Source organism: Ammospiza caudacuta, chromosome 7 (genome assembly GCF_027887145.1).
Source record: "Ammospiza caudacuta isolate bAmmCau1 chromosome 7, bAmmCau1.pri, whole genome shotgun sequence".
Taxonomy (NCBI): Eukaryota; Metazoa; Chordata; class Aves; order Passeriformes; family Passerellidae; genus Ammospiza; species Ammospiza caudacuta.
This window is the reverse complement of record NC_080599.1, coordinates 17799225-17871313: the sequence shown is the minus strand read 5'-3', so window position 1 is coordinate 17871313 and position 72089 is coordinate 17799225. Positions and strand designations below refer to the sequence as shown.

The following is a 72089-nucleotide window of genomic DNA, read 5'->3' as shown; positions in this document are numbered from 1 at the left end:
CATAAGGTTTCTTCAGACACTTCTAAATGCTGGAAACTTGCCACTATTACTCATAAATAAGTGTATTAATACAGATATGTACGTGCAAAAGGGAAAAACTTTCAAGTTCAAACATGAAGAATGCTCACTAAGAGTCAGAGTAGTGTTGTGTCTAAATGGCATATATTGGAATTTTCTATAAACACAGACTGAACTTCTGCTCCTCCATTGATACATTTCCTTGAGTCTCTGAAGAAACAGAGAAGTCATACAGAAAATGGCAGCATCAAAAAGAAATAACACTGCAAACTTATGAGCATATTAAGACAATTTAGGACCCATATTTGAAGGGAGGAGCTCAGAAGAAAATTTTTCAAAATTCCCATGCAAGTTCCCTAGATGTTTAGGGCCTTCTTTCCATGACCATTATCATTTCCATTTGGATCACTTGTCAGCTGAATATTCTGTGGATTTGTCTTCCAGTTATTTCTTGCATGGCAATTGTGCCCATTTCCGTCCCCATGAAGATCTACAGTGTTTCTGACCCAGTTATTCCTGCCCTTCTCACCTGGTCACTCACTGCTCCTGCAGACAGTGGCACCAGAGCTCCTCTGAGCACTCACACCACTGGCTGTCTGCTCTCCTAAATGCTCCAATTACCTGCTACAAAAACCAGCTCGCTCCATTGTCATATGGGAAAGTGTATTTTAGTGCCTGGAATAGAACCTGAATTCCTGGCCTCTCCCCAGTTCCATCCATTGCTGCCAGAATAAACAAGGAAGAAAAAAAAAATTCCACATTAAAATGACCTGAAAATGAGCCCTCAGACTTTGCTATTGCCTGATTATATACTGGGTACAGGAATTTTGCAATTATAAGTTTGTTTATTACTCAGAACTCCTCCACAAGTACACAATACCTAGGTATTTTGGAAAAATAACTTCCCACTTAGCCTTTTATTTATTATCAATAGATATTATAGCTTTTCAATTTGTAATTTGCTGCCTTGAGAAGATGAAGGTACAGTTTGAGCCTGCAGATATCTGCACTTACAGCTTAGGTTCAGTAGGAAACTAGCAAAATAGGAAGGAAAATGCAATTCATTACCCTTTGAAAGGTCACTTCTCTTACTTCAGTTAGAAGAGACAACACATACAAGAGCAGACCATCTCCCTAGCATAACTAAACGTACTCTAAAAGGACAGATGCAACCCCAGGGTTTGGCAAGGAGCCTGGAAGCATTTTTCTTTCCTGATAGCAGCCTTGGAGGTATTTTCAGATGTAATCCTTTCCTTCCCAGAGGTTACATGTCTTCCAAAAAGCACACAGGCTTAAAACTAGCTGATCCTAAAGTAACGCCTTTCACTGCCACAATATGCTAGTTATGGTTTAAAGAGAGGCATTTAAATACCCCTTCAGAGGGTATATAAAACTCAGGGGTCTAATTTGGCAAAAGTTGTTGCCACCGAACAATTTTCATCCAAGGAATTCCTACTCCATAGCTTTTCACATAGTCAATCACCCTCGCATTGCTCACAGGAAGTAGGGACAGGATAAAAAACCCAGCCAAAATATGCTTTGTAAAACTAAAAGCATTCCTTATTGGTGTCTCCACACATCGCTGGGAGCTCTGTCAGTAAATACAGTGGACTTTTCTATCTTTGAAATATTTCACTTTTCTTCTAATGCACCCACAGTCCCATAAATCTCATTTTTCATTCCTGCCTCTAGTGTGTGCCATTTTTGAGGTCAACCTTTGCTCCACTGTCATCAAAGATCCCTTTCCTCATGCAGCTCTCTGAACAGAGCAGGTTTTCCTTATGAAACTGTGCAGGGGTTCTTGACAGCACCTCCTGAGAGATGTGCTGGTATCATAGGTTGGAGAATTGACACATTTCACCAAAAACTTTCCAGGGGGAAAAAAAGAGCAAAAAGCATGTGGCCTCTGATGCCAGCTGGAATAATCTGTAATGAGTAAGAGAAGTAGGACTGCAGAGTTAGAATATGTCACTGTTAGTTTGTAACATCTCAGAATAAACTGTCTTCTACCATATTCCAGGAATATTACCAAATAGCTGCAGTGTATCAGCTAACACAGTGTGCCAGTGACATGGAATAACAGTTCAAAGGAACAAAACCAAGTAATTCAGAGTTTCATGTGCTAATGCTGCTGGAAAACTCAGTCACCTAACCCTTGGCAAGTTATCAAAGTACTAAATGGCAACATATCCTCAAATAAATTGAAATTGCATAGCGCTGACTCATCAATCCAAGAAAGATAAGTGTGACTATTACAAAGCAAATGTCTTGATTAATTTCTTGTGATACACTGGCTCCAAAGCTGTGGTCTATTAGGCACTAATCCAAGACAGATCCAGGATTATTAGCATCAGACAAAAAAGATAGCATTTACAAAGCAGATTTTTTCTGTAGTCCCCCAAAACGATCAGCTTTTTCAAAATCAGATAAAATGCGTGTTGCTCAGGATGCTGGCAGGGGCTGAGGCTGTGCTTAATTTCAGCTGCATGGTTTCCAGGGCTCACCTCTGGAAGGCTCTCAAAATCTCCCCAGCAGTTTCCTCCAGCCCCTTCCAACCCCCAGACTGATGGAAACACCCCCTCCCCTTTCATCCATGCTGGGCCCTGTAATCCCCTTGTCAATGGCAGAAAGATTTCTCCTGCAAGCACAAGCTCTCCAGGTGATCTCATGAGGTGCAATCACTAACAGCCAAATTTCATTAAGATAGAATTTTAAAATACTGAAATAGTGTTAATTGAGGTTGAGTACAGGCTGGGAATGACATCCATCAGTTTTGGATGCCCACTTGTGTTTCCAGGAGCAAATCACATTAAATAACAGGCTACCAGTCCATCCTGTGCTCATTCAAAGCCAGAGCCTGATGTCTTAAATCCCCACAATACCCAGCTTTGGGTTATGCCACAGGGAGCTTCCAGATCCCAATAAAACCTTGGTGAAATGATGGTTTCATCCTCAGCTGCTATGTGGAAGAAAAAGTCCCTGTTAAATTTGGTGACACACAGCTGAACAGAAGGGAGCTGAGACAGACAGGAATCTGTTATTTTAGACAGACCTCTGAAAAACAAATGGAGGACTTTGGGGGTTCAAGCCACCTCAGTGTCCAGGCAACAGGCTTTAAAAGTGTTTTCCTTTCAACTCTGGAAAACCATTTCACCACAAGAGCTAAGAAATCTTCACCAGCAGCAGCAGCTCAGATACCACTGATTTTTATCAAAACCAGTAAGACTACTGAAATTGCCATTTTCATCTTTCAAAAGAAAGCTACCAACAGCTTCTGATAAGGAGAAAGCATTAAGATACCAAGTGCCTGTAGCCACTGAAGGGCTCTGCTGAGCAAAGACACTAATTTCTGATAAGAATGCAAGCAAGTAATGAAGACATCCACAGGAATGTTGCCGTTGGTTTGTGGATATGTTTATGCCAGAATCAGAATAACACAGGAAACCAAACTTACTGATCTTGCTTATTAGCAAGATGAGAGACCAATGAGGGAAGGAAAGGCAAGAAAGCTGAGGTCCATCGGGTACATCTCTAACTGCCACATATGTCCAAGAGATATTTGCCCTTAGCAAGTTGTTCCATTACTTATCACACAGATCTGGTGAACACTCTGATGCTAAGCTTCAATTCCTTTATGTCAAGCTTCAAATCCTTATATCATTGAGTCCCCCCAAAGTGGGGGAAAAAAAGAGCACCATTACTACATGGACTCATCATGCTCCTTTAGAAGCACAGATCAGATTACAGGTGTAATTAAAATAAATCCATCCTCACAAGTTTAACATCTGTGATGCTGAACCACAGAAATCCTCACAGGCTTTAGATGAGATGTAAAGATTGCCCCAGTTATCTCCTCATCATGCACAGCACACCACAGGGCTGTTCTGTCCCTTCCATCAGATACAGGCCAAAGCCCTATCCAAAAGCAACTGAGGGCAAAGTTAGTTAAATCAAGAACAAACTTTGCATTTCCAGGCAATCCTACGTGAGTTACAATACTTAGAACAGAAAACCCAACAACAAAAGTGAAATGGGCAGCATGTACTTGCCACTGTAATTGGAATTAGAGAGATTAAAATGCCTACCCACTGTGCAAATAAAGGATCAAAGCAAACACCATTGCTTCCTAGTTCCCAGGAGGTGGGTTTTGCTTTTTTCTTGTTTTGTTTGTTTAAATAAAGTGTTGTTTATTCATTCTCCCATCTTTCAATAGAGCCATGGATGTCCCTAGTCAATGAGGCATGCTTCCTCCCAGGGTACTTGGAAAAGCACTGCACATTTAGAGAACTCTGTCACAAACATTCATTCAATGGTTTCTTCAGAACACTATTCGTGTGATCCCTCTAGGGTTTCCTGTTTGGCTTTTTTTTTGCCTCCCCTGAAGCCTGGACTGCAGGAGAAAGAGCACTAGCTACCTGGTGATACCCAACAGGCTTGGCCCTACAGAAAACAAGGGAAAGGAACAAGAGGCTGATATCTTCTGCAAAAAGATGTAAAATAACATCATTGCAGGAGCAATGATGTAAAAATTACACCCCACTCTGCACCAGCATTGCATCCTGAGGAAAAACTCTGCTGTGCAAATTTTTGCCTATCTTCCCCGGTGAAAAATCCCAGCAGCCCAGCTGCATCTCATGGCCCTAAGGCAGACAAAGCCTCCTGAATGACAGACCTCATCTTCTGCCCAGAAGTACACCAGGAGCAGCAGGAGCTGGGAAAGACAGGGCCTTGACTACTCTGCCCAGGCTACAATGTGTGTCAGACTGAGACACCAAAACCACAGAGAAATTGAAATAAGACAAGAGTTGGGGCTTTCCGCTGCAATCAATTGATTTTGGTTACATTTAAAACCATGTTTCCCTTATAGCTCCTGAAAAGAAAGACTTAAAAATGTATTTGAATATATTTTAGAAAAGGAAGATTTGTTTGAAAGGGTGAGTGATGCTGTTCAGAAAGACTTAATTAAGAGATAAATAGGTTTTAGTCACCTTGACCCAGGACATGATACTAATAGCCACTACTGATCTAAATCCTTCCAGACTCCTGGCAGATTAAGGATACTTTGGTTTTATATTGTAAACAAAGAAATTAAAGGCAGTTTATGAGAGAACTTTCACACAAATCCATACCTAGAGAATGGGATAGGAGTACCAAGCCTAGTCTCCAGAAGAAAAGTAAATGCAGCAATTGGCTTCTCAGTAACCTGGTCCTGACAAGCAAAGCTGTACCGACTGCAGGCCGCAGAAATCTTGCCAGACTTAACACACACAAAAAGAAATCTCACAAACACAAAACTTGCTCCAGCTTACCAACATTGCTTTTCTGCCAATGCCAGAAGTGCAAAACAGTTTAGAACAAATTAAAATTTGCTTGCAGATTTATGACCACAACATCAATCCTCTGCGGCACTTACTTTTTTGCCCTGTTTTTCTTTACAGATATTATTTTCTGCAACATGGTAGCAATATACCAAAAAACACAACTACGCACACCCTTAACTAATGAAACAAGTGCCAAATTCCCTCAAGCAAGGTTAATGAGAAGGGGTAATTGATTAAGCCAAGCTAGGTTTCTGTGACATAAAACAAAACCACAACCTCCTTCTGTATACATTTCCAGTATCAAAAACTATTTCATCTACATCCCCTTTCTATAATTCTTTTCAATATAATGTTTCAGATTAAAGTACTCCAACATTAATTTTCCAACTCCAATGTGCTCCAACATTAATTTTCCTCAAGAAAAATCTTAGTGACAAAAATTTTAGCATTTTAATTGGTGATTTTTCGCAACTAAAGACCCTCATACGTCTACATAGCACATCCCCATGGCTTCTTTTAAACCATGCAATCTGTAAAAGGATTTTTAAAGTCATTAAAACCCCAATTTTTATGCAAGAAAATATGTGGTGTAAACTGCTCTCTTTTTCTTCTCTCCTCTCCTTCTTTATGGCTACAAAATGCAAACACTAAACACAAAGGAAGACAGAAATTAAAAAACCCATAACATGGCTTGCTCACATTGGCAGGTAGTGCACTTTTTGGATAAATGTGACTTATTTCAGTGGAAAACTTGACTTATCTGTTGTGATGCACAAATTTGAAGATAATCAAGCCTGGAAGGCAGAGCTGAAAATATAGGAAACAAGAATATTAATGGCATTCTTCCCAAAGACAGATGCTCCTACTGTGCAAAATAGATGTAAAAATAACAGCTCACACAATGACATAAAATTCACACTGCCTTGTGATGAATTTAGTGGGATCTGTAGCAAACCCATCCTTAATTGAATCTAAAGCAGGTGCTGCATTTTATGCTAGACATCATTGCATGTAAACTGTGATGCAATCAAAATGCTGCAGCTCTTAAGTGAGACCCTTCCTGATTCTGGATTGGAATTTGAAAGCATATTAGATGATAAAAGTGAAGAACCAACATTTTCCCTGGTTTTGTTTCCTGTTATTTCTGGTTTTGACAGGGTCTAGGTAAACAGCTTCAGGAACATAAGGCCTTCCACGGGTAAGCAGCCATGCAGCTCACTAAGAGCCAAGGAGCACTTCTAGGAGCTTCCAGAGCAGGTATGGGCTCACATCTGGTGTCATTGTCTTCTGCTGAACATCCCTGGGTGCAGGGCATGCAGCAGAAGGCAGCACATGTAGAGTTGGCTAAAAGCTATTTCTGCAGAAACAGCACAAAGATTAATTTAAAACAGGTCTGTGTAGCACTGGAAAATGCTGCTAGTCAGACTCAAAGCATCAGCTTTGTAAACTCACCTGTGCTCAATTAGCTAATTAATTAACTTATTAACTATCATTAATAAGTTACTGAGCAGCAAGTACCTCCTGTCTCCCAGGTAGTAGCTCAATCCATACCCCTGCCCACCAAGTTAATTTCTCAGTGGTTAGGGGAACCATGACAATTAAAGTTTTATTAAAAGTGAATAGAGATGCAGAAAAGAAACAGAACTGATAAGAGATATATTTTGCATGCTCTGGCTGGACATACCTTAGCCTTCTATTGAGCCTACACATTGTACTGAGCCTTAGGTATTGAACCTTAGAGTATTTTGCCAGCGGAAATAAGCTTGACCGGCTCATTACCAAAGCAGACACAAGTTCTTGCCTGTGCTAGAAGATGTACAAGTTATAGAGCAACAGCTAAAGACAGACTCATGGCCCTGCAGCAGGCCCAGACCCACACCCACTGAGCCCAAGGGGGCTGTGTAAGGCCCTTTGCCAGCAGCTCAGCACATTGGCAGAGCCAGGTGATTTCTGCCAGCCACCAGTGCTAGTTTTCTAGGCACTGAAATACCCACACCAATGTCACCTCAGTGCTCCCTAGACTTTGCTGCTCGAAACCTCCAGTGGGCTGAACTAGGTTCACAAGCTTTGTTATAAGCACAGCTTCCCTCAGAGTTGAGGGACGTGACATCCACCCAGGATGTAGGAAACAAAAATCAGGTTCTGCTTTTTCTTCTCCCTGAAGCGGTTCAAGCCCACGCTGCAGGGAACTTCTGAAAGATCATTCAATTGATCACCTACTTTAACTATTTACTTAAATTGTATTTTACTACTCAACATATTTACTTAAAGCCATGGCACTAGAATTCAATGGAGCTCCCCTGCAGGTTTTATACCTAGCCTTCTACACTGGAGGAATGCTCTAGGCTCCGTTGCTCAGATGATTTGATGCAACTATCCTCTTAGCGAATTAGAAAAGTAATTCACTATAGCTTTCAAATTTTAAAACACTCTGATATGTACTTTTTTTATCAATGGCTTAAATAAACCCTTTACATCAAAACTTTAAAATTTTCTTCTTTCCCAAATACATCCACCACACAAAACCTCCTCCATCTTCAGCATCTTTATATTACAGCAGTTATTTGCTCAATTAGCAGTTATCAAATCACCTGTTTACCATTTAGGACAGCCCAAAACCAATGGGGAATGCAGACCGTGAGCAGCAGCTGCTAAATGAGCTGTTTAACCCCATCTGCTGTGGGGTAGGAACTGCTACTTGTTTCAAATAAGGCTACCCTTACTCAAACTACCTATACAGCTAATTTTGGATGTCCTCACAAAATTATGGCATATTTTTCCTGGTATTTCCTTTCTATGGTGTTCTCCAACATACATTTCTGTCTAGTTTGAAGAACTGCATTTCGTTTACAAGTACATATCCTTGGTGTGCCAAGAAAACATGGTGTTAGACTTGGGTTTGCAAGACTCCTTGACATAACAGCATACTTGAAATACTAGAGAAACTAGAACCAGCCCTTCCACTAGGGACCATTAACTAAAGGAGAACTTCCTGCTTGCATTCTCTCTCTCCAGGAAAACAGCTCTCTGCTCTTTTTGTAAAGCAGTTGAGCAATCTGTAGTAATCTGGAGGTTGCAATTGCAAAGATTTGTAGTGACTTCTCTGCTGATTTGTAATCACTATCAGCAAAAGTAGAAAAGCATTACAGAGCCAGCCAATAAATTCAGCACAAGTTTTCAGTAAAGATGAACTGGTGGAAAGCCCTGGCCAAATTCCTTCTCAGTTCAGAGACAATACAGATCAAGAGATTAAAATGTGATTATCTGAGCCTGTCCTTGTTTTCTTTATACAAGTTTCATCACAGGACAGCCATCACAGAATCCATCAAGTAGCAGTGGCTCATACACTTCAAGAAAACTGTGCCAAACTTCTCCAAAAACCGGCTGCCAAAAGTTGGATTCTTGTCTGTGTTTATAGTTGTACGACCCATATTTGATTAGCTCCAACGTGTTTTGGTTTAGGGGCAGGAATCACAACTGCACAAGGTTTTAATTAGATATTTGGTCACTCTGCTCTTTCCTGAATTCCAGCCATTTCCTTACATGCTCATACACAAAGCTGGAAGCTTTTAGGGAGGCAGAGTGAAACAGAAATCTCCCCAAGCTAACAACAGAGAACTAAATCCCTAAGGTAGCATAAGAAATTACAGAGGGAGCAGTCCTTTGCCAAAAAACTGGAGTTTAGCAGCTAACTGACAAGTGTGCACATGGTTGAGTCAATACTGGCTGGTAATAAAGCAATTTTGAGGAGCTGCTGTGATTTTCACATCACATGTGACTGCTACAGTATGTCCTGCCAAATAGTAATATAGTTTTGTCTAAAAATGGTGTATTAATTTCCAGTAGTAGTAGTACATCCTCAATATCAGTTTAAGAAACAAAAAGTGCATCTGTTGCCCATGAAAATATTTTCTTTCCAAATCCAATTAGTCTCTAAAATACGCCTTGTTGATTAAATTCTCGCATCAGGCTAAGAAACAGTCTGAACTTACAAGAGAACATGAGATAACACTAATTTTCATAAATTTTGTGGTTCAGTACATTCAGTTTGTACTGCAGCTTTTTCAGATTTATTGCAATTTCTGCTCAGCTCAGGAGTGTCCTACACAAAGGAACTGTCTTACCTACAGTCTGAGCTCCATGGAGGTGGACAAACAGAATTGGGTATACTTTCTCCTGCTTATATTTCACTTAGTTCAGTCTTCAGTATTTGTAGCATTTATAGTATTTTTGCAATCCAGAAATACTGCCCCTATTCCTTAAATTCCCTTTTAGCTCACAAAAGGAAGGGAAAATGTTTCTGTGGAGAAAAAAGAAATTCCTTTGCAAGAGCACACTAAGCCTGTGGGAAATCAGGACTCCTGTATGACTAACCAATATAATTAAGCAGAAGCTGTTTATTGTTTACATTATGCACTTATTTATAAATTCTAAGCCTAATGCATACAGTGATCACACATTTCTTATTGGAGCCTTTGCTTGCACACATGTTCTGTATGCACTTCTCAGAATATGGGATTGTTTACAGTCCAGGGGGCTCACAGCTTTCTGTTATCTCCTTCTTGTGATCTTGGAATTCAGTTTCTCAGCTTCTTTCTTACTTTAGCACAGTTTATGTCCTAAAAGCCTTGATGAATTCCAGAGAGCCCTGATAAAATTCTGATAAGGAAGAGTTACAAGTGAAATGGCTGGTGCACCCTGTAGTCTGAGTGGTTCAGATACATTGCTACATAAGACCTACAGCCCTCATTTTAGATGTACAGCTCAAAACTCTCCAGCAAACCTGGCTGTAAGCACGGGCATTATAAAACTAACCAATTCATCCTCAAAGGAACTGCTTGCCGAATTTACTAGTCCAAAACCAGCATCCCATTTCCTATTCCACTCTAAACATGCGCACACTTGAAAACAAGAAGTTATGGCACTCTTCCATAGCCCACATTTTAACCAGCATCTTTCCTGATGCCCTCAATGTCTCTTTTCCTTTCTCTACCTCTTACATTTTGGTGCTACAATTCTGCTGTCTTGCAGTTATGTTCTCAAATAAATTACCTCCAAATTTTATCTTTCCCCTATTAGAAGAAGGACCATTTTGTGTCCTGCAACCTAATTTATTTAGTGTTTCCTTTCCTATTGCAGAGATTGCTCAGCTGATAATGAAACAGCTGCTAAAACCTCACAGCCTAAGCCAGCAATTTTAGTTTATCCTGACCTGATATGCTGCACATCTTGATAGAGGCTTGGGTGCTGGCAGCTGAGCTCTCATCCCTGCAGACAGCTGAAGGCAGGAGCTGCTGTACTCATCCAGAAAATGAGGTCTCTGCTCTTCAGTCCTGCCTTTTAAGGACTTTTTTCACAGACTTTGACAGGACTGCAGCAGTTTCATGTTTTTGCTATGAGTTTGCTAGTAAAGCTAGTCACACATGCTAGAGGAAGTCACTCAGACCTTGAATGCATCCTTCTGTGTAAGATTCATAGTATCATCCCTATGAACTGAGGATTAAATAAACATTTTGGTTAATAATGAAAAATAATTTTATGCAATGTAACATTTATCAGAGAAGTTTACCTGGAAATAATGGTCAATGTTTACACCATGATTACCAAGATAAAGCTGGGAAATCACAAACAGGAAAAAGTTGTTATATTTTATGGGTTAAACAAGTCCTCTGACTCATTCTCTGAGAGTTAAAAGACCAAGCACAATGCTTTTCTGGCCACAGGGTAATGGGACTGCAATTAGACAACAAGCGGAGGGCTGTAACAATATGGTCTTCCTGGAATTAGTTCCTTATAGTCATCAACAATATTTGTGAACAGGTTGCATTTTGTGTCTCAGTATCTCTATGGCAATGATTATTCATGAGGGCTCTATATTCAATCCATAGGAAGTAAGGAAATGTTTACAAATATTGGCAGATAAGAGAACCTCCCTGAAGACACTCCAGCAGGGGAATTGCCCCTCCATCTTAGGAGCTGCTGCTCTGGACTGTAGAAGTTTTGAAATGGCTTTAAATCCTCAGCCAGTGCGGTGGGGTCATGTGGCTGTTCTTGGAAAACAACAAAGCCCACCTTGCTTACTATTATTATTATTATTATTATTGTTGTTGTTGTTGTTGTTGTTATTGTCATCATTGTTAAATATGCTTTTTATTTGTCACTAGGTGTACGAGCAGTTCTCCCCCTAGACAATGACAAATTGTGAAAGTTTGCTCTCATGAAGACAGAAGAATAATTTCTACCACACCCACCCTTTCCACCCTCCTCCAGAACAGAAGAGCAACTCCTGCCTGCAAACCATCCTGTCATTTTCTTGTTTTTTTGGGGGGGGCTGGGTTTAGTTTTATTTTTTTTATTTTATGTTTGTGTGGGGTTTTGGAATTCTTGTTAGGGCTTTTGGTTTGGTTTTTTAAAATTTCTTTCTTTGAGGGTCAGTTCTTCGAACCTGGCTTATTGCTGGCATGGGGGGTTCTTGTCTTTTTGGTTTTTTAATGCAGTCCAAGTGTGTCCTCTTCTCTTGCCTACCTGGCACTTCTAAATTTTCTGAGATTATAGGAAAGAATTTTCTTTTCTCCAAACAGCCACCATGATGCTCTTCATGTCCTTCCCTGGGTTTCAGAAAGGAAGATGTCTCTGAGACTGAGCCTAGAGCCACATGAAGAAAACAAGACAATGACTGCATAATTTTTCCTTTGCTTCCCCTGTTTACAGACAAACTATACAGATGTTAAGGGGGACCATCTTAAATCTGGTCAACACCGTGATTTTGCACAGAAGCGTATTATCTTCCCATCTTAAACAACTATGCAAAAATAAGCTAAACTAAACAATGCTTTTAGTTTTCAACTTTACTCCAGTATCAGAGGGTTGTTATTCAAAACACATCTCAGTGGAATAGGGTTTTATAAAGCCTCTTCTGTCTGGTTACGAGATGAGCTGATGTTCAGGACACAGAATGTCTCCTAGAAGTGTTCAGGAACACATAATCACAGAATGATTATATGCAGGTGCTTTTATTGAAGAGCTCTGGGTGTCAGGGGTACAGACCCAAAGCTGACTCCAACATGGGTTCAGGATGAACACGTTTTTATACCCTTATAGTTATATAACTACATATTAATTATTAAACTTATATTATTCTACTGCATACATAGATTCCATCCGAACATGGATTTTGCAATTTCCATCAAATCCCCCAAACATCATTTCTCATGATTCTTGTTACAATTAAACAATAATTATATCAAATTACCAAACAATCATCACATTTAACAATCATATAATTTATCATAGTAATTAAATTGTTATACAGATGCAGTCTCACATGATCCAGTAAAGCCTAACATTTTCTCAGGGCCTACCCTAACATTTTACCAGGGCCTATCAGGCCCTACCTTTTCCCAACTCCTCTGAATATCCCATGATTTTAGAAACATTTTATCCTTATTCTATCAGAAGTACCACACAATCATAGGTGAAATGGAAAACAAATGTTTTGGAAATAAGACAACAGTTATCTTTTCCTGAGAACTGGAAATCTGGTCCTTGATGTTGGCTCCTGTTAGGACAAGGCCATCTTGGATTCCTTAAGCAACTTTGCCACTAATATGTAATAACTCTAAGCAGCAAAGCTGTACAGCATAATAGGTTTGACTGTTAGTGATCCTACACAATGAGAAGAAAATTACACATGACAGAAACAGTACATTTTTGAATTTTCAGCATCCCCATGACATCCATTTACAGCAAACCAACCAAAACTCCCGAGTCTGAACCACCAAAGCCAAGCTAAAATACAGTCAGTAGAAACCAGATTATACAGTGCTGTTTACACTCTTGCAGGCACTGAAAATTTTCCTGCATGAATATTTGCAGGTAGTTGTTGATACCTTCTGAAGCACTTGCTGCCTTATTAAAATTAGGAAGCAATAATTCTAGAGGACAGATCATATTCTTACAACTTTTACACACATCCCACAAAGCTGGCACTTCCACAAAATATCGGGTTGCAAATTTGGTGTCAAGTTGTCCTTCTAATGAGGAATTTCTAGTTTAAAAAAAAACCCAGACAAGGAGTTCAAGGAGTTGATCTTATTCCAGTTGTAGCAATTCTCACATTGTTAGAGTGAGCTTGGAGATGCAAGAGCACCCTCACTGCCTGGTTAGAGAAGGAATATTTTTCAAGTAATTCTTAAAATATATTTGGAGAAAAGAAGTTAAGACAACACTCTTGCTATTATTTCTTGCTTCTTTCCCATCAAACTTGCAAGAAGAAACTTTTCTGGAAAAGGATCTCTGGCTGCCTTCCTTTTTTCTGCTATTTTAAATCTACCTGTCGTCAATCCTTTCAATACTGCAATGCAAAAGACAGGAACATTTAATTCAAGCAGCCCAAAGAGCCTTTAAATATCATACTGGAAAGTTTGTTTTCCACTTTTTAAATATGAGATTGGATTATTTTAGCATCTTCCTACAGTGAGGCTCCTTATCTCTTTCTGATTTTGGAATGCATGTGATCAAAATAATAGTAATGTTCTCCAAAGTATCTTCTAAAAATGTAAGATATATGTGCCTCTTGGAGCTTGTGCCTCTCCTGTTCCTTCCCAGGGACTGCAGGAATGTGAGAGCTTCAGAACTGAAATCTTCACTGCACGAGTAGATTGCTTTTATTTTTAACAAGCACTCCAAATACAACTTGCTGTGCCCTGTGTATAATAAACATTATAATAAACCAGCACTAAAACTAAGCCACTGCCCCTGAAGCCTGACCACAGCAGAACCCATGACAAGCTCAAACCCTGCACCAGAGATGGGATGTGCTGTTGAAGCCCCTGCTTTCTGAAATGTACCTGCAATCCTGTCTGTAGTGCTCAGCCCATATAGCATGCACACAAAAACATTCCTTTCATATTGGACCCTGTTAGCCAAGCCTTTGGGCCATGCCAAGTCCTCCAATAATATTTACAGCCCCTGTCCCCAGCTCCATCTCTTAATAAAATGCAGCTGAGGTCACCACCACCACCTGCTCTGGCAGCTTTGCTGGGCAGCCAGGATCCATCTAAGCAGCGCTGTCGCCTGCCTGTGCTGACCCCTCTGCTCAGCCCCAGCTGAAGCTGACAGCTGCTCTTGGAACATCTGTGCAGGCTGCACTGCACTGGGATTCCTGCCACAGCACTTCTGACCTGGTGCTATATTCCCAAGAGCTAGTTTGTTATCTTGGGGGAAAAAAAAGTTAATAAATAGGACAAATAAATCAGAAACACAGGCATATTTTTATTTGAAGGTTAAAACCTGGCCATCTCACAAGTACTCTGAAATGTGCCAAGTGTATTTTAATGGTGCACATAATGAAAAGAAAAAAGAGTATTTTATGTCATCTGGTGAAATTTGCTGATCAGAAATATGGAAAGACTGGTGTTTTCTGCTTGTAAAGGAAAGAAATAATAACCAGTTCAATGTCCGATGTCCATCAGTTCAGGGTTAAAAGGAAATGTTTCACAGGGCAGAGAAGTATTTTTTAAATGTTTTCCCTAATCCAGATGCAAACAAAACATTGTGCCATGGGACCACTTCAAATCTTTCAACCCAATTCTGTTTTTCATTGTTACAAAACACGCTTCTGAAAACTGGCTTCATTCTTATTGCATTGATTATCACCAAAAAGGAGAAGCCACTTGATCAACAAAATACCTATTTTTCCTTCTAAATGTCTGCCCCTCAGAATATCATTTGTAGGTGTCCCAAACTCCAGGCAATGAATTTGCACAGGAGTAATCTTTACATTTCTTAGGGTATAATGTCATCCAGCAAAGGCAGTGCAGGACATAAAGATGCACTGACAGGAGCTTTACCCTGAACCCTCCTCTCATTATTCCTCTCAGGTCAGATGCAGTGACTGGGAAAGGGACAAGAGCACCAGTTTGGCAGTGGAGTAGCCAGCTGGATCACATCCAGAGGCTACGTGAAGGACAGACCCAGAGAAGCAAGACCACCCCCTGCAGAAACAAATCTCCATTTGGTGTGTTTAGCTGTCAGGTGAAAGCCCAGCCCTCTACATCCCTTTTCCAGATGCACAGGGAGTAAGGCTGAGCTGGCCTCTTCCAGCAGGAACATCTGGGAGTTATAGAGGCTGAATGGCTCATGTTTGAATTCACAAATGGTTGTTCCATCCCATAATAGAAACATGGTTCTGTAAACATATTTTTTCTCTTTTGCAAGAAGTAATTGTGAAGCAATTGCCCCATTTTTCTTCTTCCTTCCTTATTAGGACAGTAGTTTTCATAGGGAAAAGACAAAGATGAATCCAAACTTTCCACCCTCTGAGTAAATTAGTCCTTACACTGTGATAAGCAAACATAAGTGACTTCTTTGTTTCTCCTTGAGGTAAAATCTTGCCTTGCCTTCCAGGAATGGCAAGTCCATGGCTGACATTTCTTCCAACCTTTTCCCAGAATATGACTTGCTGAGCTCAACATTTTCATTGCCTCATATGTTGCAAAGTTTTGACATCCATGACACAAAGATATAAATTACCAAGCACAAAATAAATCTCTCTGATGGAGAACCTGTGTACCTCGGAGCCAAAACAGTTACAAATGTTATAACTGAAATAAGGAACTGTTTCCCAGTGAAGAACACATGGTTGGTTGTTCCTGCCCTGTCATTCCAGTGATACTCATGGTTGTAAAAGCAGTAAAACACTCAGCTAAAGTGACATTTTAGGTTCAGGAAACACTCAAAATCATTCCAACTTATATATGCCTTTAGGCAGAATCCTATGATTTTTTAAGAGGAGTGTTTGATAAAAAATGAGGTAGTGAAAGAGATTAGCAGATTTGGCAAAGAAGAAATGCAGGAGCCTGGTGTTGCAAGGTGCTTTCCTGGCACGTCCCTGTTTGTCCTGCTGTCACCTCTGATGCTTTTCTTTTCTATTTTCTGCCCCTGTCTCCCCACAAGTAGCCTGAATCATTAGATTTGATATACGCCATGAGCTATGAAACTCACTAATAGATTTTTTGTATATGCACCTTCCTCAACCTCTTTTGTGCCACCAGTCCTGTTTCATAAACAAAATAAGGGTGAAGCTTAGCATACGCCATTAGACATTAGTGTACTGCTAAGGGCAGCTGGCAATATTTCAGAAAAACACTGAAAACCCCTCTTGATGTCCAAATGAATAGACAAAAATCTATTGACATTTTTCTTACTGGAGGAAAAAAACATCTGCTGTATTTTCTCTAAGGGCTTTTCTTGCCTCCAGGCTCTTTGTATATTAATGTAAGAAGATTTTCTATGCAGCCTGCAAAATATTTCAAACATATGAAAAATAATCATCTGCAATGGTAGACTTGGACAGACAACAGAGTCAGCTGATGTGGCTGCAAGGACAGAAATGGTCACTGCAAGACCAGCTAGGAGCCACTGAAAATCCAGCAGAGGAAGCTGGGAAGAGCTCACCTCTGTACCACCTGCCTGGTGACTGCCAGAGAGCCTGGCAAAATTGAGGAATAGTCTGGGCACAGCACAAAAGACATTCTTACTGCGATTACATATCTTAGCGAGATGTTATCCTTTGAAAGAATCAGCCTTTTCTATCAGAAAACCAATCAGCTGAAACACCTCCAAACAGCTCCAGTATCCAGCTGAGTCATTCATGTTTTCCTACCCATCTTCCAGATAATTACCTCCAGCTAAGTCAACACATTGAGATTTTCTACCTCTGCAGGTAGCATCTCTTGGCGAGCTGTACACAAACTGCTGAAAACAGGATGTCTGTCAGCAGTTGCTGTGGACTGTTTGTCATCATCCCCTGCTGCTTATTAAACACAGGCTCCTAACCCAGCCATTAGATGTGGTTTTGTTTCTTGTAAAAGATTAACTTATTTTTCTCACTTCTTTTATTTTTAACTGATAAACATTTTACAAGTGACAGGATACTAAATAATTTTGCTTATCTGATTTTATCTATGCCTCATCTTCTAAACACACTTAGAACATCTCTTTCTAATTTTACCCTGGCTCAAAGTCCTTGGCACTTAAAATCCCTCTTTTGGCTCAGTTGACAGGACTAACTGGACGTGATTATTTATACAGCTGTGTGAATGTTCATGGTCCTCTTTAACCAAGTAAAGTATAGGGTCTGAGTCTAGCAAAATCTTGCACACATACAAGTTCCTTACTTGTAGAGTTTTCAAGGGTAAATGCTTGTTTAACCTTTAATTTTATGGTGGTCTGAGCAATAAATAAAACTTATAAGGGCACAGAAAATACCACAGTGGGGCAGAGAACTGCCTTTCCTATCCCTGCACCCAGTCTCCAGTGGTGGTGAAGTAAGCAGGTAGGGAAAGCATAAAAATCCAACTGTTTTCTTGCTCTGTTCCACTCACAGTGGTTCTGCATTCACACCTATTACAATAGGGATTTTAGAGCATCCCCATCCTTTTCAGCATCTCTTTGTGGATCTGTTGTCTATAAATTTACTTGAACACAGTGACTGGCCCACCCCCACAGCCTCCCATGGAAGCCAGTTCCAGGTGGTCACTACCTGTTGGCTGAAGACAGGTTTGCTTTTATTCTAATTGCTCTCTTACTGCTTGTATCAAGTGATCCCCTAGCTGTAGTTTCACCTCTTCGGTCATTGTAATTTCCCTTCTTTGCACTGTCTCCTTCCTCGTGTTAGATAAGCCCAAACCAACTGTCCTTTAGTACCCTAGTACAGACCTATTGCCCATGGACATCCCAGCCCACTCCCAGCAAGAACTAGGCAGGAAATAACAAAAAAACCATGGAAGATTTACCATCACCACATTTTTCTAGTGGTTCTGAATATGACATTCCAAAAAGGGCAGCAATTAAGTGTCAAACACTAATTGCCTGGTAATGTTTTTTTCTTGCATCTTGAGCACTCACAACATTTCTTGAGTGTATGCACTTTCAACTACTGACTGAAATTTGGTTAGGGAAAAATGAAAAAAGGCAACAGGAGCAAAAGTAATGTTTCAGTAGTTCACAAAATGCATGTGAAATTGCATGTCTAGAAAATGGAGTGTCTTGTGGAGACCTGAAAATGGCATTGGAGTAACTAAGAACTAGCAGAAAAGAAACTCAGTTTATCCAGGAGCTGATGAAAACTCAGCCTGGTAATGACTGAGCAAAGGCTGACCGTGACAAAGTAAACAACACAAATGGATATCTCTACCTAGAGAGGATTTCGCCTCAAAATGGTTACAGAAACAGAATCATTGAAGCTTGCAATCTCTCTCTCCCTAAAACTACCCTAAATTCCAAAGAGCACAAAATGTTGTTATCACACTCTGAGAACATTCCAGGTCAAATTGAACTTGACTGTAGATGAGGATAATTTCATATGCATTTGAGTCTGCTTTGTGAAAAGGTTGTTTTAAAAAAATATATCTATTTGAAACGCTCAAGTGGATTAAGCAGGAAGCTCGAGGTAATTACATTGCTGGCTGAAAACATTCAAAGGTTCCATGTATCTTAAAGGAAAAGAAGTCCCTGAGCACATAAACCATTGCTAATTAATGACAAAGACATGTGACAAAAGAGAGAAAACAACCTCTACTTCTCCAAAAAGTGATGCAGGTCAGGGCACCTGCGTGAGTTAGTACAGTGCACTTTCTTCTGCCGTGTTCACCATGAATTTAAAACTTCACCGTGTTCCTCAAATGCATCCCAGCATTCTGTGGTTTGAGTCAAAGCTAATCCCTACCCTACAGGAAGGTGACAAACAGCAGGGCAAAATACAGGCCAATATAGAAACTTCTGAGATTGCAAAATCTAACAGTCCTCTGTTGCTGCAAAAATAACGGGATGCTTTGCAGATAACAATTTCTTTTCGATTTCTGAAAAAAAGTAGAAACCTAACTCAACTCTCCTTTATGTACTCCAGAAGAGTTCCAGACAGGACTATTTTAACTCAGTCAGTAAAACACAACAGTTTTAAAGTTCATTAATATTGCAAAAAGAATGTCTGCTGGCATTTACATTATCTACTTTTTGCAAAACATTATACAACATTATAAAACATTATACTCTTGTAAAACAGTATATAATTTGTTAATGCAATGAAACCTCAATTACTATTTAATCTTACTGATCCAGTCCTCAGATCACACTTTCAGCTATGTGCAGCTTATGCAGAGTAAAGTAGGTGAGGATAAAGCTACAGCACAGGTTAGAATAACCAATATAGGCAGCCAGAAATTTTCAGGATACTTCATACCTTTCAATTTTCCCCAGTGTATTTATAAGCTGAAGGGAAATCTTGGAGCTGTTTGCTGGCAGCTTTCTTACCTAAGAAAGCTCACAGAGCTGGAAAATTGCTGTAAATCTGCTAAATGGTACCACATGACCAAGGACCTTAGGGGATTGGGGAAAACATTCTCATCTCCTTGTCTCATTATCATTTGGGTAAATATTTATAAATAAATATGCCCTTAAACTTGAGCAATTGTGAATAACCCACTGCTTTTGAAAACTTAAAACATTGGACCAGTATTGCTATTTCACTGAGGGTTTGAAAAAAAGAAAAAATAAATATAATCAGAGCAGCACAGAATGCACAGTTCTCAGAGTGGAGAGAAAACATGAAAAATAAAACAATAAAAGTAAAAATACAGAGAGAGAAACATTCAGCCTCATTATTCAGAAGGCACTTTCCACCTGCTAGCACCACTTCAAAGCTCTTGCTGAGCCCCGGGGTGTTCATACACAGGAAGAAAGAAGCCACAGATTGATTTCTCTACAGAAGAGAAACCACCAGTGAACACCTGTCTGTGAAGAGGACAGCATCCAAACGGAGCTCCCAGCCTTGCAGGGCTGGCACTGCCCATCTCTGCCCTCGGACAGTGCCACAGCCCTTGCAGGGTGGCAGACAGCTTGTGACCAAGGGCAGGCTGGAGCCAGGGCTCCTGGGACTCAGCCCAGCTGCGCGGGACATTGGCACCAGGCTGTTCCACACAGCAGGGGCTCCTGGGCTGGCTGCAGGAGCAGGCAGCACAGACCCACAGTGGCAAATGCTTCTTTCTCACCCCTCCATACAACCTCTTCCCTTTCTGGCCACGACTGTGAGTACACATTTGCAAAGTAGATTTTCGATCATGCCAGGGAAAATGGAGGTTCATGGAGAGCAAGGAACAACCTGCATGCTTCTGTGGGCTACTCTGCTCAGAGAGTGTCCAGTCATAATAGGAGTTTTGCCAGAGGTGCCAGCGGGCTGGGTCAGATCCTGCAGGAAAGCTACACAAACACATGTGCCACAGCTGAGAAATACTGCTTTTCACCTGTACAGCCATCATAGTAACCCAGCTCCATCGACAGACAGCCAGCCCAAACTGCAGCAGACAAGTTGCAGGTCTGACTGTACCTGTTCTTTCCTGATTGTCCCAGGTTGGCTATATGAAGTTTGTATCCCCAATCATCTCTTCTCTTTATGATGAATAATAAGTTTTGCACCTTTAAGACTTGTTCCAGAGAGTGAAGGCGGGAGAGAAGAAGCAGCAGTTTGTTTTCAGACACTGCACTCACTCCTCCACATTCCTGCTCCTGGGCTGTGCTGTCGGCAGATGGGCAAACAGCAGGACAGAGCTCTCCTTTGCTTTTAGTTAGTTTTAGCTTGCTGAGGCAGAGAATTTCCCTGGACTGAGGTTTTTTCTTTTTCTTGGAACTATGTGAACCTGCTCTGGCCTGAACACCCAGGGGAGCACCGGCAGCTGCGCCTGAGGCCGACCAGGCCGGGCCTGGCCCGCGACATTGCCAGCACCAGAGGGACTGATCAGAGACTGGGTGAGCCGAGCTACAGCCCACAGAGGGACTTTCTGACTTTCTTTGTCATCTCTTCGGAGCAGCAAGAGGTTTTATTGTTTTATATTGTTCATTTTTTTTGTGCTGGTGAATGCTTTGTCTGCTAAATAAACAGGGTTTTTCCACTTTCCTCCAAAGAAATCTTTTCCTGAACCAGCTGGGTGAGGGGCCGCTTGAATTTTCTTTCTAGAGTAACGCTTTTAGAAGTTTTCTCCCAAATTTGCCCTAAACCAGGACACTGATCCACTTTCCCCAGGTCAGAAAGGACTCACTGTAACAACATTAGAAATATATGTTGATTCTTCACTCAGAAACTTAAAGCAGACAGGCAAGCAAAACCCAGTCTCACTAGACTTTCTCAGATGAGGGAGGAAAAAAACCCTGGGGATGCAGTTTAATGGAAACCTGTTGATTTCTCAGCTGTATTTAGCACCAAAACAAAACAAAACAAAACAAAACAAAAAAAAAAAAAAAAAAAAAAAAAAAAACCAAAAAAAAAGAAGAAAATGAGCTGTCTAGTAATGCATTATAAATGTAAATGCTAACTGGCAAAGAAAACAAAGTAGCTCGATTTGAGTGCATTTTGAGTTGTAACAAAATAACATCTTGTTTCAATTTGTTTTAATAGAAGCAAATTAAATTATACTGGCAGATAGTACTAGTAGAAGAATATTTAGCAAAGATTCAAAGTACTATGCCTGTATGATGTACACAGGGCAGTTGTGCAATACCTGCTGCAAACCCAGCAGAGAACCTCACCACATCCTTCTATAATCTCCATTTACTTGCAGAGAAACTGTCAATGCAAAAATACCTTCTAGCTTCAAGAAGCTTTCCCCGTGTTTATCCTGTGCCCAGTTCCAAATCTCTCTTCACTGCTTATTGTGTATGGATTGGAGTAGTTGTCTGAAATAAAGAAAATACTTATGCAAAGAAGTATCCCTCAAATAATACACAGAAAAAAAATGTCCTCATGTCTCCTGGAGGCAAAGCAAGCAGAACATAATCAATACATTGGGCATTAGTTATGCAATGGATATTGGTATAGGACACAGCAGAAGGTAATTTCCTCCAGATAATTTTTGTTCTTCTTTTCATTTCCCCTTGCAATTCAAAACCCCTATGCATCCTATGATTCCTAATATGTTCACATATATCCCAGAGAGCTGATACAAGCCCTCTTGTCCCCTGGTTTCTTTCTCAGTCATAAACTTGCCAGGAATATTGTCCCATTCTTCAAATAACCATTTCTGATGGAAAACTACCAGAAAATAAACTTACTTAAAACAAAGACATTAGGTAAACAATTTGATTTAAAAAAAAATCCATAGCAATTAAATACCAGTTTAATGTTAAATGTGAAATAAGTTCACCATTCCAGAGCTTGAACTGCAGCTCATGTGCCACACCTCAGAGCAACACGCATCAGAAAAAGTACTGAAAGATCCTGTTTTGAAGTGTGCGTTTACAAACTGCCACACAGTTGCTTTCTTTTTTGAAAGAGTTAAGAGAAGCTTCCTGGAAGGAGCAGGTGAAATCACAACCAACATCACAGAGCACTCCCTCCTCTGCACTAGTTCATCTTGGAAAAGATAAACCTGTGAGGTGAGAAGGGCTGAACAGACATGTTCAACACTCCTCTCTGTCACCTCCAATTAACCTGTCCCATCCTTTAAGAACTGGCAAGATTTCCTTTTTTCCCTTTAAATTATCTATTTGGTACATTTTAGTACTTATAGCCAGTGAAAAAATGGTAAATTTTTGTTGATTCTTTTGTTGAGTCAGGTTTCTTGCTCTCTTTTCTCAATGACACATCAAGCAATCCTTGAAGAGCTTCCTTGAGAAATACCAAAAGCTTGATGTAGAGATCTCATCACAGCTCCTAGCTGTGTCACAGTGTGACTCCTTTAAAAAGGAGTTTGCCAGAACAGTCAATGAGTTATTTGCAGCCACTCAAAATTCTGAGTGCAGCCCGTAGTAACGTACAGTCCTGCACTGACATTTTTTTAGCACTGCAAGCAGCCCAGAAAATGCAAAATTTCTTTAATGCAAAATTACTCATCACTGCTGTTTGCTGTGACAATAAGTGTTCTGACTACATCTAGCACTGCAATATCAGCAAGAACAGCTTTATTAATTTCTGTGGAATTTTACCTAACATTTATTCAGGCAGAAGAAATTCTTTTATCGTTCTCTCCACATATTTTATAGGTTTGGACATGTATTTTCCACATTGAATGATTCACCTAAAGTCATCTATGAATTGCTCTGCTCTGAAGGCCTGTTAGAATGCTGAACTAATTAAAAAAAAGTTCTTGGGGAACCATGTACCTGCCTACAGGGCTTGGAGGATTGGGACATTATTTTGCAACATTTAGGGAATGACTAATCTGTCAAGGTACTTGGCTATGTCTGTCTCCCAGACTGCCCCTAAAACACCCTGGTTATGGTACTCTTAAAATAGGCAGGAGGGAATTTCCACACTTTGATGAGGACAAATTTCATCCTGTCTTTCCTTTCTCTCCTAGCCTTCACTCTGGGATTAGCCCACAGGGTGCCACTGTGGGATTAATAGCCTTGTACAGGGAACCTTCACTCTGGCCTTTTCTGACTCCAGAGAATTTGCCCTACAAATTTGGAAGTTGTTTTTGTCAGTATGATGACTAAAGAGGGTGTAAGGCTGCCCTTCCTGAGATGCCTCCTGACTCTGATAAGCAGATTTGTTCAGACAGTGTTTCCTCTCCTCTCCATTGCCATGCAGCCTTTATCACATCTCAAAGACATTCATTACCTTTCTACTCTTCACTGAAAAGCCTATGCGGCAGCACTGAAAGTGATAAAAAGAAAATATCACCCTAAAATAATTTGAAAGAAATGAAAAAATTTCCACTGACAAATTTGAAATTTTGCTACTGTTTTTGTTTTCCACTAAAAAGTGTAATTAAACTTCTGCTAGTTCTATCCAGCATGGAGATCAGGGTGTCCCAAGAAGTGGGCTTTTTAAAACTTTTTTGCCCATTGCAAAATAAGAAAGAAATTTTATCTAATTTCAAAAGAAGTATTTGTTTTTACTTCTTATTTTCAATGCTTATTTAAATTTGAACTTTTAAGGTGGTACACAAATGGTTATACTCCTGTGCTCTGACCTCTAGCCTTCTTGCTGCTGTGCTCCTGACAGTATCCACCTGTGGAAGTTGTAAAAGGAAGTGATTCTCTAAGGCACAGAGACTTTCTGAATCACAGTCTGACTAACACCATTCAGGTATTAGCAGAGACTTTTTTTAACATGGATTAAAGAGTCATCAGAAGGGCTATGAGCTGACTCTTTTACATGCAGATAATATAATAAAGATGGTGCCCACATCCAGATTTACCAAACATATTTGATTGTTTAATGTCCCTCTGCACACCCAGGTTAACAAATACAGTCTTTGTAAAGACAGGGGGCAAAAGAGGCTGCAAGTGGAAAAGGACATGGAGTCAGTGTTCTGCATTACCTGGCTAACCTCGAACAAGATTAATCATGTCTCTTCACCTGAAATGGTGGCCCAGCTAAGAAAACTTCATTGTTAAAAATAACCTGCTTCTTGCTAAGCTGCTTGCTTTCTGGATTGACAAAAGGCATAAGGAATTTGAGAATGTCCTGTTCTTTAGAATGCAGACTATATTAACAGGTCTCTTTTCAGCTTTTTTTGCAGAAGGGATAGAGGAGATCTGATACAAGCAGTACAGCCATCCCTGCTTCCCAGGGAACCTGCTGCTCCAATTCCTGCCTGCTGCTGTCCAGTATCTCCTTCAAAACCATCATTTCCAAACGTCCAGGGGCAGAGGGTGAATCACAATTTAGGCTCAATGCCTAAATTCATATTCTTTTCACAGCATCACTAAAATAGAGATGTACACATCCACACAACAGCAACCCTGTATGTAGACACACAGTCCTAGCTGATCCACTTGACAAATTTCAGCTCTATTTTTAAAACTTTTATAAACTAATGTCAGTGTTTATGTAAAACAAGGTGGCTGAGGCCTGGGACTGATGAGCTCTCAGAGAACCTTGTCTAGTTTATACATTACACAGAGGATTTTGCTGCTAAGTGAAAAAAGATCCATTTGTAATGAGATATATTTTATGTTTTATTTAGGAAAGACTGAGCATATGATTAGTCCAATGTTAATCCATAGTAGTGCTAAATTTAGATCTAGAAATGGCTTCTGGTGATTTGCACTTTTTGAGCTTTATGGCTGGAAAATAATACTGGGGGAAGTACAACAGCCTGTCAGGCACAGCCTGCAGGGCCAGAGTCAGAGACTCCTCCAAGCAATTAAAAAAACACAAAACAAACAAACAAACAAAAATTTAAAACCCAACAAAAAAAATCCAAAGAAAACAACACTCCTACTACATGTAATTGAAATTCTAACAGGAGCTAGAAAGGCAGAACGCAATGAACAGGATTAGTATTAGACCTAGGGTTTGAGTGAACTTCTTATTAAAAAAATGAGAAAGAGTGGCAATTTTAATATTCATAACCATTCCTTTAGAAATTTGTGCCCTATGACACAGCCTGAGCTTGGCTGCTGTTATTCAGGAATGCACAGCACAAAGCCTTCACTGGCACCATAGCTGGGCACATCTGTGCTCCTCTGCACTGATGCAGATCAGTTCTTGCACTTCAGAGAAGACACAGACTGAAAAGGAGGTGAGAACAGAGAGTCACAATGTGGTGTGCTTTGCTGATCTCCTGTTCTGATGCTTACATGAATCATCTCACAGCACAGCACAGGATTGTATAGCTGTACATTCAAGAAAAATAAAAATACAGGAAACTTCACCTGTGTCATTTGCAATTTGCATTACAAAACAAAAAGACATGGCTTAACATCTTGTTCCTTCTTTTGAATATGATTTTTCAGCTACTCATAGCTGAGGGTTCAATAAGACATCCCTCAAATAATTCCCATGCATGGTTTGAACTGCGTGCAAAAGCATGTTCTATCCTCCTGGCTTTATGAAACTCAGCTATAAACTCTGGACCATTTTCCTGTGTCCTACCAGCCAAGTAAAAGAAAGAAACAAGGGTTGGCATTTCGCAAAATGCAGACATGGATTTAAGTATCATTCAGTCAGAACAACTCGCTGACGACTTCAAAAGATCAGCGTAGCTATTGCGACATAGAACATAACAGAGATGGAAAAATCCTAATCTTCTCCCTGGGATGTTTATTGCCTGCCTGTTTTACAGTCCCATGTACATCCAGCCATCCCTGGTGCCTGTAGGAATTGTATAAGCAGAAAAAGAACAGAACATTCTTAAGAAAGGCTCTGATAAGCAAAGTGTGATCTCCAGGGTGAGCACTTGTGCCATTAAATGTCTGACATGAGATTTTGCTGCAGGCAATGGCAAATTTGTCACCGACTTCAATAGCAAAGTTTAGACTCTGGGCTCTCTCCTCCCACCGCTTTCCCTCGGCCTTGCCCTTTGACAATGAGATCAGTGGGACAAAAATATATGGGAGCTTTAAGGAGGACATAAAGGAAACGCTTGAGCACTATGTTTGCGTTTGTCCTCAGCCACCAAGAGCTTCCCTTATTCCAAAGGGCAGAGGTCAGCACACCCAGAGGCAGATCTGCAGTGCTGCCCTGGGCACTGCTTGGAGCCACTCACCCCTGTGCCTATGAAAGGAATCACACCGTGGAGACACAGATTTTCCAGCAGCATTCCACATTGTGCTGTGCTAACCTGTATTGCACTTACAAACCAGGGCTTTTCTTTACGACTTCAATTCCTAATTTTCCTGGAATATTTCAATATCCTGTTGCAAGACAGTGCAGGACAGGGCTGAGATGCCAAATCTCCCTTGCTCAGTCAATGCATGGCACCGCTGGTGTGAAATAGACCCCCCCTTCAAAAAGGGAAGCTAACAATCCAAACAATTTTGCCATCTTGCTTTGGAAAACCAGAAATTGATAAAATGAAGTAATGCCTGGGTTTGGTACCTTTAAAAGTGCTCAGTGAGCCCAAACACTCTTGCAGGCAGTGCAGCCATGCAGGGTCACCTCGTGCCCACAGCACCTGGAGAAGTTCTCAAGGAGAGAACTTAGCTGGCGACCTCCCAGCAGCCTCTTTGCTTCCATCCCAGCCCTGACTGGGTCCTTGCACCGCACACTGGTGACATTGTGGGAGGTCAGACGCTTTTTCTTGGTCTTTGAACATAAATGGAAAACACATTTTATCATGCAGATGTGTAATTTATGTCCTTGCAAAGGTAACTGTCCCAGCCTGAAAACTCACCATGGTGAAGTGAAAAAGTCTTTTGTAAAGTGTCTCTTTTACTGGAAAAAACAGTAATATCCATTCTTTAAAAGTATAATAAATATATAAACCAAAATATACCTAACACAGCTGACAATTTCAATCTAGTTTTTAAACCAAATGTTACAATAATTTTCTGTAAGGTCATCTAAGCCCACAATTCCATATTCAGCTTAATTTTTTAGCTGTATTTTCTACACTTGAAAGATGTTACACGTTATAAATGCCTTCCTTAACTGGTACTTCCTTTTTACATGTTACTAAAAGAAGCAATTAAAAGTTTGAAATAGAAAGTATCAGATAAATACATGATTCATGCTGCAGTTTTCCATATGCTGACTACTGCCAACTTTACAACTTGGCAGATGCGGGGAATATCCCAGCTCTACCCTTGCAATCCTCCTCTAGGACCAGCAAGAAAATATTTTTTCAGGATTTAAACATCTTCTGGTTCTCTGGTGCTACGGGTAAGCTCTCAAAATATAATTGCTAGACCAAACCTTACTGTAGCTTGCTAGACTCTGAAGTTTCCCACTTCCCAATAGCTGGCACATTTTCCCCCCTTCAGCTTTGAGAATCAGGTAAAAGAAACTCGAAACCAGCATCCAAACCGGGGAAATCTGCAGTCAGGTGGCAGGTGGGGACATGCTGTTCTGCCTTGCAGATAATTTGATCCTTTTCAGGGGCTGCAGCGTGGGGAAGGCCAGGGCTGAGTTTCCCGGTGTTATTCCAAGCCTGCCTGTGCCAGGCCCGCACGTGCAGACGGTGTTCCCCCGTGTCACGCAGGCTGTCCCGGGCAGTGTTCCCCCGTGTCACACAGGCTGTCCCAGTCGGTGTTCCCCCGTGTCACACAGACTGTCCCGGGCGGTGTTCCCCCGTGTCACACAGGCTGTCCCAGGCGGTGTTCCCCCGTGTCACACAGACTGTCTCAGGCGGTGTTCCCCCGTGTCACACAGGCTGCCCCGGGCAGTGTTCCCCCGTGTCACACAGGCTGTCCCGGGCGGTGTTCCCCCGTGTCACACAGGCTGTCCCAGGCGGTGTTCCCCCGTGTCACACAGGCTCTCCCGGGCAGTGTTCCCCCGTGTCACACAGGCTGTCCCGCAGCCCCGGGGGGTGTTCCCCCGTGTCACACAGGCTGTCCCGGGCAGTGTTCCCCCGTGTCACACAGGCTGTCCCGGGCGGTTTTCCCCCGTGTCACACAGGCTGTCCCAGGCGGTGTTCCCCCGTGTCACACAGGCTGTCCCAGGCGGTGTTCCCCCGTGTCACACAGGCTGTCCCGGGCAGTGTTCCCCCGTGTCACACAGGCTGTCCCAGGCAATGTTCCCCCGTGTCACATAGGCTGTCCCGCAGCCCCGGGGGGTGTTCCCCCGTGTCACACAGGCTGTCTCGGGCAGTGTTCCCCCGTGTCACACAGGCTGTCGCAGGCGGTGTTCCCCCGTGTCACACAGGCTGTCTCGGGCAGTGTTCCCCCGTGTCACACAGGCTGTCCCAGGCGGTGTTCCCCCGTGTCACACAGGCTGTCTCGGGCAGTGTTCCCCCGTGTCACACAGGCTGTCGCAGGCGGTGTTCCCCCGTGTCACACAGGCTGTCTCGGGCAGTGTTCCCCCGTGTCACACAGGCTGTCCCAGGCGGTGTTCCCCCGTGTCACACAGACTGTCTCAGGCGGTGTTCCCCCGTGTCACACAGACTGTCCCGGGCGGTGTTCCCCCGTGTCACACAGGCTGTCCCAGGCGGTGTTCCCCCGTGTCACACAGACTGTCTCAGGCGGTGTTCCCCCGTGTCACACAGGCTGTCCCGGGCAGTGTTCCCCCGTGTCACACAGGCTGTCCCGGGCGGTGTTCCCCCGTGTCACACAGGCTGTCCCAGGCGGTGTTCCCCCGTGTCACACAGGCTCTCCCGGGCAGTGTTCCCCCGTGTCACACAGGCTGTCCCGCAGCCCCGGGGGGTGTTCCCCCGTGTCACACAGGCTGTCCCGCTGTCCCGGGCGGTGTTCCCCCGTGTCACACAGGCTGTCCCGGGCAGTGTTCCCCCGTGTCACACAGGCTGTCCCGGGCGGTTTTCCCCCGTGTCACACAGGCTGTCCCAGGCGGTGTTCCCCCGTGTCACACAGGCTGTCCCGGGCAGTGTTCCCCCGTGTCACACAGGCTGTCCCAGGCAATGTTCCCCCGTGTCACATAGGCTGTCCCGCAGCCCCGGGGGGTGTTCCCCCGTGTCACACAGGCTGTCTCGGGCAGTGTTCCCCCGTGTCACACAGGCTGTCTCGGGCAGTGTTCCCCCGTGTCACACAGGCTGTCGCAGGCGGTGTTCCCCCGTGTCACACAGGCTGTCTCGGGCAGTGTTCCCCCGTGTCACACAGGCTGTCCCAGGCGGTGTTCCCCCGTGTCACACAGACTGTCTCAGGCGGTGTTCCCCCGTGTCACACAGACTGTCCCGGGCGGTGTTCCCCCGTGTCACACAGGCTGTCCCAGGCGGTGTTCCCCCGTGTCACACAGACTGTCTCAGGCGGTGTTCCCCCGTGTCACACAGGCTGTCCCGGGCAGTGTTCTCCCGTGTCACACAGGCTGTCCCGGGCGGTGTTCCCCCGTGTCACACAGGCTGTCCCAGGCGGTGTTCCCCCGTGTCACACAGGCTCTCCCGGGCAGTGTTCCCCCGTGTCACACAGGCTGTCCCGCAGCCCCGGGGGGTGTTCCCCCGTGTCACACAGGCTGTCCCGCTGTCCCGGGCGGTGTTCCCCCGTGTCACACAGGCTGTCCCGGGCAGTGTTCCCCCGTGTCACACAGGCTGTCCCGGGCGGTTTTCCCCCGTGTCACACAGGCTGTCCCAGGCGGTGTTCCCCCGTGTCACACAGGCTGTCCCGGGCAGTGTTCCCCCGTGTCACACAGGCTGTCCCAGGCAATGTTCCCCCGTGTCACATAGGCTGTCCCGCAGCCCCGGGGGGTGTTCCCCCGTGTCACACAGGCTGTCTCGGGCAGTGTTCCCCCGTGTCACACAGGCTGTCCCAGGCGGTGTTCCCCCGTGTCACACAGGCTGTCTCGGGCAGTGTTCCCCCGTGTCACACAGGCTGTCCCAGGCGGTGTTCCCCCGTGTCACACAGGCTGTCCCAGGCAATGTTCCCCCGTGTCACATAGGCTGTCCCGCAGCCCCGGGGGGTGTTCCCCCGTGTCACACAGGCTGTCTCGGGCAGTGTTCCCCCGTGTCACACAGGCTGTCCCAGGCGGTGTTCCCCCGTGTCACACAGGCTGTCTCGGGCAGTGTTCCCCCGTGTCACACAGGCTGTCCCAGGCGGTGTTCCCCCGTGTCACACAGGCTGTCCCGGGCAATGTTCCCCCGTGTCACACAGGCTGTCGCAGGCGGTGTTCCCCCGTGTCACACAGGCTGTCCCAGGCAGTGTTCCCCCGTGTCACACAGTCTGTCCCGCAGCCCCGGAGCACTCACAGCTCACCTGGCCCTGGATCTCCACGGCAGTGGAGCGCTGCGAATGAAGCGCTGGAAGGCAGTCAGCACACACCCATCCATCGCCCTGGCACTGCCTGCCCGCTCTTTGCCTTGGCAACTTCAGTCCATAGAGCTTCTGGAATGCATGTTTTTACACCATTTAAAGCCCTCCTCTTTCCATACTTTCTCCCATGGTAACCACCTTCACAATAATTTTGCTTTATGTACATACAGAACTAAGAGCTACCTGTTGCAAAAATAATTTCAAGTGATTTGTTAAAATTTATACGATTGAACTTTATTCTCCTATCAGATCATCAATATATACTGCAAGGTACAATCAGAAGCAGTGAAAACAAGGTACGATCAGAAGCAGTGAAAAGTTATTTAAATGCTGTCACAAATTAAATGGCATTGTTTTCCCCATTTAAAGCAAAATGCTTTAGTGTGGCTTGTGAGTGTTCAGCAAGCAGGGGTTGTAAGGACACAGTGATTATCTCAAAGGATCAGACATTTATGCTACATGATTGTGTTGAAGTCAGCTGGCATTTTGGGAGTCAGTCTCTCTGGATGGTGTTTTTTGTTGCAGGAAAGACAGGCTCTAGGGTATTGTGGAGAGGAAGATACATGCACAGAAAAGAGCAGAAAAGCAGGAGAGGCTAAAGAGAAACTCACATGGTTCCTAAATCCAAATTGTTTGGACATTACACCCTCCAGCTGGATGCTGCTGAGAAGGACCACATGGCCTATTCAACAAGCCGAGTGCTTGCTCGAGTAAGGCGCTGCAACTTCAACTTCCAGCGCTGGGAGTGATTTACACAATTCACTGGTAGGTGGCAACACTGCCCAGAGCTAAATCCTTTGCAGACACGGGGGGGAAGGGATCCCCAGCCTGGGTTAGTAGAGGGGCTACACCAAAAGCACCGTAAACTCAAACTTAGATCTACTTAAATTTTTGAAGAAATATGGCTAAGTCCTTCCTTTTTCACATACCGGTCACACTCAAAAATCTGAACCTTAAAAGAAAAACCTCCAGAAGAGCAGGGTATGTTTCTGACTGACGGAAAGGACAGCCAGCCCTTTGGCGGTGTGACACGCCGAAAGATTTCCAAGAAAGGGGGAGTAAGGAAAAACAAAACAAAGGGGGAAAAGCAGACGCGATGCAGAAGAGAGCCCCGTTCGCTCTGCTGGGAAGGACAGGCAGCCGCGGCAGGCTCGGCGCCGCCCCCGGCCCGGCCCCGCCCGCCCGCGGGGCCATAAGAGCGGGGCCGTAAGAACGGCGCTGTAAGAGCGGGCGGCCGGAGCGGCGTTCGGCGATGCAGAGCGCGCTGCTGCTGGCGGTGCCGCACGGCGGGCGCATGGAGCGGGGCGGCCGCCGCCGCAGCGAGCCGGAGGAGGCTGACAAGGGCAGCATGAAGAGAACGATGTGAGTCCCCCCCGCCCGCAGGACGGGAAGCGTTTTCCTTGCCTTCAGGGGCTGTGGGTGACTGCTGCTGCAGGAGCCGCCTCAGGGAAAGCGCTGCTGTCTAAAGCTCTGCGAGCTGTCATTTTAAACGAGCATATCTCTCTTCTTTTTCCCAGCATTAAAGACTGGAAAACAAGACTGAGCTACTTCCTGCAAAACTCTTCCAATTCTAACAAAAGGAAATCTAAGAAGGCAGGGAAACACCGCAACTACTTTAGGTAAGTTATGAGAAAGAGACTCGGTTTAAACAACTTGAGTGTTCTTCAAAAGCAGTAAAGCTTGAGCAGTGTGGGCTAATGTTCTCACTCTTTTTCTGCAGACCTTCGCCTGAAGAAGCGCAGCTGTGGTCAGAAGCCTTTGATGAACTGCTTGCTAACAAATGTAAGTTTGTCTTGTCTTTAAAAGGTAACATTTGGGATCAAAGGGAAGGAGAAGTTTATGTGTCTGTAAGAGTGTACTTTCATGTCAGTATTGTACCTCTCACGTAAAGAGCTTTGGTTCTGGTCTTGCAAGTTAAATGCTTTTAACTTCTTAAAGCCAAAATACATAGGAGTGTTTTTTTTTTTTTTTTAATGTAAACTGATAATAAAACAAAGAATATCTCAGTAGATTTTGTTTCTTTCTTGAAATCCTCATAGCTATAATCATACCTGTTAGCTTGGCTTTGCCAAATGGGAGAAGGATGTTTCTTCCCTCAGCGCACTGCATAAGCAAAGCAAATGCTTTCCAGTTATGTGGAAAGGATCATGCAACATGGGTTCAGTGATCTTGGGGTTTTACTGTAGCTCTGCAAGAAGCAGCATTCACTAGCAAAGCAAAATGACTAAGAAATAATACTACTATTTGCTCTTTGAGCTTTAGTCATCCTTTCCATTGAAAGAATATTCCAGAGTACTGTAGCAGTCATTTACTGCAGGGTAAAGGTTAACAGAGGAGAGCTTATCTAGAGAGAAGTGGTTTTTTTAATGCATTCTCAGAAGGAAACATAACCATAGAAATGGTTTTATTTTTTGTGTTTGCCTAAGAAATGGCAAACTCAAAAGGTCATCTGTGAAGCTGTTAAAGCATTAACTTGCTTACAAACATAAATTATGGATTTTTTTATTGCCATGATATTGCTGAAAAAAATAGACCTACAACAAAGCATTCTGGTAGAAGCTGATATAACCAATAGGTAAAATCAAGGTTCCTGAAATAGTTAATTGATGATGAATATTTTTTTCTTTCCTTAGATGGTCTTGCTGCTTTCCGAGCTTTTTTAAAGTCTGAGTTTTGTGAAGAGAACATCGAGTTCTGGCTGGCCTGTGAGGACTTCAAGAAAACGAAATCACCCCAAAAGCTGACATTGAAAGCAAAGAAAATCTACAATGACTTCATTGAAAAGGAGGCTCCCAAAGAGGTAAAGAAAAGCTGCTTATACATAAATGCTCTGCTGTATGAGTTTTCACAGCTGTTATTTTTTTGAACTTAAGATACAGATGTCAAACTGCATTGTGCATAACCTCCCTGTTAATGTCTGGGTCTGAATACAAGTGCCTTTTCACCAAGCTGGAAAATGGCACAAGCAGCATTGCAGAGAATTTCCATTTTAACTGTGAAAAGATAAATCTGAATTAGCTTTGGTTTTTTGCAAAAGAAGAATTATCTTAAAGAAAATTTGACCCAATAATTTGACCCTGTAGTAATGGGGGCTTACCTTTTTCACCTCTTCAGAAGTAGTACTGTGCATTAACACTTACTTGAATTCTGCTCTAAGGAGTAATCTTTCTGTATTTCAGATAAACATAGACTTCCAGACCAAGAACATGATCGCACAGAACATCCAGGAAGCCACCCATACCTGCTTCAGTGTGGCACAGAAGAGAGTTTACAGCTTAATGGAGAATAACTCCTACCCACGGTTTTTGGAATCTGAATTCTATCAGGAACTGTGCAAGAAGACACCTATCAGCAGAGCAGCCCAGGGCACATGAGAGATGGAGAGGAAGGAGAAGCAACCTCTGGGCTGGCGAGGAAGCCAAGCCACAGCTCGTGAGCAGCGTCCCGACCCAAAAGGCTGGAGCACCGAGCACTCAGTCTGTATGCCACAGTGCAAGGACAAATATTGACTTTGGTGCTGAGCTGATGGCCCAGAGTGATGCTGTTGGAGGGTGTTCAGGGGAGATGGTAGAGGCATGCCAGCCAGCTGCTGGCACTGCCCTTCTGCCAGAGCTGCAGCAAGAGGTGGCTGTGCAGGAGCCGTTCTGTCATGGGAGCGATGTAGCAGGTCTGGACAGAGCTTCCTTCTTGTGAACAGAAGCTGCTCTCTGCACTCAGGCACTGCTGGGAGCTTGAGTAATTGGTTGCCTATTTATTTTTCCTAAACATCCCCCAGTGGGATGCTGTTGTCGGTGGCTCGGTGTGCTCACACCGGTTCTATTACTGCCTCGAGCTGCCAAAAGCTGTGCTGGGTTTCTGTGTAACTTCTTCACAGTAACAGCACTGTGAGGGGAGGAAAGGATAGAATAACTCTGTTCCCAGAGGAACAGGTTCTGCAGCTAAAGTATGTAGGGCTGGGTTGTGTCAGCAGGGCTGTTGGGGCCAGACTGAGGGCAGAACTTGGCCAAGGCGAATAGGAGCTGTATAGTACTATATTTATATGTGGATTATGATTGTGTTGAATGCTGCAATGTCATAATTCTGTCTTGAAGACAGCAAGCTTCAATGAAGTTTTATTGTTTTTAATAAACTATTTTGGTACAAAGTTTCTTTTGTTGCCCAATGTGTGTTGCATACACAGATAAACACTGTCTGGCACTGGACTCCAGAGTATAGGGACTGTGGGTCCTGGGTGAGATCTTAATAGGGCTAATTTTAAAGCAGTTAGTTCTTAATCTATGAATTGAGTTTTCTGTTTGTTTTTTATCAACAGAATAAAAACCTTCAGAGCTTGAAAGCTTAACAGGGAGACATGTTCAACCACATCCTCTGTCCCAACATGTCTGTGAAGCCAATCTCTAAGACATGCTAGGCACACATTCAGTTACCATGATGCCAGATCAAACATAGCTCCAATGCTGCTGTAGCTCACAGGATGACGTTGGGAACACAGGCACCCATGGTACTGCACTTGCTCCTGCCCAACAGCTCTTCTTGAGAAAGGGTTTAGGAGGATTTTAATATCACAAAACCTGTGCAAAGTCAGGAGAGGCACTAGTACAATAAAGGCTTTTGACTCTCAGCTAGGTGACAGTTGCTTGGGGAAAAGTTACTGGTCATTTTTATTCCATGTACTATTTTTCCCAAAACCAGTCTCTAGTTAGCTTTGTGGCATCTGCATTTCAGGTCTGTTTAGGTCCTGGCTCTAGCTATTTTTATTCCAATGCTCAGTTTCTCTGCTTTAATTGCTGATTTCATGTATATCCACAGCAGTCACTTCTATAACACTACAGCTTTCCAAGCATCAAGAAAATTCTAACTGTGGTTTTTTCTACTTCAATTACACATCCAAAAAGCTGTTCAGAAGCAGTTCCTTCAGGTCCCTATATATGCATTGCAGGAGAGGAGCCTACAAAAAAGATGGAGAGGGGCTTTTCACAAGAGCATGGAGTGAAAAGAAAAAGGGGAATGGATTCCAACAGGGCAGGTCAGGCTAGATTAGATATTAAGAGGAAGTGCTTTGCTATGAGGGTGGAGAGGCATTGGACTAGGTAGCCCAGAGAAGCTGTGACTGCCCCATCCCTGGAAGTGTTCAAGGCCAGGTTGGACAGGGCTTTGAGCAGCCTGGTCTGGTGGGAGGTTCCCTGCCCATGGAAGGGGGGCTGGAACTAGATCATCTTTAGGGCTTATTCCAACCCCAACCAGTCTATAATCACATGAGGATTCTATGTATAGTGAATACATACATACCCTCAGATGTACACGTCTATTACACTGGCTCTGTGCACAGAAGTTTATTTGGTATGGCCCCCACCTTGCCATAGGTGGCTGGGGCTGTGAAAGCCAGCTCTCATGCGGCTACATTTGCTGATCAGTTAAGTCCACATAAAGAAAGCACAAAAAAACCCTCATCCCAATAATTTCCTGCAACAGAGGTTTTTTACTAACAAGGGAAAACAGATTTGGGCTGATAATTGCTTTTGTAATATAACAAAATAATAAAAATAGCACGCAGTATACCTATTAAAGACTCAGACCTGGGGCAGGAATACTTCCATGAAGATTCAACTGTGACAATTTGTGATGTGGTAATTACCCACATTTGCTGGTGTCTTGTTTAAAGGAAAGAAACATTTCTAGTTTCAGCAGGTGCCTGAACAACTCATAGCACAGTATGTAGAGGAAATTAAGTGGGGCTGTCAGGCCTGGCATCCCTGCCTGTGGCTGCCCTGGGGTATTTTTAAAATCTGACTTATGAGTATTGAGCATTAGCAAGGCCATGCAGGCAGCTCTGCAGCTGCCACAGAGCGAGCCACTGGGCTCACAAAGCAACCGAGCCATGCTGAGTCCCTGGCACAGTCTGTCTGCAGCACAGAGAGGCCTGGCTCCACAGCCAAGCTGTGCAGCAAAACAACCTGGTATCAAAGGTTGGTTAAAAAAACCAAAACCCTTGATAAAAGAGAAAAAAAATTAAAACATCTTGTTTGTAAAATCCAACATTCCTTCCAATTGCTGCTTTTCCATTTTTAATCTGTTTTCCCAACTCCTAGGAGGAAGCTTCACTAGAAAACCAGGTAATACAGGCATATTGGGAGTGCTGCAACCCGAGATAATGATATGAGCATTTCCTGTGGAAATAAAACCCAAACAATTGCTTTAAGAGATGCTGGTTCTGTACTCCACGCAGCCTTACAGCTGCAGTTAAAATTGGTACTCTGGTATCAGTATCCAATGGCAACAAATAATAAACCGCTCCTTCCCCCACAGCCTGTCCACGTTCACACACCCCCAGTTCCACCAGGCTGACCACAGCCAAACACACTGTGATGGCAGGGATAGGACTGACATGGGGACAGGATTGGCATGGAAGCAGTAAGGGGAGAGTGACAGAACTGGGGTGCTCTGGGCCAAGGTCGGGGTGCTGCTCAGCAGCTGGCATTTTTTAGCAGGTTATAAAACTGCTCCTGCCCACATTCACTATTTGGGATACGGGCTGGAGCTGCCCAGGTAGAAAAATAAGAAGGATCTCAGTGAATAGCTGCGAAGGAGCACAGAACCTGGACAAATGCGTAAACAAGCATAGCATTGGTAGGTAACAGACATTCTGCAAAAAGCTGAGGAGTGAGAAGTGGGCATCTGCAGGAGGGCACCCCAGCACCTGGGTGCTGCCTCCCGCCACACAGCGAGCCCAGATTGATCGCAAGCAGGTCACTGCCAGCTCATGCCATCCTAACATACCTGATAACTGCACATAGGTCTGAGGACCTGGACTTGCTGAAACACCCCCGCTGTTGGAGCACATGAGACAGAAGTCTCTCAGAGTCCTTCAGCAAGAGAAAGAAATGTAGGGTTTGAATTAGACCCTTTAAAGAAGCTGAAATATATAAAACCACCTAGAAATGAAGTAGAAGTGTAACTTTAAGTAAGTTGAGGCAGCACTTTAAGTAAGTGGAGGAAGCAGTTAGTCATAGTTTTAAGTAGAAACATATCTTAAGTGCCTTAGGAGACTGTTAGCTAGTAAGGCCCTAAAACCTAGTTTAAAGTTCAGTAACTTAGCTCCAGACATAATGAAAACATAGCAGAACATTGCTTGCGTTTCTAGATAGAATAGATAGAATTATTCATGTAAACAGATAAAGCTATATGCGTAAATAGATAAAATTATATGCATAAAACATTTAGGTAATAACTGACACTACTTTGGTATTAGTTTTGTACTACTTTTGTACATTAGAATTATGCTAAGATGGTTTAGAAAGATATGTTTTAGAATTGTGTTTTTAGCTGATTGGTTGTTTTATGAATTAAATGCCCCTGTAATGGGGTGCAAGGAGAATGAAGAAGAAGAAGAAGAAGAAGAAGAAGAAGAAGAAGAAGAAGAAGAAGAAGAAGAAGAAGAAGAATGGCTGTTATTCCTCCTGCTGCTCCTGCTTCTTCTTCTTCTCCATGATCATCATCATCATCAAGAAGAAAGAAGCCTGCTACTGCTGCTCCTTCTCAGAACTTCGGACTCTATGCCAGGGACTCTATGCCAGGTAGCTGCTGCTGCTGCAGCTTTTGTTCAGGAATTTATGCTAGAAAGCTTTTAGCACAGACTCCAATACCTTGAACTCTTTGCCTTTGAGACCCAGCAAATCTGGAATAACAGCAACTTCTAACTGTCCACGTACGACTGTTTTTAAATCACAATGTCATAATAGTTGGTATTTTTCCTAGCTGCTAGAGGCAAGGAGTTTCCCTGATCATGTATCACATAAAAATACACCTGTCACCTTTATGACAATGAACAGAAATTCATAATTGCAACTGGAGTATCTCTAGCAATTCCTCAAACAAGAGCTTGAAGCAAAGACTACACAATCATTTAAAAAAGCAGTAAATCTAATTTTTTAAGCCATCCACATCATTTTGAGAAACTAGGTCAGGAGTTTCAACTGACCTCATCCAGCAACAATTTGGGTTTTGAAGGGCTTGCCTAGACACCACAGCACAGGGCAAGCTGAAGGAGAGTCCTCTGTGCTGCCAAGAGGCAGCGTGTAAATTAACCTTCTAAAGAACAACACCAAGGCTGCTGACCCTCATCAAGTGCTCTGTGGCGCAAAGACTGGAGAGGGCCTCTGAAAGCAGGGTGAGCTCAGCAGTCAGGATGATTCACCGCTCCAGGAGAATGGGAAAGCAATGCCATGCAGAAAACAAATGATAGTGCAGGGATCTTGCTCCATAGATTTGTGTATTGTGGCTGAAAAATAAAACCAGACTATAAATACAATCAATCTGCTTCTCCACTTGAAATTGCATCTCTTCATTTGGAAAAGGGGACCCTAATGATGATTTAAAGGGTTGTATAGGCACACATGTATGTGTGTGAAAGGGTTTCTTGGATGAGACTTTCTGATTTGGCAACTTGAACAGAGAAGAACCATGACCTTTAGAAATAGTTTTAGGGTCTTCTTTTTTTTGGTCTTCCTGTGATTCAAGAGGGAAAAACTGGTCAGAAGCTGGGAGAGCATTCCAAATTCAATTTCCTTCAGGTGGCACAGCTAACACGTGCCAGAGAGCCGCAAGGCTTCTACATCAATGCAAGGCACATTGCAGAGACAGGCCAGAAACGGGGCTGGTGGCAGACCTGTCTGCCTTATCTACAGCTTAGGATGTTTATCCATCTGGGAGCAAGAGCTGTATGGGAGGCTGCACCTGCAGCAACATTCACAGGGGGAAGCAGAGGCATCTCAAGGCTGAGCTTAAATGGAGACCCCTCCAATGGGCAGCAGGTGGGGAGTACAGGAGGGACTGGGCAGGGCAGTTAAACCTTAGGGTCCTGACACAAATATGCAGATATCCTTTTCTGAAAGTTCCTGGGCCATCCATATGAACTCATCAGCTCAGACTGTTTCACACTCAGATTTGTGGTGAACACCCTCAGCAATTTGCCTCATTGAGTTCTGTAGCTGTGCTAATTGGCATTACCCTGAGTGCCCTGACTGGGAAATGAGGGCTGGTCAGCCCAGGGAAAACAGTCCCTCTGTTAACTTATGAAGGAGTTTCAAATGTGAGTCCTTTGGCAATCTTTCATTAAAATAATCATTTGGATCAGAGTTTCCAACAGCTACAAAGTACCCATGAGCATCAATTAAAATATGTTCCATTAAAAATATTAAATATTCCATTCTAGATAATCTAATTGACATAAATTAGTACTTAAGTTTCCCAGCCAGTTTTCCCACTTGGGATCTCATGGAATAAGTTGCGTTTCTGTGTTACAGATTTAGACTAGAGAGCAGCTTGTTGGCTTTTTGGATGGGAGCCTGCCTTTGGGCTTCAAGCGGACATGGTACTATTATGATTTTTACAGGGCTTGGAAAGTCAGCTGTCCAATATGGAAAAGACATTCGAGAGCAGAGTGGGCAGATTAATGAGCTGAACACCCTTTGCCTTTGTGGGCATCCAAGGGAAATAGAAATACCAGGAGCACAGCAGAGGGGCTGTGCTGGTACCCTCTTGATTTGACTATTACTTTTAAAGGCCCTTGGGATTAGCGGGTTTGATGGGAGCAGCCGGAGCTGGTGGGGCTGAGCCTGGAGGCAAAGGGGCACTGGGGGAGAGCCGTCCCCAGTGTCCCGGGACCATACCAGCTGTGGCATGTGCAGAGCTTGGCAGCTGTCCTGCTCTCAGCAGGCTCTGTACCGTGTCAGGGAGATTCTGTGCCGGGTGTGGCTGCCCTGCCTGGCACCTGCCCAGCCCGAGCACGGCTGTTGGCAGAACTTGGTTTCTGCTGTTTGCTGTCTCTGATACCTGCTGTGGGCTGGGTCTAGGCGTCGGCACACAGGGAGGAGTGCTTGCCAGGCAGGACAGCACTCTTCGGTGGCCTTTGGCTGCCATCGGTACACCGAGATGTCATTTTTGTTCCTTGCCCCCCTGCAGACTGCTGGCTTTCAGAGCCGAGTCCTTCTGTTTTCAAAAAGAGAGACCAGCTTGCTCAGCAGCCAGAAGCCCTTCAAGATGAAAATGCTAGATAAATGTGCAGCGTAAATGGGTCACAGTTGAGAGCTGAGGGAGAGATAAGCCATGACTTCAGGAGCAGAGAGTCACAGAGCTCTGTGGAGATCAGAGTGCAGTGACATAGTTACACAGTCCCACTGGCTGCAGCTCTGTGATGCTGTGGAGATTACGCATGTTCCAACAGGCTAACGCCCGTGTGAAAGCATAGGTCACTACTGCAAATATACAGAATATCCCAATAAAGGCTTCTGGCTTCACTTTTTTTAGAGCGAAACACAAAGTGCTGCACAGAGCTGGCTGTCAGAAGGGGTTGGGTAGCTGTCTTGTAGCTGTTTGAGCCCACAATGTCTCTGAAGTGTGATGTTCTGAAACACAAACTTGTAAACAGTTTCTCCTTTTGTATGTTTCCTTATAAAAACAAACAAACAAAAAATCACAGTGGTATAAACCCCATTGTGCTCTGGAGCAAGCAGCTTTTGCCCACTGAAAGGTCTCTTAGTCTGCTCCTGCACTGTAACTTTTGGAGAAGGTACCTACACCTCATATGCAAGAACTTTAGTAAATCTCTTTGTAGTTTTTTTGTCAAGGATGCTAATTTTGGGAGAACCTCCTGAAAGGGGCTTTCACCTGCCTTCCCTTTTCATGGCTGGAATAGGAAGAAATATGCTTCTTTATCAGCTCTATTGGACACCACAGTTATCAGTAATTTCATTCTTGTGAGAAAACCAAACATTTATCAGGGCAACAAATTAATGACAATGCCTAGTATTGAAAGAAGCAGCAAGAAGCAACTAAATGATTTGCAGCCCACATCCTGGCTGATGCACCTGTCCTGCAACATGCCTGCTGCATTTAACCAAGACTAATTATTACGTAAAGTCTACTTGAGCAAAGTCTATTTTTTATGATGTTCATCAAGGGTTTGAAAATGCACAGTGTTGGATCTGCTGCCAAATAACCCCAGAGCAGCATGGAACTCCTGCTCTGTGCAGAGTTAAGAGTCTGCAGAGTGAAAACCAGCTCAGCATTGCCCAGCTGACCGTCAGTGGGATATCCTGCATCCAGGGATAGCCAGAGCCCTTCTCCAGCCTCCTTTGAACCAGGGCCTTGACACCCCTGGTTCAACCCCATGGCCTCACTCTGTGATAGAGATGGGGAAACCAAATCATTGATTGTTAGTTAAGGGATGTACGTAAGACCTAGAATGATATATTAGGAAATATTAAATACAGATCCTCAGTTTTGTGTGGGGCAATTATATCAATCTAGAGCATCCAGAAAATCTCAGTTTATGGAGTATAACTGAAACAGCAAAGCAGGAATTATACCCATAATAGCCAGCTCCTAAAGATAGCACCTAGAAACCCCAGAGGATGGTGAGTCTCTCTGAAACACCCCTGCAGCAGTCACTGGTACACTTTTTAGAACAGGAGTATTACTCCAGCCCAGCAGCCTAGCTTAATTACAGGAGTACTGGGATTGAAGAGAAGCACCCCTGGCACAGGAAGTGGATTCCCTAGGGAAGACAGAGCATTCCCTCCAAGCCAACCACTTGGCTGGCGGCATGGTCAAAACAGGACTTTGCAGAGGATGGCTGGCCACTAGTGAGGGGAACAACCTGCCAAGCATTTGCTTCAGCCCCGTGAATCACCACTGAGTGAAGGTTTCAGGGTCAGGCTCAGGATGGGAGTCATCCCCTGTTTCCACATGAACAGGTAGAATTAGCATGGACTTGGAAAGGAGTCCCTGTGGAACATGTTTTCCACCAGGAAATAGTAAGTGACTAACAATGATGGCAGTCAACAAGTTCGGAAATAGTGAGCAAAGACAGCAGCAGCTCCTCTGAGTAAGCACAGGATGGGGGAGTATTGCCCTGCAGCTGCCCGGGGGAAGGGCTGGGCTCAGGCAAGTGCTGCTCGTGACAGCCAGAGGGACAGGAATCAATGCTACCAGAAACAATCAAACATGATGGGAACAAAGTACTATTTACAAGCAAAGAACATATCAGCTGCAGGTTTTGCATGGGGTCTCAGTGCCACAGACAACAGAGGAGAATGGAAGAACTGTCACTAAGGAAGTGTGGATGTAGCTGAGAGCAGACTGCCAGAAGATAGGAAATGTTCCCCCCTTCAGACCAAGGGGAGCTTGCACTCCCCAAGGGTAGAAATAATGCAGCTGCTTTGCTGCTTTGCAGACAATGAAGCATAGCTTGTGCCTGTGGGACTTAGTATGGCCTAAATTACTTTTTCCAGTGACAAGTCACTTGCAGAACTGACATAACCACAAATGAATACACAGGGTTACTTTAATAGCAGTTTACCCCAGCCACATTGGTGCAGCTTTTTTAAATCTCACCATGCTGTTAACGTGTATCAAAGGACCTGGAGTGACATCACCAGCTGGGTGACAGCTGCTTGGTCATATCCTCCCCAGTCCCACCACACCAGGGGACTGACAGGGCACAGGATATGCCTGTGCTGGGACAGCATCAGCATTCTTCAGTGAGCTTTCCACAGGGTGTTGCTAGCTGCATGGATTCAGGGAACTCTGCTCAGACAAACGAAGGATGTGTCTCTTGTTACGCTGTGGTCTGACGCACCCAGAGCAGCTGCTTTCCCGAGAAGCAGGACGGTCACACTGCCACACTCCCCCGCTCCCGCTCCCTGCCTGTCCCTCACTGCCCTTGCATCTGATTTAGCAGCTGTGCAGCTGCTGTGGAGCTGGATGAGCAAGCTGGTCAGGCAGGAAACTGTTCTTTTTTTGGTGGATTTGTTTTCCACAGAATCAGATCACTGATCCAACTTAGCCTGCAGCCACCCAGATGCTAAACAAGGGTGACAGGGAAGAGAGGGACACACTGGTGAGACATGGCCTGAGATACAGGAAGGTGTGGCTGACTGACATTGAGGTTCAAGTCCCTCATCACCGCTTTGTCATACTTTTCCCTTTAGACCCCACCTCCACCTTGCTTTGGTGCATCTTCACAAGGAATGCCATCCATCTGGAAATGGCATTCTTGATTTTCTGCCCCCCTTTCCTTGATAACCCAATGAGTCTGGTCACAGGGCAACACCTCAGGAGATATTTACAGACTGTGGGGGCAGCTGAAATGGATATCACCAGCAAAACTGTGAATGTGGTGGTGTTCAAACAGAGAAGGGACATCTCGGGTCATTCATTAAGAAAGAGAAGGGCTGGATGGCTGGTTTAACATCCAAGAAATATTTAAATTTTACAGATCACCTGAGCACCTACTGGTGTAAAATCAGAGGTACAAGGTTCAATTATGGCCTGAAAATAATTTTAGTACATTTGTAATGTGACCTGACCTGAGTCACTGATGTAATTCAAATGGGCAAAAGTGTCAATGGACAAAGCTACTCAGAACATTACCATCCTTTTCCAAAAGCAGCCCGCCTGGATTCCAAACAGGGCTGGAAAAGCGCTGATGGAAATTCATATCTTCCAGCAGTACATCTTCATTTATTTAGTGGCTTTCTGACGACGAGCAGTTTCCAGAACAAGTAAAACTCATGCTGTTATGGAATAGGATACACTGCCTACAGTGTATTGATTTTTATAAGGAAAATATCAGACCACAAATCTGCTGCCAGGAGACTGTTTTAAGCGATTTAAGTAGCCAGCTTTTTTTTCCTGCTTTCACCAAGCAGTGATACCTTCCCAAACTAGTTAGGATCATGCTGATTTACTCAAGGACCCAGTATATTTGAGATGAGGGTTAGTTCTAACTTACTGTGTTGCTGCATCTTTCTTCCTGCAGAGTTTATATTCTGCCCCTCTCAGACAGTACTCATAACACAGAAAGTGGTTTACTGGCAGCAGGTACAGCTCAGCAACAGCAGCTGTAGCTGATGTTATTATTGACTGCAGTTACTGGTTACATTTTGACTGGGGCCAAACAATTTTAATTGAAGCAAGCACTTTAACTGCTCTTGCTTGAACAGCTTCAACTTGCACCTAAATTTGCTAAAGTTTCAAGGAAATTTTATTTACAGCACTTGTATGTTCCTAACTAACCAGTATTTCCTACTTTAGTCTCTCCCAAAGAGGCAGAGATGCATTACTTGAAAATGGGGTTGAAGTAAGGCAGTGCTATGATTGATCCCTGATGCAGTTTCAGGAATGCCAAAAGACTTGGATAAACTGACACAGCAGATTATTTCCCTTTCCCAGAGCCTGAAGACTGATGATAATGATTTCTATTCTTGAAGTCTTCCCCAGCTACCGTTTCTATTTACTGCCATAGCTGCAGTGTTACAAAACACAGGGAATCCTTTTCACCCACATTTTCCCCTTGGCAGGAGCAAATAACATCAGCAATACCAGGTATCTTTTTCCCTCCATCATCCTTTTATGAAGAAAGAACCCAATCTGTCCTTGATCGCTAAGAGCTGGATCTGATGCACAGAAAGTAACTGTGAGACCTTGGAGCTATATTTCAAACCAGGTTTCTAGTTTGAAATGTCTTTGAAATGTAACTTTTCCATATCACCAAATGACAGCAGTTGCTAACAGGCACATCTTGAGCCGCAGCACAGCTTTTTTCCATTAACCTTGGCAGCTGCCACCTTCCTCCCAGGAAGAGCATTTGGTTTTCCAAAATAGATTCCTCACACAAGCAGCATTTATCTTTCCCAATTAACCTTTCACAAGAAGTCAGGTTTTGTCTGAAACTGGTTTTGGAAGCTCAGCTAACGTCACTTCAGTCACATCACACCTGCAGTAATGCCCTCTTGCTTTCTTGCAGGGTAAGGATCAAGCACTCCAAGACCTACAGCTCTGCTGGAAAGTCTCAGCTTCAAAACTTTCCTTCATTTGTCATAAAACCTTAGAATGGTTTGGGTTGGGAACTTAAAGATCACCTCATTCCTGCCCCCTGCCATGGGCAGATACACCTTCCACTATCCCTGGCTGCTCCAAGCCCAGTCCGACCTGGCCTTGAACACTTCCAGGGATCCAGGGGCAGCCACAGCTTCTATGGGCACCGTGTGCCAGGGCCTCCCCTCCCTCACAGTAATATCTAATCTAAACCTATTCTCTTTCAGTTCAAAGCCATTTTCCCTTGTCACTACATGCCCTTGTAAAAAGTCTCTGACACAAAAGGCTAACAGGTACAGCTCTTGATTTAGACCCAAAATAAAGCACAGTGAGTTACATTCCAAGATACCAGAGCACTCTGGAGGTGGTTTAAAGCATTTTTCTTTCCAACTGGTGTTATGTAATAAATCCAAGTTATTAATTTATAACTAGGTCTGGTGCTCCCTTGGCACTATACCATTGAAATAATTACACTCATTTCAATGACTGACCATATATATCTACCTATCAGCTAGTGCTTGGAGAGTAGTTACAATCTGTAAAGTCTGTGTTTAAAATACAAGTGTTCATTAATATTAAAATAAAACATATATGAGATTGCAACTCTTTTGAATAAATAGATAGTCCCCTCAAGTTTAGCCCTTCAGAAAAGCCTGAAATGCAAATCAAGCAATCAGCCACAGAAGCATTAACTCCATCTTTTCTCATTGCTCCATCTGACCACGTGTACAGGGATTTCATAAGCATGCAGCTAAACACATTGAAGAGGGAGTTATTTATTTTTTTATTTTTAAAATTAAAGCTGTAAAGACAAAAAAACGGAAGCAATGCAATACTGGGTGTTAGGAAAGGCTCAACAAAGGGCACAAGAAACTAAATCAATTTAAATGCATACATTATACTTATGCTTACAATCCTTTGATATTCAAGACTAACCAACACTGTTTCAGGAAAAAAAAGTATTACTCTGGACATAAAAGGGAAGGTTTTGTTCTGCAACATTAAGCACAATTGTTGTACTAAGTTCTGGGCCATTAGTTTTGAGTTAATTTGGCATATGTGCAAACTCAAAGTTGTCACTTAAAACCTAGCCTCTTGAAGAAAAGCTTGCCATGTTTTCCTAGCCAGTGTGGTGTGATGATGGATAGGCCTGGCAGCAGAGGCACCTTTCATCCTGTCCTGGAGCAGCCCCAGGTTATCAAAAATCTTTTCTCTCTACTCTACCTGCGGTTAGCAGCCAACATCAGCTTTCCAGTTCTGCAGATTTATGCGTTTTCCTCCAGAAAGATATTTGCTGAGAAGTTGTGCCTGATAAATGGTGACCATGTTTAATAATTAAAGTCTGGGGAAAAGGTGGGTGACACAAAGATCTTTCAGCTTCCCGGGTGCCCGGTCACCTGCAAGGGCATGTGAGAAATGGAGATGAGAAACCTCATTTTGGGGACAAATACAAAGAAATAAGAAAATACACCCTGGCTTTGACTTGACTCTGCCCTACAACAAGGCTAGCACATTTTTGTTACAAAAAGAGAAGTTATTGCTGTATCTTTCTTGCTTCTCAAACTAAAATGAGGCCTTTTAAACAGAGTATAGGATTTTGCTAAAAAGAGATGGTTGGTATAAAGACTGGCATTTATAAACATCAGCGTAACAGAATTTTCTATCCAAAATATCCTCTCAGTCCCTTAGTCTGGGAAAATATGAAGCAATTCAATGAGGTTACAGCGATGACTTGATTTACTGGAAAAAAAAGGGATTTAATTCTTTCCACAGTTCCACTAACATTTTTTTCATCAGAGAATTTTCTGGAATAAGAAATGTGAAATAAAATAAGCCAGAATATTCAGCCCATAATAGAAATATTCAGGTGCTGGTACCCAGCTGTCTTTCCCTTTCCTTTTAGTTTAGCCTATTCAGGGAAATACATTAAGCTAAAATGGACTTTCATATGGAGTAAGGTTCCAGGAACACAAATATTCAGGAATCACTTTAAATCTAGGACAAACCCGAGCTAACTCTAAAGCAATTTCCTAACACTAGATCTCATTTTATTGCCATACGTTACTGGGAGGAGGTGGAAAATAGAGAGACGTACAAAATGCCCAGGAGACATTAGAACAGCTTTCAAAAGCAATTTTAGCTTCCCTGTGCTCCCACTGCCTTCAGCAGCCAGCACTTAAGAAAAATCCCATTACCACAGCGGACAACTTTCCTTTTCAGAGATTTGTTTCCCACAGAAAAGCCCATGGGAACAGGACGAAAAGCAGAAAGCCCTGGATTGTGAAATCAGACCAATGTTCATCTCCATGCTGCCCTGGGAGCTGGCAGAGGGTCTGTCCTCAAGAGGGATTTCACACCTTGTACCCCAACAGCCAGCTGGGGATACAAGGTGTGAAATCCCTCTTGAGTTTTGACAGGTTTGAATATTTTAAGCCAGGAAAAAAAGTGGCAGAGGGGCCTGTTTATAATTTTGCAAATAGTGCAGAGGAGTTTAAAAAAAAAATCAACAAAACAAGCCCTCCCTGCTTCACACAATGCGGGAAGTGTCTGGCACCCAACTACATCTGCTGGGAGGCACATCTAAAACAAACAAGAGAGAACATGTCCTTGCACACTCTGTAATTAAACTCTGGATCATCCAGAGGCTGAAAGTATCAACAGCTTTAAGATATGACAGGTTAGATTAAAAAAAAAAAAAAAAAAAGAAAAAGAAAAAAAAGAAAAAGAAAAAGAAATTAGGCTGAGTGATTACTAGAGCTGATGGCCTGTTTGCAACAAATCTCCAAGCAGTGGTTTGCTGCCACAGCACAAAGAGAGAGGGATCATCTTGTCTTTGCTCCCTTCAGCTATGCTAAGGAAGACAAGGAGCCAAGTTGTGTGCCACTGTGCAGAGCCCCGCTAAGAGTTACAGGGATCAGTTGACATGTGGATCTAGGGATGGGTTAAAGCAAAGTTGAAAAACTTCTCAGACTTTTGCTGAGGTTGTAACCAGGACATAGGAGCTTCGTATTTTCTATGTCCTCCCTGTACACTCTCATAAGCACATACAGCTGGTGGTGCCAGCTGCTGAATTCTGCAAGCTAAGGAAGGGGCAGAAATGCAGCCATCCACAAAGGGTAAAAAAATCAATGTGATTAAAAGTTCTCTTTCTGAATTATCACTGCAGGAGTCCAGGACAAGCATATTTAACATCACAAACAAGGACATGCACTCTAACATGAAAGTTCTTGCCCAGCTTTATGTCAGGGATATGTTTCTATATTATGACAATATTGCTTGCACAGCCAAGGCTTGAAGAGCACAGCACAAGGCACTTTAGAAAGAGGCAAACCCAGCTCTATGCTGCAAAAAAGCAGTCTGAAAATCATGCACTATTGTCAGAGACTGGAATGCAGTCCCACAGCAGCGTAGCTGGGGACTTCCCATCTATATTTAGGGTGTTGCAATGCCACCCTTTCGCCCACACGTCCTCACCCCCAGCAGGATGCCAGCTCTGGCATTCCTTGCACAGAAAAGGAGCAGGCTCTTGCATCTCCTTCCACGGCGGTGTCGCAAGTATCAGCATTTAGTTGGTGTGCGAACACATGGCAGAACTTGGTGGCTGTCCATTGCTTCCACCTACTTTTGTGGTTGAGAGAAAGGTTAAGGAGTGACTCAGAGCTGTCCCACACTTGCATGCGCCGTTCCCACAGGAGCTGTTTGCACGGCTCCCGCAGCCTGACCCGCCGGGTGGGCTCTGATATAACCTCCTGTGCTGACAGCCACACCAGAATGGTTAACAAGAGCTTACACTTTACCTGCAGGGAGCTTAACAAGCACTTACACTTTACCTGCACATCCCCCCGAGCATGGAGGGGTTATTTACACCGCGGTAACTGAGCACGTTCCCATGCTTCCAGCCTACAGAAGCAGGGACTCACATCCAGTCCCCACCATCACACACTGTAGAAAGGTGCACCCTTCACTGCTCACACATCATTCTGCACAAAATCAAAAGGAATGTTTGGTTTAAAAATAGAAACCTGATGCTCCCTGCTTGTTTGCTTTGCTGTTCACATAAGCCAGCCCAAAAAGTGGAGGCGCAGTCTTTGTTCCCCCTCTGTCAATTCAAGGCTTACTCAAACAATTGTCAGACAGCACAAGGCTTTTTTTAATGAAGCCCTACTTGCACCCAGCACTCCTACACACACTGCTCATTATGCCACTTCTTAATACTTTCCATATCAGTCAGTGCTGCACCCCAGGATACACATATTGGCATTTGTCTTTCCCTTTTGATTCACTGGGAGATGTCATCGTGCACAGATGTGGCGTCAGCATGGTGGCACTGACAAATCCTCATGTCACAGCTTCCTGAGCAGAGCAGTAAAAGCAGGGCAGTGAGGAAATAACTCCTTGCTGTTACCAGAGCAGTGGCAGAAAACAGGTTTGCTAATTAACTGGCTATTCAGTGCTAGAGTAAGATTATTTGACAAGGTTTGGGCAAAGAAAATGGAAAGTGAAAGTTTAAGACTTAAAAGCAGATGTTGATCAAAAGCACATTGAACTTGGGCAGCATTTGTAACTTCTCTGGCATCCTTTCTGCTTTATGGGAGCTATAAGCTATTGGAGCAGTTGCTTAAATATAAGACTAATTCAATTTTCTTTTTAAAACATATCTGTAGCATTTGTGGTTGCAGAGCAAAGGCTGAAATGTGACTTCCAAAAGCACAAAAGACTACAAGGCTAATAACTTACACTTTCGTCCCCAAATTCCCTTTTTTTAAATTATTTAAGAGATCTTAGCTTTTTCTTTTTAATTCTTGTTGAGTGTTTAGGACTAAAATAAAATGGTGCAATGCCATTGCCTTTGTCTGGAGCCCCTGTTGCTGCAGCACAGAGAATCTGCTGGAGGGTGATAGAGTCACCACTGTGGAACATTTAAAAATTATTATTTAGACCTAGTTCCAGAGGGCCAGAGCCAGACTTCTGGCAGCATCTTCTTAAAATAGCAACAGTTTTACTGGGTTTATAAATCTAAATACCATGTATGGCCATAACCCCTCAGCCAGAGGTGGGATCTCCCTTTGATGTATGAACCTAGTGCTTCAGACTGCAAGAATCAAATGAAACTGACAAAATACAGGCACATAATGAAAAACCTACGGACAGACAACAGAGGGGATGTACGAGCATGGAGCTGTGCACAGACCCAGAAACAGGCACTGGATCATTGCTCATTCAATGCCTACCGGAGCGGGAGCACCAAGGGTGAAAGAGCCCCTGGTCTCTGTACTGGCGACAGACACATGCCAGCCCTGCCACCAGCAGCAGGGACAGCAGTTCCCAGGGGCTCGAGGGGCCGGAGGACCAGCGCACACTGCTGCCAGAGCAGGCAGGAATTGCCTTCACCATGGCAATGAGTGATTGCTCAATTAACACAGAAGCAAAACAGGCTGCCACGTTTGTCATCTCTCCAGGGAGTGTTGCAAGGCCTGTGCATCCCTTGCAGCAACAACTTGTACTTCATCCAGTACAATCAGCGTGAGGTCTCAACAGTGAGGGGTTTGGGGGTTTTTGTTGGTGAGGTTTTTGGGGTTTTTGTTGGTTCTTTTTTATTGTTTCTGTTTTGGGTTTGTTTTGTTGTATTTTTTTTTCTGGTTGGTTGGTTTGGTTTGGTTTGTTTGGGTTTTTTTGCATGTAACTCTAAATGGTTTTAGGGCCTGAAGATTTTCAGAGTTTTTGGAGTGTTGGTTTGCAATTTTTGTTACCACAAGCTGGATAAAAATAGCATTACACACATTGAGCAGCACATTATTCTGGCTTCCAGAGACTACCTGTGGAGTTGGACAGGGACATATTACAAATGCTGAGTCAATCCCAGGATAAAGACAGCTCTTTCTTGAAGTAGTTCTTTCCTACTGTCCAGCCCTCACACCTACATCTGTGTGGATATAGGATCCGAGCACAGAGATGAATACTAACCTGAATATGTTGGGCCTACATTACTTTTTGATCACACATCTTCCTTCCACATTGATGACAGGGCAATGAAAAATTTGAAGAAAGAAAAAATAAAGTCCAAGTAGCATTTACGTAAGAGTCCCTGAAACAGCACATTTTTAAACAAGCGCTGTAGTTTAACTCTAAACTTGATTGCATCTTTGTAAATGCAAGAGGCAGACAATAAGTAAGCATAAAAAGATTATTTATATTTTCTATCTAAACATTTCAAGAGACAGAAAGAGGATCGGGTAGGACTGGGTGCACAAGAAGTTAATGTACGACAACACTGTTTATAAATAAATTCTCTGAGGAATGACACAAACAACTTTTCTAACACAAGGCTTAAATTCTTGCCATATTTTCCTTAAACACTTTGAGGAGTTTTGATTATTCTTTCAGAAAAACTGCCAGTGTCACATACAAATCTCTGAGATAGTTTAGCAAAGTACTACGAGAAAGGTCTCCAATGCCAATTTGCTCTTTGCTGCTGGGAGTCACAGAGGAGTTGCTTCCTGGACAAATTTCAAAGTGATTGAAAAGCTTCATAGCAACTGCAAGAGCTTGTGCCTGTAGGACATGCAGACAGCAGTGCTGCAAGCCACTGCACTGCTAGGTAAAAAGACATTTCCATCACCAGCCATGCCCTACTCAGTGGAAATGCAGGTTTTGTTTTGGGTGCTCTAGCTCTGACACTGTCCTGAAACCACAGAAGGCCTCTGCCTGTGTAAAGGGAGTAATTGAGTCCCTTTGATCTGTGCAATGTTTTGCTCTTTTGCCTTTAAACATTAGGCAGAACCTTCACCTCTTCCTGCCAGCCAGCCCTGATCACTGACAGAGGCTGGGGCTCCTTTCCTGCATCACTGGAGATAGATTGCCTGTACATCAGAGATTACTGCAAAGTCCAGACCAGACCATTCTTGTTTGGGGAGAAAATGAGAAAGTACAAAAGGTGACTGTGGGTTATGTTTATAGACATTCTGTGCAACAGCAAAGCCATACAGAAACTAGAGAATGCACAAGGGCACCAAGAAATACCAGTTACATGCAGATTTTTTATGTCACCTACCTGTGAATTATCTGCACAGGGATGGGGGTATGAGCTGGCCACAGCCCTGCCCAAACTAGGACAGCAGCATGCATTCAAAGTGTCTCTGGAAATCAAAGCAGTACTTCAATTCTAGATGGAAGACTAAGCAAACTTTTACAAGCAACCATATTTCAAGCATTTCTTTTGCATGCCCAGTTTTACAGCCATGATTACCCTTTTTTGTCACAGATGTACCCGTGACCTGTACTTTTACACACCAATGCAATATCTGGATAACACACAATGCTCTGTACATTCACCAGAAGTTCTCAGGGAGGAAATCCTGACAGCTTGGCACTGCCTTTGTGCAACCTGCCCTTCCTTCCTCCTCTGTACAGTGCAAAAAGTACAAGGGATGTCCTCTACCATCAGCTGCACAGATCCCTTCTTACTCACTTCTCCAGATGGTTCAGACTCATTTACACTGTTCACAAACAGATATACTATGTTGTCAGATACAATTTCATGGCATAAACTAGAAGTTACCTTATCTCTCTCCTGGGCCTATGGCCTCCTCTTTGTGCTTAGTACATAAAGAGTAAATATGTGCATTAAAGGTGGCATTTTTCTCTGGTTTTGAAAGTCTGTTTCTTCTAGATAAGTAGCTCTGAATGTTTGTACTGGATCCCTTGGAAGAATTAATCTTGCAGTAGTGAGAATCAGTAGATTCTCACTATTGACTTCAAAGGACTTTAAATATAACCAGTAGAACCAACATTTTGAACCAAATACTTCTTGTTTTTCCAACAGAAAATATAATTCTTTATATTCTTGCTAGTGCTTTATCCACCCGTCATGACTCTTGATAAAGTGTTTGACAGGGACTAAAAAGGCTTGAAAAATGCAGGGGAGGGAATGGAAAAACCCTAGAGCTGCTGGCTTGAGATCTAGCTGAAATCCATTGATGGATGCTTATAGCACGTAGGAACACAGTTGCAACAAAACTGCCACCAAGATGTCTACAAATAAAAGAATACTGAAACTGGCTCTTCCACATCCAGCTCTTCTCAAAGAAGGCAAATTCTAACCTCATGTTGTACTGAGATTTCTCCACTGAGTTCTCAAGTAGTTTTTGAGAAGAAAAGACAATCTTTTCTGTAGACAGAAATGCCAGTAACTCCAAAAGTAGGTTTCATCATCTACCTATGTTCAGTTTTTCAAGTGTTGCACATTTGCAAGGAGAGGTTTACCCTTCCAGTGTACGCCAGCAGTGAATCATTCGTAACCAGTAATGTCCAACTCTGAGCTATAACCCCTATGCCACCGAGCATTTGCTGTCTGCCCATTTCTTCCACGTTTGGAAACCCTTACTGGCCTTGCAGCTGCTCTGGGTAGCTGGAAGAGAACATCTTCTACACAGAGTCCATATAAATTTACACCTTCCCATGTCTCTGTTTTTCCAACCTGCATGCACATCTCCCCGGTACTGGTGCAAGATGTTTCTTACCAAACACAAGCATCTCTGTCGAAATAAAAAGTCTCTTCCTGACTGGAGGTCATACTGCTGCACAGCAGTGAGAGCCTCGCTAGTGCCAGGGCTGATTTATTACTGGCTGGCGATTCTGACCCGATAACATTATTTGTGTTGGTAGGTGCTCACATGTCAGGATTAGGGCAAGACACCGAAGAAGGAACACAGTGTTCTGCTCCTATTTATGTTTCTTGCTCTAGTTCCCTCAGAGACTAACATTATTAACTTCCCCAGTCAGACAAGGGACACTCAATTTCAGGTCATTTATACCTGTGTCTTACACTTCAGGAGTTGTTAAATGAGCTTAAAGTCTGATGGAAAACTGAAGTATAAATGTAGCAATGTGTAATACACATATTTACATCCAAGTAGATGTTTGTGGGTGGCTCCTGTCAGAATTTAGGACCTCAAGTCATCAGCAGAACATTAGGAAAAGCTACAGTGACTCAGTGGCATTACTACACTTTGCTAGACCGAAGTGCTCCTTTTCTGGCATTTTTGAGGGACACAGAAGAGAAATCTGGCACTCTGGCAAAGGGACACTCACACTTCACAAGGCAGGGTAGCCTCTAGGTCTGTTCTGCAGAGCCACAGCTTTCCAAAAACACCCCTAAAAGGAACTCTGCTGGGACCAGTGGGATTGCAGACACCTGCAAGGGTGAAGCAGGAGGAGATCTGCAGAGAAAAGTCTGCAAAGGAAAGCTTCCACTTATGGCCAGGGCTGGGACAGTATCTGCTCCATGTGCTGTTGGCTGGGAAGCACCAAGCAACCAAAGCCCCAACACCAATATATCAACCATGGTGCACACACAACCTGCACACAGGACACAAACCAGGCAACAGGCTCAGGTTGCTGCCACACATAGAAAACAGACCTACTCAGTCAGAGGCTGACATTTTTACAGAGCTGCTTTCCAGAGCCCAGGCACACTCCAAGCATGGAATAGTTTCCACTGTTTCCCTTTCACACACGCTCAGTTTTCCAAACCATTCACCTTTGGCAAAAGATTCTAGCCCTGGCCCCTGCTAGAAGGCCAGCTTGTTTTGCAACATGAACTAAACTCCTTCATTTATTAAAGATCTGGGGCAGCAAATGAATCTGCTTTTACATCCCAGGGTTTTTTACTTCATCATTGTCACTAAATTTGTACACACATTTCCTTTTAAAATGTATAGCTAATTTTTAAAAGAGACTTTGGCAGACTGATAAACAGAACTGTCTCCTAATAATTCGAATATGTCCAAGGGAAATTACTTCTCTCATTGCTACATAGACCCTTTTTATTTTTTTTTAGCAAAACCTATTTTGGTCCTGTACTTTTTGTGCCATTGTCAGATTTTTTGCGTGCGCACAGTGACATTTGCATAATTTCCATGAGGGACACTGAAACTTTTCAGGGAAACACAATGCAAAGTCCAGGAAGAGAAAACTTTTCATACAGGGAAAGAGGAGACAGAAGTGCCAAGGTTAACCAGGCAAGTGCTTTCTGCTGTGCCCAACAGGGTTTGCTCCCTGCTCTGGCTGATTCATCCTAATACAGACTCTCAGAACCCTACATTTTCACCAAACTGGTGTGTTTTGGACAAGTTCCTGTTAAGGACACTTCCCTGTCCAACCATCCAGGAGCTATTCTGGCTGTCACGCCTGCACCCCCTGAGCTGGGATCGAGGTGCCTTCCCAGCTACACCCCCCACACTCACAGAGCCACATCAGGTTTCCTCACTGGCTTGGCCCCAGGCTCCCACTGCAGCATTTCAGACATCCTGATACTTAAAGCAGTTTAATTTTGGTGCAATAATAAGTGAGAAATCAACAGCTTAAGCTGATGTCTCTGAGAAGGGACCCTGAGCAAAGGAGACTCTGAGCTTCTACAGCCTCACAATCTACATGTCTGGGGCCATCGGCTCCTTATGTCCCCAAGTGTCCCTCATCTGGCTGTGCCACAGGTCCCCAAGCCCTTTTTTATCCAAGGGGTCAGCAATTCAAGGCCTTCTGGGCCTCCTGCCTCCTCAATTATCTGCACTGAAGATATTCCTCAGCATAACAAATGCAAACATCCACAAGGACTTGGCTCTCTTGACAGAACTGATGAATCCCTCTGCATAACCATTATTTTCCAGCCCTCCCCCTGCTCTCTCAGCCAGCTTGCCCAGCTGGACTTCAATATTCATCAGGCCCTTCTTTTTTAACTCATTGAAAAGACAGAAAACAATCCAGAAAAAAGATTTTACTATATTTTATATTTAGTTAGAAAGATAAATTAACTCAGTTACAGCTCAGAACTCGCTCAAGGATTGGGGCAGGACTGCCCAGCTAAGAGTGAGCAAAGGAAAGGGCATAGGAAGGAAGAGGTAGGGCAGGGGTGAGGAAGAGGTAGCAAAACAAGCTGTTGCAATGCCCAGACTGTAAACAAAGTTGAACACCTCAAAAATTTCATCCTGGTCATCAAGATATACCCTGTCAGGAACATGAAGAACAACAAGGAAGTATAAGAAACAGTCAGACTTAGTGGAATGACAACAATAATCTTAAAAACCTCAAGTGTACAATGATATGATTCTTTATCCTAAGCTAGCATGTTAGCAAATGGAAACAGAAAATCATCTGAGAGACAGTATCAGCTTTAGACCACACTGGAGCTATCTTCTATTTCCAACTTTCTTCTGTTTCCGTGATTACACTTTGTTAACTCCAGTAATTTATTGCATGGCCTCTATAAACATTGTGCATGTTTGATCATTTTGTCATTCAGTTTCCATGTTCCACAGAGACCCCATTTGTTGTTCTTACCAAACCTCCTTCTCTTGAACTCATTATTATTTGACTGCAATGGCAATGACTTTTCAGTGAGAAGCACCACCACCATTCAGTATTTCCAGTTGTCCCAATGACACAAATGCAAAGCCAGGAGCAAGAAAGTGGTTGGACATTTTAAAAACAGTACCTTCATATATGCAACCTGTACCTCAGCTTCCACTCATCTAAAGTCAAAATCTTACATGACCAAGTTACACAACACATGCAATAGCTCAGAAATCTAGAGCTGGAGAAAGATCAGGAGCCAGAAGCATGCTAGGAAAGAAGTCTAGGACAATATTTTTCTAAAATTACCAGGAAAGTTGGTGAATTGTAGTTTGTTTTACAGTTAAAAGTCACATGGAAATGTAGAACACAACAGGAAACTTTCATCTTGGGACTATAAAAAAGCATTCATGGAAATAAATAAAATTAATGAAAAAAAATAGAAGAAAATAAATAATTCTGTCAATATAGATCAGAAAATTATCTTCATTACACCAGGGAAAAATATTAAAGAAATTTACCCTCATGACACAAAAAGGCAAGCTCAGAGTTTAGAGCTGAATCTTTAATCTCTAGTGCTCACTTGGCTACTGCCTGCTGTCCTTTCTCCACATTTCTCAGAAAACCAGAAATATTCAGCGTTACAATTTTGACGATTCCTTCCTTACAGCTATTCACTACAACATAGGTGAGAAATGTAACCAAAGACTAAAATACTTCAATTCAAAAATAAACCTCAATATTTTGGACTCTATTTCTATACCTTTTTGCTTTCTCATTAGTGAAACTTCTTTTTTCTTTTTTTTTTTCCTCTTTTAGCCTCAAATGAATTTCAAATGCAGCAAAATATATGTTAGTGTAGGAAAATGCTCTTATGGCCTTCATAGGGACATAGTCACTTCACATTTCTTACACCACTGTACAGTCTTCATGTACTTTTCTTAGTTATTATAACTATGTTGCACAGCTACAGAGTAAATCTCATTTATTTTGTGTTTTACAAGGAATTATGTTTTTTCCACTATCACATTTCAAATTAATTCCCCATATATACCTCTATCTCTTCATCTTTTCATACAGGCCAAAGACTTTAATCTTCTTGGTAATCTAGATTTATTAAAAATAAAGAGCAATACTGAAAAAAATGACAGAGGACAAGACAAAATACACAAACCCACAGCTGGACTACCACTTTGACTGTCACGGGAGAATGGCACTGGCACCATGAACCAAAATGAAAGGGTATTGCACATTTCAGCCATCCAGCTCTGACAGCTAGCAAAACTTTGGAAGAAAAGTTTTACTTCTCCAGAAAATCCGTGCCTAAGCAAAATGCTGAAATGTTTGTCTTCTTGTTTACAACATTAATTATTTTAAAAGAACACCCCCTGCCCTACAAACAAGGAACTCAAGCATTTATAATAATATTACATATATAGAACATGAATAATTTAAAATTGGGTTAAAAAAGTCTGGCTTGCATTGCTTAATGGAAGATGGAAAATAACACAGTCAATAGAGAAACATTACACTGCACAAGAGAAATGTTCTAATCTATTCTTAACTCACTTTTATCAATAATCCCCATAGCTGGCTTCTGGCCATCCCACATGAATAATTTAGAGCCAGGAAAAAACAGAGATCTGGACAGACATTGTCCACATCTGTAATTATCTGCCTTGCTATATTAAGTTATTCACCTGTTAAAATCCAATTTCCTACGATATAGTTAAATATGCTTAAAGGTTACACAGCTGAAAATAGCACTGCCTGCAGTATTTTCTATACTGTAGAATACATAAATTATCCTTGTCAGTATGTTACTTTAAAAAAGCATTGGTTTGTATTTCTAGCAGAAGGCATTTCAAAGATGTCAGGGGTTGCATTTTGGTCAAATAGCTTTGCAGCATATATAAAAGTGTGTTGGTAAAATCACTAAAGATATTTTATTATTGCCACTAAATTGGCAGAAAAAGATACTAGGGTTCTCATAGGGAATAGTAACACATGCCTAAAACTAGTGAAATTATGACATTTTGTTTTTGGGTTTTATTTTCCCCTTAAAGGATTTTTCTTTTGTAGGTGCTCTATGGCTGAACCAACTTCAACCTGCAAATTTCCTTTCTGCAAGGCCACTACCCAAACATGCTCCTTCTTAGAGAAATCTCCACTCTCAGCCTCCTTGAGCAAGAGGGAATGTGGCTTTATTCCACTTTGAGCCCATGAATAAAACCATTTGCAAAGCTCTACATGTGAATCACAGCCTCAGCATTGCTGTTGCTACAGCCCTGGTAGGGCTTTTTGGAATATTTATTGTTTGCTATTATACACAAGGTGGAAAAAAATGCTCTTTGACTCTTGGGATCCTGAGATGACTTTTACTGGCCTAAAAGTGACAAAGGTTTCAATCTGAATCTGGATCTGGAAACCACTGATATGAGGAGACAACTCCACAGCCTCCATCTCCAGTGGCCAGGACATCAGCCTTCAGTGCCATTCAGCAAGGCTTCACTAGAAATGAATGAAGATCTCTGCATACAGTCATTGTCTTGCAGCTTCCTCCTCCTAAAGAAAATGCAGCAGAAAAGCCAATTTGTGGCAGAATGCCAGTTCCATTAAATACAAAGGATGCAGGTAGTAAATTTTTGCCCATAAACCAAGTTATCCAAGGGTCAAAAAAACAATGGAAAATTGTAGTTTAAGTGTCAACACTATGCCAAGTATTGTCAGAAATAGAGAAGGTTTCTGCTCCAACCAAGCAGACGGAGATAAAGCAGAGTTCCCACCCAGGCCCTTGCCACATAATTACATCTCTCTGTGTGAGCCCAGCCTTTCAATTACCCCCCCCATGCAAAGCAGCTTTCAGGAAGAAAGTCTAATACTGCAGCTATTTTTACTTTTGTTCCTTATTTCTCTTGCCCAAAGATGCAAATGCAAGGATGACTGGTTCCACAAAAAGCCAAGAAACTTCCTTTGATAAACAGGATGTTGGGTTTTCTATGGAGTCACACACACACCTGTTCTCTTTATGGCTGGATAAATATCCTCAGCTCCCCACAGATCCTTTCACACACTGTGCATATCAAGCATCTTGCTCTGGCCCTGTTCCTGGCTGGGCTGCAGTGGGAGCAGCCAGGGTGTTGCTCAGGGTGCCCACATAGTCATCAGGGTACATTAATCACTCCTTATCTTGTTTGCAGAGCTGAGACACACAAGCGTAAAGATGAACACACCAATCCATTCACAAACATTGCAAAGAAATACTCAAGTTTTCCTTTCAGCAGAACAAATATTGGGAAGTGAACTGACAAAACACGAGGTCAGCTGGCATCCTGGTCTATAGAATGACTTTTATTTACTTTCGCTTGCCTTATCTCCCTTGAATAACTTGCATTCGGGATGTAAGCATACATTCATGTTTATCCTTGCGAATATAGGATCATGGCTGGAGTAAGCCTCTGCTGGAGTGAAATTCCACTCAAGTCAATGGTATCCAGCCATGTTCCAACATGTGGGCTGGGTTAGCTTTTGTTTTCAATCTTTAGATTACATCCTTAAGCAGGGCTTTAGCTGCACTGAAGTTCAGCACTGCCCACGCTGCCCTTCAGACACAGGGTGTAGGCATGCCAGCCTCTGCTTCCAGCAGGAGGCTTTGGAATGCCAAGCTCACAGGGAGCAGTGTCCACCTCTCCTCACTCCTGTGGTCCATGCCGTTCACCCAGTTTTCTTTTTCATAGCTTCATTTCTCTCCACATCTCCAGATTTATATGGGCCTTCAGTTTCTCCCACGTCCCTTTTCCCCGCAATGTCCCCAAGAACCGGACAATCCTGCAGGACAAGCCTTGGCTGCCTTTCTCCAAGGACGTTTACCTGCAGGCTATCAGCAGAATCAGAGAAACATGAGGTACTCAGAGTCAAAGACAATACACGGCAGAGAGGGCATTACCCTTGAGGCAGGAGGCTCCCCCAGCAGCAGAGGTGTGTGAGCTCTCACCAACTCAAAACTGATTCTAAGCAAGCAAAAGTGCAAATTATTCCCTTTTAAATCAAAGTATGTAACAGTTTACCAGCTTGAAGAAACCTAGGCTGGCTTAGGGTTCTCTGCAGACAAACAACACTGGTTTCATAAGCTTAACAGGTTTAAACTTCATAAACTCATGAGCCACAGTCAACTTTTATATTTGAATCATTTGACTCTGAAGCTTGAATAGTAAAGAAGTAGTATAGTTATGGACCTGAAACTTTCAGGCTTTGCACATATCAGATTTATGAGCTAAAGTAAATTAAATAAGATGAATGCTTTTGTTACAGCAGCTTCTTTTTAGAAGCTGTTTCCCTGATAGACACTGAGTGGATGGATGGTGGTTTCAGAGAGGTAAATGCAAACCATCATCTTGCTGTTCATGGAAAAAAAGCAGTCCTTTGTTACCAGCACCTTGGAAATGAAGTAATAAAACAAAGAACACAGAAATGTTTGATGGCTGTTCTGGATTCCATAGGCTTGTGATTCAGCTTTTAAATTCAGGGTAGCAATTGTCTTGTAAGAGAGATACAATCCAGGCAATAAATGACAGACAATCTTAAAACATTTATAATCTTAATAATCAAAACACAGGGAGAGAGACAGGAAATCAATACATTACTTTTAGAAATAGCATCAAGAACAATGATCTGAGGGAGAATAATAAGAGGAAACCGAGAAGATAAAGGACACTAGTGTAATTTTAGACAGAAAGGCGACAATAACAATCTTCTAATGTGGCAAGGGAGCTACAGTGAGCTGATCTGGGTAGCTACAAGTTATAAATAGTATGAAACAATAGAGACTAAGAAACATCAGAACTTTTCAAGCTGAGGGAGAGAAAAGAAAACTGAGCAGCTGTTGTATTTGTGTTGACCCCAGACGAAGGGAGGAAGGAATGATGAATCTGACTCCATGTTCTAGAAGGCTAATTTATTATTTTATGATACTATAATATATTAAAGAATACTAAATTATACTATACTAAAAACTACAGAAAGGATACTTACAGAATGCTAAAAAGATAGTAATGAAAACTCATGACTATTTCCAGACTCCTGACACAGCTTGGCCCCGCTTGGCCAATGAATGAAAACAACTCACACCAGAAACCAAGAAAACAATCACCTGTGGTAAACAATATCCAAATACATTCCACATGTAACCACAACATAGGAGAAGAAATGAGATAAGAATTTGTTTCCCTTTTTATCTGAGGCTTTTCAGTTTCCCAGGAGAAAAATCCTGGGCAAAGGGATTTTTTCGGAAAATGTGAATGTGACAAGCAGTCCCATAAAGTTATTTGTGCAGTAACTAATACTCATGTAAGTGGGACACTACTATTTTTCTCATCCATGTTTACAAGTGTCCCTCTCACTACATGCCAGAGTTAGAAAGACCAGAGCTGAAGCAAAACTTTACCTAATAGCAGGGTTACTGTCATAAAGCCACAGGGCAAGATCAGAAAATTTGTAATTGAGCGTTCCTTTCCACAACTCCTGTTGCCATGATGTTGATGGTAATGATGGATGAGCTCCATGACTGGCTCATCTTTGAGAAGAACCATTTGGGTCTAATAAATTGTTCCTTTTTTTAGAAACAGAGTCATTTCACAGGGATTACATTTTCTCTTCCTGGGAATATTTTACCAGCTTATGATACCCTCTGGTATCATTTGCTTTAATCAAGCATAAAGGTACAATAGGTGCAGACATTTCTACTACTCTGCAATACACAAGGAGAAGTTACAAACAAGAGGACATGAGAAAGAAGAGATGCAGGAGGGGCAATGGTAGCCAAAATAAGAATCATACTTCTTGTGATTTAAGAATTCTTCGGTATTCCAGTAGCTCAAACTCAGGCAATCCCGTCTCGCAACACATTTAATGACGTGCCCAAATCAGCACCTGGACATTTCACAGAAACCCTTTATTTAGCTTATGGAAACCTATTTATAGCAATCACTGTAACCGTGCAGTTTTCAGACCTTTCATGGATATTTCATGACATTCTCTGTTTCCAAAATGAATCATTCTTCCTTCAGAGCAATTTTTGAAGATGACATTACAATATGCAGAGATAATGCAATATTTTCCTCCATACAGACATTTTCTCATTTAATTTCTTATTCCATTTCAGAGGACATTATAAAAATGTATAATGGCATATCTATTGCTCATGGGTCATCAGCTGCTTTTAATCAGCAGAGTTTCAGTTCAGTTACAAGTTCTAATGAGATTTTCCCACTGAAACTGATGCCTTGAGAGGCTACTTAGAACAGAGGCTAGACAATATTAAAGGAATAAAGCAGGGATTTATTAAAGGCTTTCACAGGATACACCTTGGGCAGTACCAGAGCCTGGCCGTGGCTACACCCAAGATGGACCCTGGGTCACGAGTTTTTGCACTTTTATAAGTTTTGGTCCATTTCCATATTGGGGTTAATTGTCCAATTCCAGCCACAGGTTGTGCAGTCCCACCCTCCCAGTTTGCTCTCCTCCATTCCCTGTTGTTTGCACTTTCTGGGCCTGAAGCTGCAGTGGTGCCCTTGGTTGTGGGGCTGGAAAAGGATTGTTCTGTGTAACTGAGCTGTGAGGAGAACCTGCCAACACTTTATAAGAAGTTCAGAGTTATAAACTAATGCAGTACAGAATCTGGAAAATATGAAAGCTAAAACTTAAGGCATCAAAACTAGTGGAATGATACAGATAGACATTCGATTAAGTTTTGCCAAATTACGCTAACACCTGTAAACAAGAAATTATTTCTTTATTTTTAAACACTTGGAGAAACAATTCATTTCATTACATAAAAAAGATTAAGGAGAGTATAAATAGGAGGAGCACTGAAACATTATCACATATGTACTACAGTAATATAAAGGGGTAGGCAGAATTCTTTTGGATCAACTAGATCAAACTTTTAAAAATCCCTTGTGAATCACTGGGCAGTTTTCCCCCAAAAGCAGTGGAGCACAGCACCTTCTACACCAGCTCGGTCTAAATCTCAGAGTTTGGTAAACATAAATTTGAAATATTTTAATAAAACAAGGTCACTATATTGTGATATTTCCCTGTATTTTAGACATGAGGGGAGAGAGGAGGTAAAGGACACAATCCAAGTTTAAGTTTTGCCACTACCACAACTGCATTTATTTATGTGCCTAAAAGAACCATGGCCTTCCTCCCAGCTATCCAGGAGGCATTCAGGAAAACTCGTAAATCTGTGACCACCCAAACAGCACAGACATGCAGGATGCTCCGCACAGGTCACTGCCAGATCATAATTTGCAAGTGTTGATTAAAGAGTAATCTTGGCTATTTTTAAATCTAGAAAACAGGCCTAACAAGGACAGAAAAACTATTCGGTATTTGGAAACTTAGTTGCTGATAATGAGTTTGGCTTCCTTTGCCCTTGCTCTGTTCTGACCCTGGTGATTCCATATTTTATCCTCATGTTCAAACTGAAAGACCAGGACAAGATGCACTTGATGTCTATGACTGAGCTCTTCAAATATTCTAACAAATTCTTGTCTTCTCTCTTGCATCTCCTCCTCCCTCTGCTCTCCTACAGGCAAGAAACAAAAATATCTCAACCAACTGAAAGCTCTATTCAACCTCATAATAAAAATTTCAGTCAGAAACAATGCTCTGACAAAAGATTTTGTAATACAATCCCTTCTGCTCTGCTACAGGAATAACTTTCACACTGATTTTCATGTAAATAATATGAAATATGAAAACTATAGAGGTAGTTTTTTCTTGACTTTCTTTATCTTCAGCTGGTACATTCTGTGACCAAGAAAAATAAAAACCTGCATTTTGTACAAACCCATGAAGTGAAAAGCAAACAGTCCCTGTTTTGTCCCCCAGAAATATATACAGGTTTTAGTATATCTCTAGAAGAACCCACAGCATTCACTTCTGAAGTCAAAACTTCCAAAGTGCTAAAGCTCTTCTAAGTCAGCACAGCAGATGGTCTCAGCAGCCCTTAAAATAACCACTGACCAATAATAAATTAGTTAATTGATAAATGTCCTGCAATGTAGAAGACAACTTTAGCCAAGAGATCATCATTAGTCTTTCAGACTTATTTAGGAGATTATATTGACATTTAACATTTGCTAGATTGCAATTTGACAATTCAAGATTCCAACATGTCCCACCACTGTATGTATTTTATATTCAAATAATATTTACAATAATGTAATAGGTAATTTTTTTTTAATCCTTATTTTCATTTTATGGATTGGGGGATTGAGTTGGTTCCTCAAGTCATGTTAGTATGTGTATTTGTCTTCTACTGAGGTTAATCTGAGTTTTTATACATATGAGTGTGTCTCTTAGAGAAGGACAGATATAGAAAAATTACTTACTCATTACTTCATCTTGTCCTTAAGTAGCATCTCTGTGTCTGTATTCAGCTACTCCAACTGGCCTGAACCTGAAATGGCTTGGTTTGGATGAATGCCTGTGAAAAATGGACAAAATCAACCTTTGTTTACAGTTCCAGCACTGGTTTTAGTTGCAACCAGTATGTCCTACCTCACAGCAATGAAAAGCTTTAGATTTCTTGATGGTGGAAAATCCTGATCTCTTGCAAGAAAATGCTTTTAGTAGCCTATGAGAGACTGAAAGCCCCTCCTAATAATTATGGCCAGTTGTGTGTTAGGTGAGATCCCACGGAAGCAGCCACTCACATTTGTAAACAAGCTGTACGATGAAGGGGTCTGTGCTTGAGTATCTTGCTCTTTCATGGACCTAACAGTGCAGTTAAACAAAAAACCACTAGCCCTAAGAGCAGATTTCCCATGTAATCAAATATTTCCCTACAGTTCATCTGACATTTGTCGAGTATGTTGAGTAAAATCATACTTAGAGACGGTAAAAAGAATGCAGCATGAGGAGTTTTCATGAAGTCCTACAAAAGCTATTGCAAGTTCTGCAAAAGCAGAGAGGGAAAAGGGTGCAAGAACTGCTCCCCTTGCAGGCATGAAGTTTCTGAAATACCACAGTTTCTTTGCAGGCAGTCCATTTTCATAGTGTTTACTGTGTTCCTGAAACACTGGTAGCACAATCCCTCATCTCAGTACTCTCACCTAGAAATCTTAAATATTGCATTTCCTTAGAGTGTATTATATAGGACTAATTACTAGTTTTGTAGTACTTTCACCTGTAAAAGTCTAATGAAAGACAAAGTCAAAATATATTCTTCAGTAACATAGCATCATTCTCTCTAATCTCCAAATTGAAAGAAGTGAGACTGTCACATTTTCGCAAAGCAGAAATTGGAAGCATAATGGAGATAAGAAACCTCTGCTCCAAAGCTGAGGATAAATCAACAAACCAAGGTTTTTCATGAGAACCTCATCCTCAAAAGGGTGAAAAAAAGTTAAACTTCAGAGTTTCATTTCATCTCCTAAGTTTGGGCATAGATTTTGAGACAATCTGAATGCAATTTCTGAGGATGCAAAGTTCACAGACGGGACTGCAGAAGTGTATTAAAAGGTCAGTTATATCTACTTTTGCACATAAATGGAAATTATTCCCATATGTGTATTTACTGGGCTCTTTGACAACATTATGGAATCGATCTGGTCAGTCAGAAGATTATTCAGTATCTTTCAGTGTATCATATGCTTCCCTCAAAGCCATTGCAAAATGGAGAGAGATTTCTGGATTAAGTATCTGAAGACACAGGAAATTTCTTCAAATAACCTTATTCAATAGTTTCCCGGTGATCCCATCCTTACTGTGGCTCTGATTGTTTCTCTCTCCTATCAGATGGGTACTGAAGATAAAGTTGTGCTTAGTCACAGAGATGGGCTTATTATTTCAGCTCTTATTCTGACAAAATGAACAATACTGCCATGAACTTTCCAGCTAAGCGAGGCCTGGTAAAACATCAAGATGCATCCACTGGACTTCACACCTCTTGACATCTATGTGGGACAGCAAAAAACTGCAGGTCTGCTGTCCCAGGCCACTCAAAGGTACTTATTTGCAAAAGATAATTCTGTAGGCAAGGAACTGCATGCCTCAAAATCACTGTATTTTCAGGTTTTGAGTTTGTCATTTTACAAAAGATACAATCCCAACAGAATTTCCACATACTGCAATTCTTATACAAGAGAAATATCAAAATTATCAAAATGGTTATTGAAGCAGCTTATCTGCCAATTTGGCTCAAAGTTGTAAATTATAATAAAGCAGGTCAAATAGTTGTAAATTGTAATAAGGAAGGTCAAATCATGGCAAATATGTGGTTACTATGTAGTATTCCAATTTCTCAAAATAGCTCTGACATCCACAAGTTTGCTGAGGTCTAATATCTTATTGTTTTTGGCTCAGAAGTGACTTGAGCCCTAAAGCAATTTTAAGAGCACAAACAATGGAGCAGTTTCCTTGCCTTAAGGCTCTCACTTCCGTGCCTCACATTTGATCTTTACATACATCCTCAAAAAGGTCCTACAGTTCTCAAAAAATGTTCCTGGCTGGATTTGTCAAAAGCCTTCAGCATAGACTCATTTGTTCCCACTAGAATTTGTGGCGAGAGCTTGGTAAAACCCACTAGAGCAAACAGTTGTAACAAGTTGTACATTACATGACTGCTGCTGCACTTATCAGCTGTGCTCTGAGAACTTCAATCATGCAAGAAATCGTTCACCAGTGTTCATGTTATTCCAGACTAAAGAGAGAAAAGAATTCTTCCCAAAATGTCCCAAAGATGACATTTGAGGCACAATCAGCTGTAACAAAATGTTCTAGAATGGCACTAGGTTTGTGGCAGATATTTCCTACAGAGAAAAACTGCTCTTTTTCTGAAGCTACTAGGAAGACCAGGAAATACATTCCTACAAAAAATAAAAGGGAATTGGTTCTTTTATATGTAGCAATCAGAGGAGAAATGTACATAGAATTAGAAACAATGCAGTACCTTTTAACTTGAGCTATAATATGCAGTCCAAAATGTGAGCATTTAAAGCTATGTCCAAATACATCAGTTTCAGGCCTACTCTATTTAGGTTAAAGTTTGTTTCGTATGCCTGCAGCTAAGTTGCATTTTCAAAGTTAGTAATAGTTACATAAGACAAAATAAGACAAAATACCCAGTGCAAAAACACTCCACCCTCTGTGAAAAGAAGCATGATAAAGGTCTGTTGAAGAGTAGACAAAAGAAAATGGATGTGACTCCCTCTCTTTAGGACTTTCTTCATTCCCCAAGCTCCTGTAGTCAGTGAGGAAGAGAGGAGCCTTCATTGGCAGTCCTGCTAGGAAACTAATGAAAATATCACTAGTTTACTCTGGGAGCAAGATGTTTTTTCCAACAGCTGTTCACTGAAAAAAAATTCAATTTGTGCTGCAGAGTTTAGATGAAAGATTGAAAAATGTGCATACTTTTGATTTTGTCTTCCCTACCTTCCTGGCATGGCGTGAATCCATGCAACACCCACAGACCCTGACAACAGGTGACCTTTCCTGTTATAAACAGAATATTGCTACAAGATTTTGCACTTCCTGTGTTTTCATTCAGTACAACAATACAGGAATCAAATACAATAAAAAGCCATTACTGAAGCATGTTGTGAAAACTACCTGGATTGAAGGAAAAACTGTCACATTTTGCACACAATTCAGAAGGGCATTTGGGTTCCTGCTGTCACCAGTTGCATTTTAATCACTTCAGAACATGATACGCCTGAAACAACCATGCAAGAGCCGCATAACAGCCAATAATTTTCCTCAGGTTGTGTCAGGCAAAAAGTACCAGTTTCTTTTCTCCCCATCTGGTTTTATGCCATGTACTCAGAAAGTTGTTGTCTGGCCTTTTCGTCCCTGTGATATATTGCATCAGTATGCTGGTTCCCACAAGTTCATATTTAAAGAGCTTCTGTTCACTTATGCCTGCCTTGTAAAAGGTCTCTTGTGTTTTTTTTCTCCCCACCCCCTTCAAGAGCAATAAACATTCTGCTAAGGAAAGGCTTTAGCATCAACCAGATTTCAGTGCTGATTAGAGGGGAGGTACTCTGGCTGCATTTGAAATGGGCCTCTTTTGACTGTTTTTGCTTCTAAAATTAGCTGGGCCATTTCCTGAGAGAAGCCTTGGGATAGATGCAGACACGCCGGTACACACTGCCCCCTTCCCACCACGCTGGAGCTGTGTCGGAAAGCACAGGGAGAGAGCTGCAGAGCTGCTCAGAGTGGCTAAGAAGGCTAGGAAGCTGCTCTCCTCCAGGCTGGCAGCGGGGCCGTGGAGAGCCCTGGCTGCCAAACCCGACCTGCAGGTCACTGTTTCAAACACTGAGTGTCTGAGGCACCAAGGGAAGGCCTGAAACTGCAGCCAAGGACAAAACCCTGCTCAGCTCCAGCCTCCGCAGAGCCAGGCTGTTATTATTTATGCCAGGACTTGTTCTGCCTTTGGTTTGCTGCTCAGCAGTCACATTTTTGTGACAGCATTTCCGCCAACAGCAAGGTGTGCATTTCCTAGGGATGCCCTGGGCGCAATACTGCAGAAAGGCAAAGGCAGAAATTCCTCAAAATGTTTCCTGCCCCCATGCACAAAAAGATGCTCTACCTGATTTTCTGGGGGCTGTTGAATTCAGCCCATTTACTCAGTTCTGTGAAATTCAATAGAGTAAGTTTTGGACCAGGGCACAAAAGTTCCAATACCCATACTGTAAGTAATGCATGTATCTACATCAGAATCTGTGCAGGCCCTATTTAGATAGGTTTACAACCTGATAGCAGGACAAAGATAAAAATATGTTACAGTTACTTTTGCAAGACACGCAGGTCTGTCTTTGCTGGGGTTTGCTTTCTCCCACAAGCCAGCCCCTCTTATGAAACAAGAGACAAACATTTGCTTCAAGTCATAGAGATGTGAGTCTCATGCAAGGGATTTAATAGAAAACATTCCCTTTTAAAATAAAGAACTGGAAAAACATGTCCTGTTATGGAGAGCTCTAGAACGGTGGGCTGAGCATGGATATTTAGACTAAATGCAGTTTCTGACAACAACTCAGAAGAAGACAAGTAAGACAGTGACTGCTTTTGAGGTTCTTCTCTAGCAGTATTCATCAAAAGTAACCAAGTTGTAACAGAATAGGGGGTATATCTAAAATAAGCATATAGATTCTTTATCTAACATGTACTGTATCAATAGAGATCTTCAGTAACCAAATGAAGGCTTTTAAACAAAAGAGACTCAGCCTGAGTTTCCAGGGAACAAATACTATAAATCCTGGGCATCCCTTAGAGGAGGGTAACTTGGCAATACTGTGAGAAGCACCTTCAGGTTTTTAGGCAAAGTTTGGGATGAAAGAAAGAGGTAGAAAATCACTTGCTCTTCTGTTTCTTTCTTCTTCCTGACACAATAATTAAAAGATTTGAATTTTAACTTTGAAGATTATTTTTAATATCAAAATTAAGATCAGAAAGAGAGGAGGGAGCATCCCTTTGCAGTTTTGTTATTGTCTTTATGCACCTGAGGTTTGATTTACACAAATTAATGTTTAAATGCAAGCACATGTAGCAGTCAAAACCAGTTTAATTTTTTAAAATTTTTTTAAAATTACTCATACCTACATATACAATAGGAATATTCCCACTCCTATATTTCAAATATATATTTCAATAGTAATATGCAATGCTAATATACATACTGCTTCTGCTCTTGTTCTGAATTTTTACAAAAGGTAAAATTTTGCTTTCAGGAGCTTCATTAGATTTTATTTCCACAATTACATTAACACATGGGAGCTAGTGCTGCTGCAGAATGATTCCACATCACTGAGTGCAGAGGAGATAAACTCATTGATGCCATCTGAGATTTTTGCACACTGTTATTAACTTCTTTTGCTAAATTTATACCACATCTTTTGTGCCATTATCTATTAAGCCTTAACTGGAGCCTTTCAGAGGCCACTGCACTATCAACAAGAAAGGACTCCTTCTGAATGCATCTACTCAAAATAAACTTTAAAAAATAGAATTTTCCACTTGTTTCAGGAGAGTGGCTAACTGATATTTCCAAATTCGTATTATAGGTTCATAATTCAGGTAATTTTTTTCCTGCTGATATGAAATAAAAATTGGAAGTTGTCATAACAGTTTTTTGGCAGATCCACTAAGGATTGAGTGAGCTAAACCCTCCACTTCAGCAACAGCAACTATAACTCAAGCACTCACAGCTAAGCTCTACTTCCAATTCCTCAAGAGCTCTACAGTAGACATTAGTTTGAAGTCTGTGAATGGCATTTGAAACCCTTGTATTTTTCCATACCCAAAGCTAAACTTTGCAAAAGGAATGTTGTTTTGGACAGAGAACAAGTGAAACACCATGTGAGCTATGCGTACCAATGCAAATAGGATTATTGCACTTGAAATGTCACTAAAAGCCGTATTTCTGTTCAAAACAGCTGTGGAATAATGAAAGTTCTTGGTGTTTGTTGGACATACAGGTGTTCAAACCCAGAACGGATGTTGAGAAACAATGCAGTGACTGACAAGCAATTATGCTTTTCTATGTCAGCAGATATCTTCCCACAAGACTTTTTTCATTTTGGTCTGGCTTTATTTTTTTGGTGGGATGAGAACCTTTCATAGGTGATAACATATCAAAACCATATCAATGTTTATGCAGTATCTTGATTGCAAATTAAAGGTTGATGAAAAAAAAATTATCAAGATAGTGATATTGACAATTGTAGGCCAGATTTTTTTAATCTACGTGAATACACTGACATAACTATTTAAGAACATAAAATGCAACACCTGTGTGACAGTGTTCACAAGGGTTCTTGAATGAGGGAAGAGACGAGAATGTTGACTCCATGTTAAGAAGGCTTTATTTATTGTTTTATGATATAT

The 72089-nt window shown here is 42.3% G+C and overlaps 1 protein-coding gene across 1 annotated transcript; it reads left to right on the top strand.

Annotated features, from left to right (window-relative positions):
• Positions 1-32216: 32216 nt before the first annotated feature.
• On the top strand, positions 32217-35109 carry RGS2 (regulator of G protein signaling 2). The gene is made up of 5 exons (XM_058808546.1): positions 32217-32339; positions 32495-32596; positions 32698-32759; positions 33611-33777; positions 34157-35109. The coding sequence occupies exons 1-5, from the start codon at positions 32230-32232 to the stop codon at positions 34349-34351; spliced, it is 636 nt and encodes a 211-aa protein (XP_058664529.1). The 5' UTR covers positions 32217-32229; the 3' UTR covers positions 34352-35109.
• The last annotated feature ends 36980 nt before the right edge of the window (positions 35110-72089 follow it).

Excerpts from the sequence above, each read along its gene's own strand:
- RGS2 (XM_058808546.1), top strand. The coding sequence starts at position 32,230 with ATGCAGAGCGCGCTGCTGCTGGCGGTGCCGCACGGCGGGCGCATGGAG. Across the intron at positions 32,597-32,697 it reads AAACACCGCAACTACTTTAG|ACCTTCGCCTGAAGAAGCGC; the intron begins GTAAGTTATGAG and ends CTTTTTCTGCAG. Across the intron at positions 32,760-33,610 it reads TGAACTGCTTGCTAACAAAT|ATGGTCTTGCTGCTTTCCGA; the intron begins GTAAGTTTGTCT and ends TTCTTTCCTTAG.